We start from the raw sequence: 65,595 nt of genomic DNA, 5'->3' as shown, positions 1-65,595 counted from the left end.
GCTAGGTGGGGAAGTCTGACTACAAAGGGAGGCAGCCGTATAGAAGCTGCTTGTCTCAACGTCAGCGAAGCCGAGACATCCACCTAGTCTTAGGGAAGAAAGCACACCAGAACTCTTTTGCACTACACGGATCCTACACTGTTAGAGGACTTGAGGAGGTGATGTGCTAGTAACCTCTCCCTCCCGAAGATAGGTACATATCCACCATGGCGTGTCCAACTGGGCTAAGAGACAGTTTATTTTGTTTACTGTTCCTGCTATTCCTGACAGGAGCAACCACATGGATTCGATTCTTTTGGAATCATTATCCACCCGCAAGAAGAACCACCAGTGAGGAAAGAAACATTTCTCGACGATGGCTGAGTATTGATGAACATGATGTTTTGAATAGTCCAAAAATGAACATAACTCACCTGTATATGACAAATTCTTGGTATAGGTATGTTATGTTACTGGCTAAGGAAAAGAATAGATCTGATTGCTATGTTTGTTCTGTAATTGAAGCTTCATCCCTACATCCTAATTTACAGGCAAAGCAATTTTCTGAGTGGAAGAGCGACTGTGTTATTGAATATCGTACCAGAGGGTATATTAGTACTGGAGCCGTTACCACTTCAAATGGTACGCTTGTAAGACCGAGTTGCGAGAGTTTGTATCAGTTTAAAAAACGGAAATTGACAAAATCATTAGCTCCATATGCTAGTGTAGAACCAGGAACTGTTTCCACATTGCGTAACTAACGATGGCACAGAGTTTTTAGGAACTTTGCCGATAAAGATGTGTCATGAACTTCTTGTTCCCTTCACAGTCCAGATAATCAATGACAGAGTTTCCCATGGTTATGCTGTTCCCTGCCCCAGAGGATGTTGTGTTGGATCTAATCCAGATTTAATGCCAGGTAACAATGGTACTTATGTGGTTGATCAAATGTTTTGGTTATGTGGGCAGGCCCTCTACCTCAGTCTGCCTAGAGACTGGAGTGGGATTTGTGCTTCTGTAAAGGTCACAGGTCACACTTTCATAGTTTCTGCAGTCCATGAGCCTCACCTGCGCTACAGACGTAACCTTATTGATGTCAAGCCACATGATTCCATTTGGGGATCACATGTACCTGAAGACCATGAACACTGGAATACTGGGGAAAAGGTAACTATGGCATTGTTTCCCTAGGTTGGAAATGCTAAAAATGCCCTCAGAATTGAGACCATTGATTATTGATTAGGATTATTTTTGAACGCTACAATTAAAGCATTTAAAGGCTATAGTGAAGAAATGTCAAGCATGAGACTTATGGTTCTACAGAACAGATTGGTTTTGGACTTATTGGTTGCTCAGGAGGGAGGTGTTTGTAAGATGTTAAATGATACCTGTTGTACATTTATTCCTGACAACACCAATGAAGGTCACAGCATCACTGAAGCATTACATCAACTTGAATAGGTTCAACAGGCAATGCAGGATGACAGGAAACCCCAATCTTGGGATTTCTTCTCCTGGTTTGCTTTTGGTTCCTGGTGGCAACTTTTGTTAAAAATAGTGACACCTATTCTTATGGTACTGATCATATGTTGTGTGTTCACTATGTGCATTTTTTCTTTGTATTCAATCTATGATTTCCAGAGCAGTGAATGGTGGACTACAAAGTGTTCCTATGATTTAAGAATACAACTTGTTATTAAAGGGAGAACAAGATGACTGTAATGATTTTGAAATTGAAATTACTTGAAAAAAAAAAAAAAAACTTCTCATCTGAGTGTAAATTGATAGTGTTATGAAAATGAAGATGTCACAGAAAACTGAAAAGAGATGTGATATTGGATGTGAGATTTTAACATTTATCAATGATAAACAGGAGGGAGTATGTGAAGGAATTTGTTTTATTATTATCATTGTTTAAATGTATTTCTTTAAATGTTAACTCAGATTGACCTTTTTACCTCTTCTGAAAACAGTTCTGTGTGTTTGGTCATCTGCTTATCATGCCCAGCCAGGAACAGGGGGGTTTTACGACACACTGTCCTCAGCTGATAAGTGATACTGTTTGAAGTTAGAATCCAACCAAAAGGGTCATTTGACGACACCCCCTAATGAACTTTTTGTCTTTGTCTTGAATTGTTACCTCCCACTTGTGTTCTTAATAAAAGCAGCACAGGGAGGGGCAGACCTTTGAGAAGAGAAACGTGGTGGACCTTTTCCAACACATTTGCTCCTCTCCCTCGTGCATGAGAAACTTGATTCTTGCTGTGGTCTATTATTTCTAATTGTGTTTTTCTTTAATGTTTAGATGCATTTATCTGACAAACAGTTTACTGGATAAATACTTTCATCTTATATTCACACCAAAGTCAATATGATCATGTCCAGGTATTGTTTTTTTAATAGTCTGTTTTGGACAGGTGTTAAAGCTTACCTGAACTGAACTGCAGACTGAACAACAAACTCTGATCTGCCTATAAGAAAACTTTCAATTGCAAGTGAATCCTGGTGTAGTAAATTACAGCGCGATCACGAATGGTCAAAGGGAAATAAAAGTAAAGAAAGAAGTCATGTGAGTGGCTTTTACTAGTAAAGATAATTAAAAGGGCAACAAAAAAAACTCTTATCATGTAAAAACAATGTATTGATGTATGAGTACAAAAACAATTTTATGTGGGTGTTTTTGTTGTTGTTTATTGTAGGGCTACGTTCTGAAATAACCTGATTGGTGAAATCCATAAAGTAGGATTAATGATGTATTAAAGCTGTGAAACCCCTCTCTCCACACACTTATTACACTTTTATCAGATATACAATAACATTTTCACACTTTTCGCTTTTGTTTAAACTCTCAAACTTCAAAACTTTGCAGAAAAGTAGTCCTAAAATATAGAATGAAAACAAAGATCTGATTGCGATTAAAGATTTATGTTAACATGGCAAACTGAACTCAAAATTACACCAAAAGAATTGTGGAAACAGCGAGATGGCAAAAGGCGATATAGTGGGGGACCACTGTACTTGTCTTGTGTCATCCAGACAAGTTGTGGTTTGATGAAGACACTCCACCTTACATGTGGTCAGGAGATTCCTGGTGTTTCAGTCACAGAAAATCAAAGTAAAGGAAAGCTATAAGCATATTAGACTGACGCTTATCTTACATTTTCTTCTACTTATATGTTTTAGTTGAATTTGTTTCACAAACTCATCGAAATAATACAGTACAGTTTGTCAGTATAGCAAAGAGTTTTGTCTTTTTTTTTTTTTTTACAAAATAAAGATGATAAATACTTCAATTTTTTTAGAAAAATTAGACAAATAATTAATACAAAACATATATATTCAAAGGTTTATAGAGGCTGTGTTGAAACAGCATTTTACAGTTTGTATGGCTCTTCAGTGGCTGTCTGGCTTTTTGGAAAAGCTCTTTCTTGGAGTCAAACCAGCTCTGAACTGGTTCTGGCATCAGCCCAGAAATGCGACCGGGTTTACACTGGTCATGAGTATGTGAGCCAAAATCCCCTATTCTACAAGTACAAAAGGGGGTTTTTGGCACAACGCTGCATACCTCCTGGGTGCTTGAAGAGGGAAACATCTGAACAACTGAAACTGCAACAAAACTTGTTGTACAGAACAAATTTACTGTTTGATCAAAACTTGTCGGGTTGTAGTCGTCATTAGAGCTATTGTGTGAGCTTATTGAAGAGCAATGTAATGTTGTAAAACCATAATTAGCAGCTATCAATAGTGTTTTCCGGTTTTCAAAATCTTTTAAATAAAAGATTTAGTTTTTCATGAAAACTTGAACAGCTTTAAGTTTTCAGTGTTAGACAAAGGCAAAAACATTTATTGTAAATGACATGACCTTTTTGATCAAGACGTTTTTCCTCTTTAAGATTTTCCAATCTGTTTTTCAGTCATAGTCTTCATTGTGTCTGAAATATGTGTATTTAACTTGACAAAGCCATGGAACGGCCTTGCTCACAACACAAGATTCATAACATTTTGCATCAAATAATGACACTGTCTTGAGGAGCTGCGATGTAAGATCAAAAACAATAATTAATGAATTATAGTGCTTTATTTGACTTTTTTAACCAAACAAAGTATTAGACCTGGTGCAGCTCAAGTGGTCTTTTAAATTGTGTTGTCGTCATATCCTCGGAGATGCCTTTTTAGCATAACTCGGGTGACAAATCTGTACTTAGAAGAGATTCTCTGACATTCTCTGACATTGACATCTGGCCATTTCCATATAGGGAGTTGTCACAACATTGATAAACATCTTTGTCCCTTCGTGATCCTCAAAAGCACTCAAGCAGCAGAACTCTCCTAACCATGTCAAAGCTTTTTTTTTCTTTTATCACTCATTTATCATTGGAAAAATATCAAAAAATTTAAATTCATATGAAAATCCCAAAGAATATCTATATTGCATTGCTGTGTACTACTTTTTAAGCTGCTAAAAAAAGCACCCTTTTTTTTTAGCATTGCAACACTGAGAAACAATTTGTTGCAAGCTGTTGTTCAAAATGCATTTGATATTGAAGAGAAAATGCTTTTCTGTGGGTGCTTACTTCAGGGTAACAGTTTTTTATTTTGGCAAACTGCAGTAGATTGACAGGCTGGAAAGATGAGGTACTTTGATCCCCCTCGCACTCAAAGCTGCACCCATTCTTGTGTTCAACTTTAACATTACAAAGATCCTTGTCTCCAATCACCTCTTCAGACGCGTCATCTCTCAGCAACTTGCCTTGTATTTCTCCATCACGGTTCCCTTCATTTTGTCGAACTACTTGATGCCTTTCTCTCTTAATATTAATTTACCTGTGATCTTTCACTGCTTTGAGGCTGCCCTCTCTTTTTTTCCCCTTCCATGTCTTCTGCACTTCTTTTGTCCTTGATTACCTAGTGAGCTCCTGGCTGTGTCTCCCTGCCACTGGGTAATGGACTATTTGCATGCAAATGGTAGTGCCTGGAAAGATTAGACAGGGTGGAGTGGATGGAAGAGAAAGTAAGGGAGGAAGAAAGCGAGGACGGCAAGGGGAAAGGCAGATTTTACTGAGGCATGGAAGGAAAGGTGGAAAAAGAATCTAAAAAGCAGAGGAAAAACAAAGAATCTTAGCAATATTTTTGGTTCTATAGGTCTGTATGATTTACATCATGCAGTAAATGTTGCTTTTTATGCACATGATTTTCTGTGCAGATGTGTGAGTATATGTATAAGATGCTCAAAGAGTGTGGAAAACTTTGCATGTCTTTGCCTCAGTATTTGCATGTTTATGTGCGCCTAACTAGCTAAGATCCAAACTCTGGGAAGATAGAGCACTGCAGCATCTCTATTTCTGAAAAATTAAAGCAGGAGACCAAAGGTTTTTTGTCTGGAGAGAGAAGCCCAGACCTCGTTGCCTCCTCCCCCTCCTCCGACTCCTCCAAATAAATAAGAATTTTTGATTACAGTAATCAGGGCCATTAATAATGCAGACGCTGTGATGATGCAGAGGAGATGAAAGATGGCTCTTCTCAACCTTTCTGTGTTAGAAGCAAGGGGAGATTGCTGCTAGCTAGCCAGACACACATATGCACAAATGCACACATGCAGATACTCACCAACAAGTATATGTGGAGACCAAAGCCACAATCTGCAAAGAAGATAAAGTTTTAGGGCTATTTTCATTTGACTCCTAATTATTTTTAGCATCGTGGTTCTGACTTGTTTTGCGGAGTAGAAGCATTTTATTTCAATCGTTTTTTGTTTTTTTTCAAAGCACGTTAGAAACAAAGAGCTACAGTAATAGCTCTTTATTTTCTATGTTCTTTCACACAGAGAATTGGAGATAGAAGACTTGTGAATTGGATTTGCAGCATCTGATTGTTCTGTTTAGCACTTTTTGAATGGTTCCTCTCGCGCCTACATCTCACATACACACAAAGAATCCGAGCATGTTACATACCTTAGCTTCAGCGCTCTGTCTCTGCTGTGCACACACACACTCCTCTCACTCCGTATACCTCCCTTTCCCTGAGGGTGAGTTGGCAGAGGACCAGCAGCTAGGGGAGAATGCATAAAGAGCTATTGTGGCTGTTGTCATTAATCAGGCCCGTATGGTTTCTGACAGCAGCATGCGAGGAAGCAAGACTGTCTCTCATATAGTGTCTCTGTACCCTCGCTCTTCTCCATTAGCTTACTCCAGCCAGACAGTCAGTCTCCACTTACAAAATGCTGAAGTGTAAAAGCACACAATAGTGAAAGAGAACAGGGGTTTGAGGCGATGCAGGCTGTGGAGAGAGGTGTGTAACACCAGGGTGGCATGTACTGGATGCCTCGTCACCCCAGAAGTACCCCAAATTCACACTGGAGCCACCCTCGGGGTGATTCAGCGGTGAGCGGGTTAAGCACAGAGCAGTGGGAGCAACTTATTCTGACTCCTTAAGTGTCCACATGTTGACCTGGCCTTGTGCAAGACATGCCTCTATGTGGGTTCAAGTCAACAGCCAAGCACTTGTGCGCATGTGTGTTCATCACAGATCCACCGAGAGCAAGTCAAAGACGGCGTCTGCTACAGGTGTGAGCGCCGAACATCTGGCTGGCACATTTCAAACACTCAGAAAGGCAGGCGGGATGGGGCAAAGCCGCAGCGAAGAGCCGTACCACAGTCATTAGACAGCAGAAGACTTGAGGGCAGGGATTGGGACCACAGAACCAAAACATACACCTGCTCCTTTCGCATCTGTCTGCCCACAAACAAGTATTCTTGCACTGCAAGTTTGTAATTTTGGAAACTAGCAAACTCTGGGAGCTGTTAAAGTGGTTTATCAGGAGTGAAAAGGGAAATGCCGTCTTCCATTTATTACACATAGTTTCTTTAGCAAAATCCACCTTGCTACAAGGATAAATAAAAGTCCTGTGGAAGTAGAAGTCCAAAATAAAAGTTAACATAAAATTGAAGACATTCATGGACTATCTGACTGCTTGAAAATATTACATTGACATGATGTAAGCTACATCTTAAAAAAAGAAAAAAGTCACAAACACATTTGTTTTTTTATTATATTTTACTATTGTAGATACATTTAGAAATTCAAATTTAAAAAGGACATTGCATGTATTGCATGTTAGGGACATTTAAAAGAATTCCCTTTTTTCTTTCACAGTTTATGCATGCAGGCTAACTAGCAGTGGACTTAACTTGACCTGTATTAAAATAATGTTAAATCATCTCTGAGGATTAATGGGATCCAGGGAAGGGAGTTTTTACATGCATGATAAAATAGCTTCTACTGGATTTAATGTGTTCATAACCATACTGGCTCCTGTAAATAAGGGGTGTCCAAACTTTTTACAAAGAGGACCAGATTTGGTGAGGGGAAAATATGTGCCGGACAACCAATTGGTCAACATTCATTTAACCTCTTATCATAACATTAAATGCAAATTAACTACTTAAGAAAAATGTTATTGCAGTGGGATACCTTTCACTTCTTCATATAAAACAGAAATGCATCTAAATACATTTTAAACCAAAATTACTGGGAATTTCATATTTCAAGAAAAAAAAAAATCTGTTTTAGGAAACAAATATTAAATCTGGGTTCATGTGAATTGTTACATTTATTCACTAATAAATGCTCGCTGTAAGCTTCCAAAAACTAAAACCATGTGAACAGGAAAATAACACAGAAAGTTATCTTATTCAGAGGTACAAATCACTAGTGTTTAGATTAAAAAAAACACATTCTGTTCTTCTCGTTTGGCCCTTAAGGCTCTGAAGGTCAGGTAGCTGCAGGTTGTTGCCACAGGTTTAGAATGGCTTATGATGGACTTATAATGACTGATGAAGCCACTCAGATAAGCGGTGAAACATTTCAAAATGAAGAATTTTTTAAATCCAGTTGCCATGACTCAACCTCAAGAAATGAATGACCTTGGAAGAATTTTAGGCAGGCCGCTCAGCAGTGCGTTTACCTGTTTACACCTCCTCGTGGACAGTTTAGCCCAATTACCTCACCTGTTCCGTGACCTACTTAAAGAATCAGGTGTGTGCTCTAAGCCCCCTGGCATCCATTTGCACGAGTGCTGCATTTGTCGCCGCACCCTCATCCACCTGCGGGCTCCGTTAGGGGGTAGTTTTATACTTTTCAATGGAGATCTTGTTTAATTGTATCTGAACTTATGCCAAACTTTACATCTGGAAAATAAAGCATTTTCTACAGCATCAGTTGTCTGACTGAAATGGCTTTTGATAAAACTTAGCCAATCACAAACAGTTCTTAGAAGGTGCTGGGGGCCCCATATTGTTGATTTTTATGACAGCCTGCAGGCTGGTAGAAATTTGAAGCTGGGCTGCATTTGGCCAACGAGCCAGACTTTGGACATGCCTGCTGTAAATCAACAAGTCAAATATGCTCAATGTGCGCTGGATTCACATAAAAAAATGAAGGATGACGCTAAAACCCATTTTCTTTTTTTTTTCTGGTTACATTGCTTCTGCTGAAACTATGGATGCCTTTATGGACATGATAGAAAAAACACAGAAATGAACACAGTTAACAAAAAAATATAGATGAATATTTACACTATTTGTTTCTTTATTTAACTCATTGATTCACTTTTTGCATTGGGTGCCAGAAAATTAATTTCAGGCTTTTATAAACTAAATTAATAATATTATGTGTGAATAATTTGAACATCAAAACTAGAAAATTGATTAGAATAACAAAATAAACACAATATGCAGAAAACACACGAAGTAAATAAAAAATAATGTGAAATTATTTTAAAAAATTATACTATTGCAAAAAAACCTGTGAATTAGTAAAAAGTTAAATGAAAGCAGTTGAAAATTAGAGCAGAAATATCAATTTCTCTCACACTGTATGCAATAATTATTTAAAAAAAGTCCATTTATTTTCGAGCTTTGTAGATTTGGTCCTCCTCAGACAGGTTGGTACATGCTTGGACTCCTGATGCTCGCTTCTGTCGGATCTTTCATAAAGTTAAGACTCAAAGAAGCTCCCAGTTCACCAGAATGCCTAACTGGGTTTGGCTCACACCAGCTTCAATTGTGATTCAGGCTGAACATCCACCCGGTTTATTATCTGCTTTCATTTGACAGAGTCATTCTCTCTGACAGCAGTCGCTCCACCTTGACCCAGCATGAATGTGCAGGTCCTGGGTTCCTCTTGAAGCATGTCATCGGATCGGCGCCTGCAGATGTCACAGTAGCTACCTCTGTCGTAGAGTAAGACAGTCTTTCAAGCCCCCCTCCTGTCTTTGTTTCTCACCCCTTCTTTATTTCTACTTTTGGTCACCTTCACATGCATCCTGTCAGAATCCGCCCCTCGCTCTCTCCTCTATTTTTTTACACTCCTCTGACTGACATGTTAGTCAAATCTGCCTATTATGTGCTTCGTTGGTCATGCATCGCTTTTTACATCTGGCATAAAGCAATCAATGACAATGAAATGAGAGCATATGAAAGGAAGGTAAAAAAAAAAAGTTGTCACAGAGAAAAGGAGTCTGGTGGTTTGGTGTCTTTTCAAAAGACGCATTGAGGAGCCATCAAAAGTGAAATGGGTTGTTTTTCTGAATGCTTCGTCATCGTTGGTGTGCAGGGTAAAACAGAAGGCTTGTTACAATAATTATACATTCTGCTGTATGGCCTATCATTTGGAACAAAAGATGGGAGCATTTCTCTCAACAAGAGCAGACCACTACTGTTTTTTCATAAAAGAAAAAAAACTATTTTTTTTTTGGTGGTGTCAATGCTAGAGCATTTTATACTGCAAGACATAATATGGTCAAAATGTTTGTAGTATATTGTAAGACTAGGTGTCATTTGACATTGACAGTATTTACATTATGCATGTCTTTCACTGTTTTCCTCCTGGAGATGTATATAACTGTACTTTGATTTAAACCTTTGAGGGTTTATTGTCTTTTTTTAATCTAATATGGCATAAAATGGTGCAAAACGGACCGAAAAAGGAAACAAATGTACATTTTAGAAAACTACTAAGTGAATAGGTTGCATGGTGGCGCAGTGGTTAGCGCTGTTGCCTCAAGTCACGCCCGAGGGACCTGAAACAGAACACCAATGGGGGAACTTTCTATGTGGAGTTTGCAAGTCCTCCCCGTGCATGTGTAGATCCAAAAACAAGTTTCATAGGTTAATTGGTTTCTCTAAATTGTCACTAGGTGTGAATGTGAGAGTGCATGGATGTGTGGTTTGTGGCACTGCGACAGACTGGTGACCTGTCCAGGATGTCCCCTGCCTTCGCCCACAAGTAGGCTCCGGCAGCCCCATGACCTGGAAAGGGAAGAATCGGGTTTAGAAGATGAATGAATGAATGAACTAAGCTAATAACCATAAATGTTTTCTGTACTAAAGAAAGAAAGGACAGGGCAGACTCTGTTGGGTAAAACCTTAATTTCCTTTTGAGTTTATCACAATGCGACAGATCCTTCACCAGACTGTGTTGAAGAATACAGTTTTCCTTTTTCCATTTATTTGTTTTGACACAAACATCAGAGCTGGTGATTTAAAGACACATGAAAAGGAATGGATTTGTGCTAGAAAGTGTCAAGCAGCAATTTTACATGATTTGAATCAATCAATCAATTGCTGAACTTTACTTTTGTGCCTTTCAAAACATTGCCAACATTTTCTGTTGGACATGTTTTCGTTTCTTCATTTATACTTAATTTCTTTAACGAAAGACCTTGCCATAAAGTGAACATTCGGTTTAATTACTTGTATCATTTTTGGTAAAGCATGCTGATAAATGGTAGACCCCCTCCAAGCTTTGGAAAAAATCTCTAACTCTAACTAAGTAGTGGTCCCTGAACTCACCGGTGGGTTAGCCAACCACATCTGCTATTTACAACGGTGCAGAAATGAAACCAACCCTTCCATTATTATTCTTTTCATTCAAAATGTAACATGAAAGTTTCAAAAAGTTTTTAGCTTTGAAATTTTTGGTATAAAACAATCATACCAAGAGTTATGACATAATATTATTATTAATAATAGTAATAAACTTTGTTTATATAGCACCTTTCATGGTAAAAATCACAGGGTGCTTCACAATAAGTCAAGTCAATTCAGCTCTGTTGTCAAATATACTGTATATACATGATATACAGCAAAGATGAAATTTCTCTCCTTTCAACACAATAAAACACAAAGTAAAACACACAAGAGTAAAAACAGAATTAGGAAAAAGCTATTTAAAAAAGACGTTTTTTGTTAGCTGCTTTACAGAGTGGGTCTACGGATCTGAGACTGAAAGGAAGGGAGTTCCAGAGGGATGGAGCCGCTGCTGCAAAGCTCCATCACCTTTAAGTTTTAGCTGGGTTCTCTTAACAGCAAGCAGACCCTGGTCACATGATCTCAGGGGCCTGCTGGGAGTGTATGGCTGCACAATGTCTTTTATATAGACCGGTGCTTGGTTGTTAAGAGCTCTATATGTTAAAATATATTTTAAAATGGACATGGAATCGGAGCCAGTGCAGCAGGATTAGTAATGGGGTGCCATGTGAATACCTGGAAGATTTGTTTCAGCAGAGTTCTGGACAACCTGGACCCGTTCGAGAGATTATTTTACTTAGACATCATTTTTTACGTAGTGATACCATTTTGGAATAATTCTTGAAACTTTTTAGGCTACATAATCCAGTGGAGCTTCGCCTGGTTTATTAGACATTTTTTACATTGTATTGACCTTGTTTTTGCTTTGTATGTGTATTTATACTTTTTTTTTGTCCCCGCATGTTTTATCTTTTGTTATAAAACATAAAAGCACAAAAACAAGAAAACATCAAATTTGGATATTTTTGCAGTAAAAAAAAACAACAACACATTTTGCCACTCGGAATAGAGGTTTATGTGTTTAAGGTATATTGTGAAATAACTGTGCAGTTAGCTTTACTGCCAGTAATAGGTTTCTGTTTTGTTATCCTCTTGCCCTTACTTATTTCCGGTCTATCACCATTTTTGCGTTGTCACATTTAATTTCAGATTTTGCTTTTGGTTCCCTTTTGTTTCTGTTAACTTATTAAATCTAGTTTCTGGCAAGCTTTTCCACACCTTCTGCATATTTATTTTAAAATAAATGTGATGAATAAAGTTTGAGCGAGAACCTACGCTGAAATAATTGTCACCCCATTGGCTTAAATATCTCAAATTGTAATTACTTTAGGTTCTAACATCTTATTTTAAGGTTGTCCATGTGTAGTTGTAATTGTTCTGGTTCCCATATCTGCTGAATGGAATTGTAAAGTATTCTTTCTATAATACTTGAGCAGAATAAAGCACAAAAGCACTTGGTGCTGAAGTGTTTTTCACATGGCGCCTCAATAAAATATGATACAAAGGTATTTTGGTCGTTTTCAGTATTGCATATTCAGGATATTTGTAATGTTTATTATTTGAAATGTGGTTGCCACATTCTTTACTGCATATTCCTCTTACTATCAAACTCCTAAAGGTGCCATTAGCTCTCAGTTTTTATGTCAGGTGAGGAGTAAGGTTGTGTGAATTCTAATTTTAATTTCTGGGATGCCAATGAGCAAATTGCTGGAGGCATAAGAGCAATTCTGGTTCATGCAGTGTTGCAACTTTTGGAAATATAGAGCTTTGATTGTGGCTATAGTTGCCTGTGATGGAAGTGAGCTGTGAAAACTATAATTAGTGTCAGCTCACACAGCCAGACTTGACACCACACACTGTGAGATGCAATAGCTCTCCCTCTTGAGCACACACAAACACACATACGCACATCATGGAGGAACGCTCTTTCCCAATCCGTTTCATTTTTTTTCTTCCCAGTTCTTCAGTCTTCACATCACACCCACATTCTCTCTCTGTGTCACACACACACACACACACACACAAACATATATGCAGATTCAAGCTGGGATGTGTTGCGGTGAGTGACCAATCACACAGGCAACAGAAGGAGTCTGGACAAAGAGGTTGTCACTCCACATCCAGCACATGGACTCTGTGGCGCTTTTGCCAGCACAGAAATGGCAGGACTTGTATCTGTCTATGTGACAGTGGGTGTGATTCCCCAATAAAGAAAAAAAAAATGTGTGTGTCTGTCTGTGTATGTGTGTACTTGTGCATTCCTCGCCTTTTATCTGGGTATTGCCTCAGAGCAATTCAAAGCCTGTCACTCAATCTGCAGGACTGGAAGTAAGAGTGAGAGGCAACTAAAGTTATAGGGCTGCAGGAAAAGGAAAAAGATGGACCATACAGCAAGAGGGAGAAAAGGAGAGATTAGCAATTAGGAGCAAGAGAAGGACAGGGAGAGGCTCAGAGGGAGGACAAGTGAAGGAAAAAGAGAGATGATGATATACGGAGAGCAGCACAGGCAGTTTGCTCCTTTGGGTGTGTAGGTTAGGGCAGCCCGCGGGCACAGTTGGCATGCAGCTGGGCACTCTGTCGCTCAGTCCCCACGGCAGCCCGTGTTCACACTGCTTTCCCTCTGAGAGCAGAGGTCGAAGGAAAAGTGGAGTGTGTGTGTCTGTGTGTGTGTGTGTGGAGGGGGAAAAATGTTTGTGTGGCTGCTGCCTCATCAGAAATGCCAGCACTGCTACACATATCTGTTTATGGGCTCATTGCTCAGTCCTGTTATTGTTCAGAGGGACCATTTGCAGTCACACTTGCATAATGATAATAATAGGTTGACTTGGAGTGGTTGTGAAAGTGTGTCTGTAATTGTGTGTGTCTTGACGCCATGTGTTTATGTGAGCATCAGCGGCTTCTTTTTGCCAACATTGATTCACTCTCCTCTGGCCTCGTGTGCCGCGCTGCTGTCACCTGCACCTACATTGATCTCAACAAGCCCCTCCCATTTCCACTCCACCGCCCCAGGTTCCTGCCCTACATCGCTCTTGCACAGCAGTCAACCCACACATGTGCCCAGCCATGACCTTGTGGATAGACCGCAAACTGCAGGGGCACGGCCCTCTTAAGCCATCCGCTGAACAAAAGGTGGTGATTGCATCACAAGTTTTTCTGACAAAAACCTACGGCCCCAACCCATCATAAGCCCGGTTGCCAGATACAGAACCCTAATTTGAGTTCTTTCCCTTTTTGTCTAATTTTAAAGAGCTGGGATCATTGTAACCACAGTTTTATTTATTTATTCTTTTATTTAACTGCAGGGTGGTGAAGCATTTGTTTTTGTTTGCAGTTTTATATCCGCATTGTTTCAGCATCCGTACCCACATTTGTGTCAAGACGCTCCAGAAACAGATAAACGTGTGCCACGCAACATTCCTGCCATCTGACTAACCCCATTCTTGCCATAACCTGGCAATTAAACACTGTTACCTCCCACCACAAAGCCGAGGCCCGTGGTGAACTAAGAGCACGGAAAGCCCATTAAAAGAGAAAGAGCATGCCAGCTTCTTAATCGAAACACATGTAAGCCATTAAGAGTACACTTTGAATTCCTTTCTGTGAGTTAAAGGCAGACGAAGAGCCAGAGACAGACATCAAGTTAGAGAGCACAAAATTTGGATTCACTTTAAATCTCACTTTAAAGAGCCTGAAAGTCATCTTAAAAAGAAAAAGATTAAAGTAAAATAGACAGTGACTAAAACCCAGGGAAAGTACAAGGAAACTTTGGTTTGAGACTAGTGGGTCAGATGATAACTGTGATTCCACATTGCTGGGGTTTAACATCTTCAATCCCCCCTCCCCCTGTTGCATCGTTCAAATGGTTTGGCTGAGGCTTCTTTGAATTTGGCCCCTATGGCGGCAGCCCGGCTGGCAGCCAGAGAAACACTTTTTCCTGTTTGGAAGTGGCGGGGATCACAGAAGGGACCACTTCTGAGACTCTCTGCACTGCCTTTCAGTCTTCTGGGTTAGCAGATCGCCAGGATCTGTTTTGGTGCTAGCTTCTTTAAAAGGCTTATGAGCTCTCGCTATTGGACTTGTTGGAGAGTAACGATTAATCGACTTAATCGATGAATCGATTTATATGCTTACAATCCAACCAGATCGATCTGTCAGAGGCAAGTTGTTATTCAAATTGACCTATACCCTAATCAAATAATTTCAAAAGGAAATAAATGGATTATGATCAATATTGGAAAATACACTTTGGATTGAGGCATGGTAGGTTTATTTTTCTATTACGTCAAGTGTCCTCACAGACAACATGAGATTGGAGCAGAAAATTATCGAGCCATCATTTCAGTCCAACGTGTGGAAACACTTTGAATTTAGCAAAGATATGGGACCATACAGTGTGGTAGAATAATGTTCTAATAATGTTTTTGGTTAAAGATGTCCTGAATCAATTTCAGTCAGTCAATTGAATCAAATCGAATTGTTCAAAAGGAACTGATATCAACTAAGAATCGCATCAGCAACCACAAATTACGATATGAATCGAAAAACGTTAAAATGAATCGTTACACTCTTACTCATTTGTAAAATAAAAATGGGTTTGTGGTTTCTCTTGGTCTGTTTGGTTCTTGCCCTCAACCCCCTTGCTGGCATTTGAATTCTGTCTTGTGGTTGTCCCAAGTGAAAGCCACATCCTACAAACATCTCTACAGCTAGAAACGGAAAGACAACTCACTGCATTTCCTGTTGTTGGCCACATGTATCAATCATTTAAAAATCAGGGTTTGGGTAAGTATGTGAGACACAGTTACCTCGTGAATTTTAGTTTGTGGCACAAACTTCCTGTCATGACAGAGTTGATGCTACAAGTTTTTCCTCCTCCTCCATTTTTTCTGATAAAATCCCTTTTAAACAAGGGGTACACACACCCTCCTCCAAATTGGAAACACACATCTGTTTCCTGATAAACCCAGCTTCTTCATAGCTGTTTTCTTCTCTCTTTAAAAAAAATGTTTTATTTCTTTCTTTTTTGTTCTTAGTAGTTGCTTTCCGTTCATCGCTCTCTCAACTTATTTCTCCATTGCTGTTAAAACATCCATTCAGATGCTTCACTTTATCTCTGCACTGCCTCAATTTCTTTGCTACCCTTTCTCCTTGTCTTCTGTTCATCTTTTTTAGTCACGTTTTCCCACCTCAATAACTCTCACCCTGGCTTCTGGGTTGACCGGCCTTGCAGCCTGGAATAGATGTGGGATGATTGACCATTCACAGCAGAGGATTCCCATTTCTCCCCCCCTCCCCTCACCGCTCTGCGAGGATCTTTTCAAAGTGGAGCTGTACGGCAAGTGTGTGCACACGTGTGTGTGTGCACATTCGTGAATACTACAGTACATTGATTTTCTTCTGAATGGGTATGTGGGTGTATGCGATGGTGTGGAGATACAGTATTTGATGGTATTCTAACAGCATTAAACATCAGCTTTTTGAAAGGATTTTTGCTTGCAATTACTGAAGAGTCTCCCTCTTTGAACTGTAAAAATACAAAATAATGATTTCCAAGTCAAATCCATTTCAAGATTAATGTTACATTTAAAGATTATTGATTTGGATTTGAGACAAAACCCTTTGTGATTCCACATGGCTGCACATTAGTGAAGGATGATGGCTTTTGAAACAGAATATTACTTCCTGCTCCCAAATCTTTCATTCGCTAATGATGTTCTCCAGGAATGTTTTTGATTCACTTGTGGGGATTTTTGAATTGTTCTCATCAAGCTCTGCATGCTTCTTTCGTCACACTTAATTACTTAATTTCTTTGAAATTTCATTTCAAACATATATGTACTGGAGATGTATTTTAACATTATGTATTATTCCTGTCAATGCCAATTTGGTATTTGTGTTTTTTGTGCTATGAGCTGCATTTGCTTCACTCGTTTTAAAGCACGTACATTAAGTAAAATGCAGCAGGAGAGATGCAAAAAATTACTTAGAATCGTATCCTCATGTCTGATCCTTAAGACTTAATCCACACATAGCTGAGGGACTCACTTAAGTGACCATAGATGAGGAAATGTAATAATAAATTTCACTCGGCTGTAGATGCTTTTCTGTGATGATGTTTTAAATTTTTGTGTCAATAACTGTCCTCGAGTCAACTACTAAAGCTGTTGTTGCTTTGTGTATTATTTATCTCATACATTCAGCAAGCAGATAAGTAGAAAAATCTAAAGTTGGAGAGATTAAATCTTAATAAACCGATTTTCATACACTTGTGTGAGGACTCTTACTCCATGCACTGATGGTAATTTCATTGGAAAACCATTAGCCCCATCGACACAGCCTTTAACAGTTTTCTTGCCTTCAGTGTCCTAAGCACACTGCATAAAGAGGCCCTTTAGAAATTAGTAAAAAGTGTTACCCCATTGACAGATTTTCTTTAAATAAGCGGAAAAAAATAAATTGCCAATGGGAAAAGGAAATTGGTCTTATCAAGAATTTTTATTTTGAGACTTTTATTTTGAGATTGAGAAAAATTCTAAGACATGTTTACTCTCCCTAATATTACTTTGCTATTGAAAAAGCAAAGTAAGACAGATTTCCTTTTTTTTAAATGGTCCTTTTATTTTCTTAATATTAAGTTTTTGCAGGGCAGAAAGTCCTAATCCAAAGAAAACCCCTACTAAAACAAAAGAATATCAAAAGAAACAACAGTTTCATCAAATTTGAAAAGGTACGCGAATGTAAAATTAAAACCTGTTGCACAATATGTTTAAATAGCCAAAATTTTTACCGCATCCAAGAGGTTTTTATCTTAACTGAACTCTGATAAACAGTTTTGTCCTCTAAAAAAGAGGGAACTGCTTGAGACTCTCCTGCTTCTTCAGTTAACATCTTGATAAAAGCAACCAAAACAGAAGGATAGTTCTTAATTAAATTACCACTAATGCATCCATCTGTATTTTTTCCAAAGTTACAAGTAGAAAATAAATTTTTATTTTTATTGTCTGTGTTATTTTTTATTTTATTTTATTTCCCTCTCAATGGTTGGATTTGTACATGGTGTCAATCAAACTGTTTCTCTGAGGTTGTTGGGGGCTTTGAGTCCTTTTTGGCACAATCCAACACTCCTTTTATTAAAAAAGAAAAGTACAATTTCAGTTTGGCCCATGTACAACAACCCCACATACACTGGACACTGTAAAGATGAAATTTTGTTTCTAGTGCACATATTTGTAATTGATAGTGTCTCAAAGCATGTCATGTCCGTCATGGAATGAAAAACATTTTCTAATAATTAAAGAAACACAAAACAATGCCCATGTATAAAAAATCAGATTTTAGACAGATGCTAACTTCTGTAGACATTGAAAATGGGTGAGTAAATGTAATCTGAGGGATCAGGTTTTCTATATGTATGAAAAGTTTTTTATAGCACACAGATCTGTGCAGTATACGTGTGCATATGTGCATATGTGTGCAGTGTGTCCACAGGCAGACACACAGGAGCCTGAGGAGTGGTGGATATTACAGAGGAGTGGACCACAGAGGGACCAGGCCCACAGCCAACAGACAGGCCCTACTCATAAATTCTCTCCACACTGACGCCTCTCCCCTCTGCCTCTGTGTCTCCCTGCCTTCATCACTTCGCCTTTTCTCTTTTCTCCTCTCCGTGTGAGTTCATCTGCTTTGTCATGCTCTCTGGCTTTGTACTCTTTGCCTGCTAATCAGAGTTAACCAAAGACATGCTACAATTTTTGAAACACATAGAATTACAGTTGTCTCATGTCAGCATTTTGTAGCCAGCTACTTGAAGGCCTGGACCTTTGAACTAATTCACTGACAGATGTTCCATATACAACTGTGGCATTGAAACCCACATTATAACACTCAAATGTGCTTAAATGATCCATATAACCCATTTCCAGAAATGTGGAAAAATACTTAATCAATTACACGTTCAAAGTCGTGAGAAAAACAAGTTTTGCTGCTCTGGATGGTACGACAATACAGGTGGAGGCTTTAAAATTCTGGGTCAATGACTCATTAGCTACAGTCAAATCAAATCTAAAAGTGGGAACATGCTTTTAATGTGAAATTTTGAATATCTCAGACCAAGAAACCTCTACACCTGTATAGACCCTGTCCTCACGAAGGGAAAACAAAGTGTATAATATCAGAAGCCTCCTGACTACCAGCAATGCAAATGTGTCCTCTATAGAGGACATTTCTAAACCTTAATATCTCCCAACCCCTGCATTCTGTTGAATTACCTCCTTTTAGTGTCTACAGAGGACATTGGGGGCTTTTCAGTGACACCAAACGTGAAGGGATGCAGCCCAGGGAATTGTAGTTTTTGGTGGATTCAAAACAAATTTGGCTGGACAAATCTTCTTTGGTAGTCAGAAGGATAAAAATCCAGTTTAGTCATGCTGCATGCAAAAAAATGTTACCATTCTGGTGAGCAGATTAACAAATGGAATTCAATGAAACAAAAAGAGAATTCTGATTAAAAATATGAAAAATAAACATCAAAGTGATCATCTGTTCAGTATACAAGTCACTGTTGATGTTTGGGAGAGAAGTACCATAAGCCTCTATTTTATGGTGCTGACTGTCTTTTATTTTTGTGGAAAACCCTGAGCGTTTTAGCAGGATGATGTCAGACCTCATTTTGCACATCTTACAAAATATGTTTTCAATTTCAAGACGCATTGCTGGTATCTTAAATTTGATGTCTAAATGTCTTTGTGTAGGTCTTAAAGACCCACCCCAATTAAAATGGTGTTTTTGGAGTTTTTAACATGTCTTTGTTGTATTTTTCTCATGATGGAGGACATATATAAAGAAAATTAAAATTAAGATTGCATTTCTGAGTATTTCTTTATTTAAATCGCTGTGAATCAGGAAAAGATGAAAAAATGCAGTTGCAGATGTGACATGGAAGTTACAATGGCAAGCCATAAGCTTCCTGCTTCAAACTATTCTGATACATCTATTTGCAGATAAATAAATCCATATACGTCTTGGTTTTCCTCGTCTGAGCTGGCATCTGCCTCAAACTGTACTGCTGGTTAGCTCCAATATTGCATTTTTGTTGCACAGCTAATATTAGGTGGGGGCTGTGAGGGTCTGTAAACTTGCAGGATTGCAGATAAAGTGTATGATGGAAATGGGGGCAGGCTTACTCAGTGCAAACAACACATAGGCCAATATTCTAATGCTCTGCATGAACTAGATCCTAAAAAACAGCACAGCTTTCTTTTTTTTTTTTTTTTGCCTAAAAATGGCATAATCAGAATTAAAAGGTCATTGGAAATACATTTAAAACAGATCAAAAGACAATCGGAGTGGGACTTTAAAATGATTCAAAGTTAATTGTATATACCGGTATATTATTATATAAAAATATTTAGGTTGATGTTAAACAACAAAAACAATACCACTCTTATTAGTTGTCAGTATAATTCTTTATTTCATTTAATTTATTTGAGAGCTTTAAAAACATTAAAGATTAACAGGAAATAGTCAACTGTCTTCTGAATCTACCATCAGTTTTTCCTTCCTTTCAGTATCCCCCTTGTTTTTACTGTTTCTGTCTGCAAGACTCTCCCTCTTTTATTTCTTTTTTAACTTACTAAGGAATGTTTTTTCTTCTGTGCATTTCTGCCACGTATTTTACGGACGTTCCTACAAATGGTGCCTTACAATGACTGACCTTGGTGTAATTCAAAACCCTCTTGATGGACTCCGGTTTGTTCTGATTTCACCTCTGCCTCACTTTGACCTTGTGCAACGTCCATTTGCGTGTATTTCCTTGAGTCCATAAGCCCCTAAAAGCTTGCCTCTGACCACAAAAAAGAAGCAAACATTAGTTTAGAAGTGTTTCCAAAAAAAAGGGAAAAAAACTGAAGGTTACAAGATTTACTTTACAAGTCGTGACTGTCCTCTATTTTGTCGCATTATCATAAGTGTATGCTGACTAATCATTGATGAGCTTTGATCTCAAAAGCTGATTAAGTTGTTTTATTTTTGGTCCAGTATCTTACGAGTGGGAATGTACTTATTTTTTTATGTAAATATTCTATATTTCGGATCAAATAAAGTTTTTCTTAACCAAATTTTCATTAAAAAAGACACTGTAATACACACTGACCAAAATAAAACCAAATATGATTTTTGAAAAAGGAAGAAAAATCCAAAATGCAAAAATATAATTACTGAAACTGTCATGCAATAAATGATCAACAATAAAAAGATGTTTGGGATTTGACCACAAAGATGAGAAAGCCTACGAGGGAATCCACAGATACACAAAATTAAAACGTAACTCAAAAATTAAAGGCTTTTTTAAAGCACAGAAAAACACACAGACTGAATTGAACATGTTTCGTCATCTTTTTTGCCCTTTTTCCTACAAGCTTGTTTTTTTTCCAAACTGGTTCCAATTTAAAAAATAAAGCTATCTTAATGTTGTCAGGCTGCACTTTCAGTCTATATGAACATAGTCTAAAATTTGACAAGTTTAAAATAAATTTAAATTCATAACTCGCTATTACAGATTTTCTTAATTTATTGAGCATAATTAGACAAATTAAATTATTTAATGTCTAATATATCTTTTATTTCACTGAATCTCCCTCACATGGATAATTCAAAAGCAACAGTTCTTGTATGATTCCTGATCATTTTTGTTTTACAATTTGAAACACACTTTATAACACAAACAGGGAAGTTGTGCTTGAACAACGTTTTTCTTATATGTAAACTTCATGCAAATATTAATATGAGTCCTGAAAATATAGCTTAGGAATAGGTCCCTAATTAAATCCTAAAACAAAGGTCAAAGGCCTTTATTGTTCTTCTAAAGCTCCGATAGTTTGTTTTTCCAAAGCCAGGCTAACCACATTTTTGTGTTTGTCAGTTTTTATAATTTACATACCAAACAAAAATGATATCACCTGATGGTTCCCAAAGTGTGGGATGCCGATGCTGATAAGATGACAGGATGGCATAGGTCAACCCCCTCGCTATTCTCCCTCGAATGCCAGCAGGCACAGAGGACACCCAATTAAAGGTCTTTGATTTGCTAGTAAATACGGCCAACAAGCTTTAAATCAAGGAGTTAAACAGAATCAGAGCACGAGCGGGAGAGGAAGAGTCAAGGGAAGTGGCGGAGGCGAAGGGAGGAACTGAGGCTGGGCAAGTTCGGGTGGAGGAGGAAAACTTGGAAGAAAAAAGGGAAACAGAAACATGGAAAAAGAGAGGGAGATTTGAGAGACAGAAGGAAAAGGCAGTATTAATATTCACAAACTCCCAGTGCTTCCTAAATATTTTATTACTTCCAGCTGTTTGATGTTAAGGAGACTCACCAGAGAGCCCCCCCCCCCCCCCCCCCCCCAACTCAGACACACACATGCACACACCAAAAACCCACACAAATAAAAATGGATTTGTTTGCACATCATCACAAAGCCACCCTGACAAGCCCACATTCAAGTGAATGTGGAGACACTCTGGAAAAACCACAAACTCACCTTCACACAACTGGAGCATACTCCGAGATAACTAAACCAGTCTAAACACCCATTACACCGAACACGGCATGTATGTGTAAACTAGAATATACACAACAATACCGTGCATGACTGTTTCCCACACCAGACACCGTGGACTTCATACATTGTTGTACATAACTGCGACACACAAAAGTACAAAACGGACACGCGTGCATAAATGCAATCAATTCAGGGTACATCGATCATAATCTGCCTTTCACACTCATTCATTTATATACTGGCTTATTTATTCATTTGTGTATTCATTCTTCATCGCACTGACTTTCTTTTTATTTGCAAGCTGTTTTCCGAGGGGAGCGCAGAAGAACATTCATCTTCTGATGAGAGCAGTCATTAATTCAGAACAGGCCCATCCTTGCTTCTCTTTATCTGTCAGTCTCTTTCTTTTCCCTCTGTCCATCAGACTGGATCTCACGCACTGTCTCTACCCGAAAGTCCATTTTCTCTAACAGTCTGCCTCAAATTCCCTTCATTTCTATTTTTTTATATTCTATATTTTTTGCATCCCTACAAAGAAGACTAAATGTGGCAATGATGAAATTAATCATTTTTAGAGACTGCTTGTGGTTGGAAAAAGGACATTATGAGTTGGGTTTATGCAGTTTGGTTATTAAACTGAGACAAATATATACACTTTTTTTATTTATGCGGATTTCAGAGGTGCACTTCAAAATGTCGACGTTCCACAACCTTGTTCTTTGTTTCTAAAGTCTTGAAACTATGTCGCTGAGTGCACAAAGATTTGTAGAATTAACTGTGACACCTGGCCCAACAGACGGTAGGCAGAAAACCTTTTTGACTCTTTTTCTTTTAATTATTTATTGTACATTCCCTTTCACATTGTTAATCCCCTTTGGCCTCTGGGATCAGGCTCACTAGAAAACCAAACTACGCAATCAAATCAGTTTTTACTATAATCTACTGGTACAACTTTATTAAAATAATAAACATGTCAGACTTTGTTTTACCTCTATGACGAGATTCAACATTTAAAACAACTGGCTGCTGTAATTTTTTTAAATCTTTTTTTTAATTTTGGATACTGTATTAGATCTATAATTGAAAACCTTGAGATCTAAAAGCCTTATAAGTTTTAGCAACTTTGTTCCTTCTCCTATTTGCCCATTTATTGGAAAATGGGGATGTAGTAACCACAAATCTGGGCAAGAAAATAACACCCATGAGGCTAAAAAAACAACTATATATTTACCCAGTGGGCCGCACAGTGGATCAGTGGTTAGCAATGACCCTGGTTCAAGTCCCTGCTTGGACCTTTTTTGCATAGAGTTTGCATGTTCTCCGCGTACATGCATGAGTTTTTATGGGCACTCTGGCTTCCTGTTGTGCAACTACATGCTTCATAGGCTGACTGGTGAATCTGAATTACCCCTAGGTGTGCACATGATTGTGCGAGTGTGTAGCACTGCAAAAGACTGGCAACCAAAAGCTACTGGGTTGGCTCCAGCAGCCCAATACCCCGAAAGAGATTCAGGTAGTCTTGAGGATGGATGGACGAACGGACAGATGGATGGATGGTTGAATAAATCCTCCTAAACTATACAACAGTTACACACCTTGTCCATCTCTTATGCAGATCGTTACCAACCATTGACTGTAAGGCTTCTTTCAGGAAACTACAGTGCAATTGAGTTAAAAGGATAAAAGTAAATAGTAAGTCAAAATTACTCTGTATGTAAAAGGAGACATTTTGGGGGAGTTGTGCACTTCACAATGGCTTATTTTAATATGAAGATGTTCAGGACTCCTAATTAATTTTAACTATTTTATTCATCAAAGAATATAAAGAATACAAGAACATCTTTATACAAGCACAGCTTACTGATGTAGTTCCATTTTTTTAAAACTAATCTTCTCCGCCTCTTGTAATTGTTTCCATTTAAATCCTGATTTTAATGTTTTGTTTTAGATTCATGACTGGCTCAGAAAAGTTAGCAGAACTAACTTTCACCTTTCTTTTTGCTGTTCTGAAAACGTTCATGTACGTTCCGACTCATATTCCCGTCTCCTCTCTGCCTCCACGGTTTGCTTCTGATCCATCTAACCCCCCCCCCCCCCCCCCCCCCCCCAACCCACCCCCAACCCACCCCCAAGTTCCCAAGCCTGTTAATCAGCAGATTGTTAATGAAGGACCGAGTTCAAAGCAGAGACAGTGGAAAAGACAGGAAGAACAGGCACAGAGTGATGAGAAAGGGAGGAGTTTGGACCAACTGTCTGTTTGTCAAAACATGTCCACCCGTCTGTCTCTTTGCCTGTTATCTTCTCTGATGTGAGTCCCTCACTGGGCTCTCCATGAGGACCACAACACAGCAGTTGCTCCACAGGCTTCCCTTTCATGTTCTATTAAATTTGAGCGAGAAAGGAACAGACAGACAGTAAGGAGAGAGATTAATTACATGTTTCAATAATGGAGATTAATTAGTATTATTTAAAAATTGACAGTATCAACCAGCATTTGTTAGATGTTGTGAAACTCTTGCTGCAAATGGGAATCTCTTGTGTCACTGCTGCATTTTTAAGCTTCATGATCTTAATCATACATACCTCTACACCAGTATTTTTCTTTTGCAATACCTTAAAAAATCTCATCCATGGGTGATGATGGATCACACCTCCTTTAATCAAATGTACAAAAGAGGCAAAGCCAAATTTCTTAGCTTTAACACCTAAAAAGGCTAAAGCAAGGTATTGTTTTGCACGGAATCATTCTTCATTTTTAAACTTATAAGAGGCACCACTGCACAAAATAAGCATTTTTGAATGCAATGAATTGCAAATTATGACTTTTTTTTCAAACAGTAAAGACATTTTTACTCTAAACTACTACAGTTATTACAGTAACAGTGTCACTTAATGTTTGTTTAGACTTCAGTCCAAGGTAAATGTGGAATAATACAAAAAAAGAACTATTATCACCAATACTGTATTTTAATTGTTAAATAATCCGTTTTCATTGGATTCATGGCCAATTTAAACATTTCCTGAAGGGAGTCCTTGAAAATGAATGCTCACTCTCAATGGACCTGCTTTGTATATAAAAAGAGGTTAAACATTTTTAAAATATTGCTTCACACAGAGTTCTGAACAAGAAAAAACAAAAAAAAAAAAAAAACCTTCTGAGAAAAATAAAAAAATGCATTTAAAGCTGCATGGTAGAAATATCTGTTGGAAATGAGAAATGACTTTTAAAGACTCTCAAATTATTTTCTAGCATCAGGATAAATTTGAAAAAGATCTTGTTTAATTCCTTTGGAGCAGCACAGCAGGCATGCTTACAAACTTCACCGGGGAATGTAGAAGCAACCAACCTGCTGTTTCTTAACAACAACCTTATGATTATACTACAGTGCTCTGTTCCACAGGCTTGTTTGCTGTACATCAGACTAATCAATCTTTGCTGCTGCAGAAGGACTCGTTTAGCATTTTTGGTGCTGCCGAAGTTCATCCTATGTCTTTTGAGAGGAATCAAGGTTTATTCATTTAAGGGAAGTCTTGCTATATACTTAAAGGAAATTAGACACACTTGCAATCAATGAGTCCTACAATCTTTGAAAAACTAGTCTTTGCTCTCCAGACAGACAAAAAAAAACAGGAGGGACTTGACAGAACATGAACTTGAAAATCTGTTCACCACAAGAAGACTTCCTTCTTTTTGAACATCATAACATTTCCTGAAATGTATCAAAAAATGCACGTGAGAGCAGACCAAAGATGAAACTAAAACTAATCAAAATAAAGTGTACTCTTAAAAGATATGTTCCTGAGACTTTTATTCTTTTTGAGTCAAAACGACAATGAAGAAAAAAGCGAAGTGTGCCCCTTTTCTTCCTTTGTACTCTTGGATGTAAATAGGCACTCAGCAGTGGAATCAAAGTTACATACAAAATGATGCTTATAGTTTAATATAACTCATGCACAAAAAATAGAATAAGCTTATTTCTGTCATTTAAAAAAAAAATTAAGTTATTTAACTTCTGCTGTCTGCACAGAACATAAGGAACAGGTCATGTGACAAAAAAATGATCATGCAAGAAAGAGACTGAAACTCATTAAAATCAAGTTTCCTTTATTGCATGTCATTTGTTTGGCAATTTACTACAATAAAACAATACGACAAAAAATGTTTGTTTTAGGCTTAGTCTATCCTTTTTTGCAAGTGTACAAAAAGCGCATTTTTGTGGATTTGTTTTTGGTGGCCAAACAGTATCTCTAAAACCAGCTTGATAAAATCTTCAGACAACTCTACACTGCAGTCCAACGTCTCTGTTTTTAGCAGCTGACTGCTGACTAGTTGCAGCAACACAGCATTGCAGAAGTTCAAATTCTCTGTGTGTGGCTAAAAATTCAGATTTCTAATATTTAACAAGCAGGACTATCCTTTAAAGCCGCTTTATTGATCTTAAAAGAGTTGTCTTTTTTTCCACATAAACTCCATATTAAGTCCTTGATGTGCTCTTACGCCTTGAATCTGATATAGACATGAGGTCTTTTATGCTAAGCATCATCAACAATGTTAAGTAGCTGAACTTCCTTTCATTTCAGCTTCGTGCATAGGGTAAGTTTGTGTAAGTTTGTCAGACGCACGAAAGTAGCAAAATTCCCGGATGAACTCTCACAAGACTGAGATGATAGAAGTGAAGAAAAACTAAACAGCGGGCATCCGCCTCATACTTGGCTCTACAGGGTGCATTTGTGCGTGCGGGTCCATGCGTGCATGTTAGTCTGTGTGTATTTTAAGGGTGTTTGTGTATCTTTTCTCCATCAGGACCCCCAGATCAAAACCGCAGCCCACTCTCCCTCCCCATGTCTCTCTGTTTCTTCATCTCCCCACCCCCTCTCTCATTAAAAACTGCAGGCCCTGGCTTCTAATTAAATCCCACTTGAAAAGTCTTAAAGTCAGGCTCAGATTGATTCAATTTGCATTTCTGAACAGAGAACATTGCCTAAAAGGATTAATAAATTGGACGAAAAAAATGCCTTCTTTCTTTGCCATGCCGTCAGAGCTTGTAAGACAACATCCAAAGAGAAATATCCACCCTCAACAAACGTCTATCCAACATATGCTTTTGCTCTCTCTGCAGCATGTCCCTCTTAGGATGCCAGCAGAGATGAGAGGTGTGTATCAGGACTGTGTGTCTGTGCATGCATGTTCTTGTCTATGGCGAAGGATGAGGGCATGAGTCCTCTGAGCCTCAGTTAGGAAGGAACACACACAGTCTGCCTTTCTCTGTCTGCACGTGTGTGTCTAAGCATTTGTCTGTGAGAGGGGTGACTTTGTTGCAGCGAGCCAATGTGCTGGAAGTGACAAGCAGGCGCAGTGGGAAAAGATCTTCGCTGCTCAGACTATATGAGCAGAAACAGGCTGCGGTGGTGGAGCCATGCCATTGGCGAGGGAACGTTTACAGCAACATGTCTGGAAATCAAGAAACACATGCCAGCTATGAGAGCCATATTCACTCAAATGAAAAGAGCAAAGGCAATTCATTCCGAACAGACAGAGTCTGACACCGCTGGTGAAAGAAGACGGCAGCAACTGGAGGTTTCATTGACAAAAATGAAAAGTCAAATAATCTGAATTTTTTTTTGTGCCTTTTTTTAAACTAAAATTCATCTTGATTTTTTCCCCCCAAGAATTTCTTCGTAAAACGTCTCTGGAACATTTTTTTAAACAAATTAAAAGTTGCAATTTACATCTGGAATCTGAATCTGCTGGATTTTGAGCAAAAGAACAAAAGTAACTCTGGATACACGTCTGAGCAATTCTACTTTTCTTGTCTGTATAACACATATCACGTGGTGTTTTGCCTTTGTCTTGTAAAAGCAGTTCTAAACCTACCATGCCGCTTCAAAAAAGTGCATTTTGCAAAACAAATCTTCACTCGGAGCAAACATGATTTGTGTCACGTTTCTTTAACACAAAGAAAGAGAGATTTATAGAGAGCAGACTGCTGAATGGAAAACACTGTCACTATTATTTGCTAGTCAAACCAGCTTGTATTATGGTTGATGCACTTTCATAGACATCCGGTGGCTCAGTGGTTGAAGCCGTTTTTTTTTTCTTTTTTCTCTTTAATAAAGAAGCCACATGGAGACCCGGACAATTAGACTTGTTCTCAATATGCAGTGGGCATGGCACGACACTTGGTTTGTCTATAATTACAGCAATGCGGTCAGAGATATTACAATTTGATTAGTTACTAAATGTGTCTGACACAGACCTCTTTAAAAACGAAGCTAAGTACTTTTCCACAATCAAAGACACATTTTATGACGAAAAAATACTCCAATATAAAGCCTAATCGGGGTAAAAAATAAAAGTTTGAGAGATTATGAATGATAGTGACAGCTAGAGATGATGATAATAGCTGCTGTCCTGTGGTGAAAGGAGGGCTCGAGGAAGGGAGAGCATCCCTGTCAGAGAGTTGGGTCTGTGTTTTAGCAAAGACAACAGTGACCCCTAGTGATGCTCACTGATATATTTTCAAAAAAATAAAATGTACAAAACCCTTGATTCGTATGGATGCACCAGTGTGTAAACATTTTTGGTATGTATAGACTGCATTTGGCATAAGTGGGTTTCTGTACAAATAATGGAGTCATGTGAAATCTCTTTATAATTGCATATTCATAAGTGTTTTATACCATGTGTTCATAAATGCACGCGCATAGAGTGTGATGGTGCCTGTTGCAGCGTTAGTGCCTAGCAAAATGGGGCTTCCTTTGAAGCAATGAAGGCTGACAAGCGTGAAACAGGTCCAAGCAGGCACGTGGGCGCTGCCAATTAACTCTTTTCACCGTGTGAAACCAAACATAATTGCCTTGTGTGCATGGGGCCAATAGGCCGTGGTCTGCCCAGCGTAGGCTAAAATGGGCATTAGTGGTTCTGCCAGGTGACCATTACACACAACTGAATTGCTGGGTGTCTCTTCAAATCACATAGTTACAGTTGCTACCCTGATCTAATTGGCATGATATTCCCAAATGGCCCCTAATTATAATTTTTCACACCATCACAGTTTATCAGGGACATCTTTATAGATATTGTACTGTTCTACCTTTGGAACACTGCAATGGCAAAGCGGCTTTTTTTCTAAAATGCTTTGGCTCTAATTTACCTCCAGTTTTGTTATATGTAAACATCATATTTGGGAAAGTGGACAGGAAATCCGATTTTTACCTCCTATTTTTTGTTCATTTTCATCACGGTTATCTTTGGAGAAAAAAAGGCTGGGAATTGTGTTTGATATGTTATGCTATAGACATGCTACAAACTGAAGAAACCATGCTGATTGTGGGGGTAAAGCTATTTGATTACCAGATCTGCACCGAGGTGAAGGCAACAATACAAAAATACCGTCTTAATAGGAGACATAAATCTTCAGTCTTTAATTTGTTATAAGAGGGAATATAAATTAGTTCAAAAAATTCTACTGTCAACTTTTTTCTGAATATTTGTTAATCGCGTAACGTGTGGAATTGTGCATCTAACCCAGAACTATTCAATGCAATGGTTAAATAAAATTTAAAAATAGGCATAAATAAGTTTGAATTTAGTTCATTAAGACTAATAGTTTTTTTATTGCTAAAGAACTCATGAACCTAATCTTTACAAAATGACAACCCAAAAAATTCTTAGAGTTGCATTAAAATAAATCCTGAAGTTTGGTACAAAACGATTATTATTTTCTATAATTGGCAAATATTGATAAACCACTTACTTTTTTAGAGGATGAAAGGTTGAGGAATTTGACTCTTGGGTCTTTGCAAATGCTAGAATTACCGTCATAAAATTTGAGTTGCTGCTCCTTTAAATTAGTGCTTTTAAAAAAACATTCACATATGTAAATACACTATGTACAACATACACGTATGCATTTAAATGTACAAATTTAGAGGTAAAAAAGTGGATACAAGTGCAGAGTTTTACTCAGTGAAACTGGTTTTATTTCACATAAACAGACAGATCTTGTCCATTAAATTTTGCTCTGGGAAAGAAACTTTTTCTGTCTACTTCTCTTGGTTCTATACACCAACCTAAAATCTCATTCAGATGGTTGCTGGGATGAGAGAAGTCCCGATTTTGTGTTCAGCTCTGCTGAGGAAGTGGGAGGTAGTGATGTCCTCCGTGGCTGAGCGGAGCACCCTGTGATTTTCTAGGCCATGTTGATCACTCTCTGCATATCTCTCCTGTCTGCTGCTGAAGTCCCCGCCTGCATATCACGCTGTGTAGCTGTACATAGGGATGTTCCCTATAGTGGCTCTATAGATTTGTCACCAACAGCTCTGGTTCTTCCTTCCCAACACCCTCATGAAGTGGAGTTGTTGCTTGGCCTATTTTTTTCTGCAGCCGTGGTATAAGCAGTTAAGAAAAGGTTGTCTGAGAGCTGCACGATCTTTTCATGCAGTCTCTGTTGATGCAGAGAGAGGCTGGGTCCATGCCTCCCCTCTTGAAGTACAGAATGATCCTTCATATGTTGTCATTTCAGTGGCACACCAACAATCTGCAAACCTTCATCCCTGGAGTTGGAGACATCGTCTTGGAAAAGCCTGACCACGGTGGTGTCATTCAAAACTTAACGACAAAAGTAGTTGAGATGGGTTGGAGGATGTTGATCTCTGTAAAGGGTGAAGAGGAAAAGATTAAATACCAGGGGTATCCAATTCCAGGCCTCAAGGCCGGTCTCCTACAAGTTTTACAACCAAACCTGCCATTGAAGCTTCTTATTGGCTAAACCCAAATGATCCAGGTAAACAGCAGCACACGAGGTAAGATTTCTGGAAAAGTAGAAGGGGGCTGGCCCCTTGAAGCCTGGAGTTGGACACCCCTGTGATTTATAAAGCGAACCAGCTGTGGATCTGAGGATAGACGAGAAGTGGAGGTCAAGTTTGACAGGTCATGCCTGATCAGTCAGAGAGTCCTTAATCCACTAGCAGATGAACAAGGAGAAGCCCAGATGCAGACGTTTCTGCACCAAAATTACAGGAAAGATGTGATTGCAGGCTGAGATGACATCTAGAAAAACCAACCTCCCAAAGCTCCCACAATGCTCCAGATAATGCATCACAGTGTGGTGAGCTGTGGTAATTGTATTAAAGGTAGTCTGGTTTGCTCTGCAGCAAACAAAAAATGGTCCAGAGCAGGTGATGAACAGTTTTTTTTTTTTAAAAAAACCTTGTGAGCCCTGGAACAGTGCACCAGGTGTGTAATTGTTCAGACAGTCCAATGATATCTTTTTAGACCAGCATGATGGATGAGGTTTTGAGGCAGGTTTTACTGTGTTGCATTTCTTTAAAAAAAAAAAAATTAAAACAAATAAAAAGTTGTGGGCAAAACTCAGTTTTCCCCAAATCTCCAGTATATTTAAAATTTTTACATTTAATATTTTGTTACACGGTTAGATTAAACTCGTGTAATTTTCTTAATCTGGTGGGTGGGATTGTGTACTTTTGTCTTCGAGTTGAGTTTTTTTTTTAAGAATGTGCTTGTAATACTGTTTAATGTCGCTAGGGGGTGTCGTTCCCCACCTCTCCAATACTAGTCTCGCCCGACTGAGAGACTGACCAGAAATCCCCCCCCCCCCCCCTTCTAATCGGATGAAAAAAATAAATGGCGGACGAGCGCGTAAACATAAGACACAAATAAACACGTTACAAAGCAAGGTAAACATAATCGATTAGACCAAGAAAGGCATGACAGGTGTCTGGCTGCAATGTAAGCCTGGCCTGCCGCTAAACTCTCCATGCTGTTTCGCTCAGGGTTTCCTAATGCTAATGTTTGTAATCAGGTCAACGAGCTAGCATGCGACCTAGCATGCTAAACTAGCATACAGGGCGCATTTGCGTATGTTTGTGTGCATGTTGAACGTAAAAGGCGTGCATGCCGCGTTTCCTCAGTGCCTTTTTATATTTCATATTTGAAGGTCCCCCTTAAAGAAAAATAATAATAATGTTACTGTTATCCCACAGCCTTCACTTAAATTAATATTTCATGTAAATATAATCCGTCGAGGGCGGAGGAGGGGTCGCGTGCGCTTGAGTTGCTTTGTGTGTTATGAATGGGGCTCCAAAACATCCAGGAACTTGAACCTTGCATGACGGTTTTCAATAACTGCGTTTTATGTAAATGTCGCAAAGAGTGGACGTTTTTATTTGTCTTATTTGAAAGGCGAGTGTAGCAGGGGGAGGACGGGGTACCTGCCCGGGCGCTCTCGTGCTAGTAGTAGTAGTAATCTATTCGTTACAATCCGTGCTGCTTAGTTAGGAAAACGAGGAGCGGGTCGCTTTAATTTGGACGCCGTCCCCCCTTGACGGTGGAAAAAGGCGCACTTCTGTGTTCATCCCAAAAGAAAGAATGGTGGAAAACGGTTATGAAGTTTTAAGGTAAGCCTTTTATTATTATTATCATCATCTTCCTCATCTCTTAGTTATTAATGAGCCATTTTTTATATCTCAATTCATCTCCGCCTCGTGTTTTCAAGAAAACAAATCACGCAACAGACCTCGTTATTTTTAGGCAATTAAGGTAACCTTTTTTTAATTATAAATTTACTGAAATATTTTGCAGATGATCCACCAAGTGTCTGTGTTTTTCATTTTCACCCCTTTTTCTAAGTTATTTTCTTTCTTGTCAGCGCTGTTCGCTAATTATTATTATTATAAGTGTTGGATTGTTTGAACATTTTCCAGCAGTAAAAACTGAGTTTTAAAGGTCAGAGTTGAATTAGACTCATTAGGCACATCAGTCTGATCCAGTGACATGTTTGGGTCAGAGGTTGGTGTCAAAACAAGCTCTAGAAATATGACAGGAAAGATGAGCATTTTACATCAGTTTCATGTGCAATTATACACAGAAAATAAATGTAACTATCAACCTATTTGATTGTCTGTGTGGGTATCTTTATTTCAATGTTTACTAAATCTGCACTTAAAACGATTCTTCTTTTTCATATCGTACGTAAGTTCAGAAGAATCACTTTGTCCTTTAAAATAGTTATTAAAACTTGTTAGATTTGCTCTTTTTAAACACAAATATTTCCTTTTTGTTGTGACAGTTCTTAGCATTTGCATTTACTCCTGCTTTGCCCTTTTTTCAGTCAGTCTGTAAAAGTTTCTATTGTCTGTATAATAGATTGCAGATAGTTTCACAAGTTTTTTTTTTGTTTGTGTTTAAGAATATTTGTGCACTAAGAAACACATATTGGTTCAAATTTTTCTTGATTTCTTTAAAGTTAAAAAAGTAGAATATCATCTGAAAGATAAAAAAAAAAAGCCATATGTTTTTAAAACTACAAGTTTGTAACTTCCAGGTGACATTTGGGTTGTTTACGTCTGTCCTGTTGTCATACAGATGTTTGCTCTGTCCAATTAGTCACGAAGCATTTTGTGTTTTAGTTTTTCTTAAGATCGGAGGCCGCTGGCGTTTTGTCGGTCAGTTTGGTTGGAGCATGAAGAAACCTGTGCCACAGAAAGGTCAGACTCTCATGTTAGCTGCTTCCTTTTCCTGGTTCCTTCTGAGCAAAGAAGACTTTCCAGCCGACCTCTGACGTCTCCCTTTGAGCACTGATGGAGTCGATAAATAAGAAAGTATTTGTGGCTTATCGTGTCTGTCTTTGCCTGTTCAGCCACCGAGTGGAAAGATACCCAAAAGATCAAGCATGCGCGGAGTGGGCGACCCTCCCGAGTGCCCTCACAGTACCAGGGTGAGCGGCCATAAGCGGGCACTTGTTTAGATTACATTTAACGTAAAAAGAAAACGAACGGATCAAAAAAATATGTTTAACTCTGTTTTCAGCGGAGCATTTTTGTTGGGAGAAATACCTGAAAGAGACAGGAGCTATTCCAGCCCCCCCATCGTGTTTCAGACAGGTAAGCAGGCGTTTCTTGGTTAAAGCTCAGTTTTTCCCCCCGCTTTTGCTAAACTGCTGTCGCATGTCTGTCGCCACCAACCAGAGCCTCACACCCCCGGCTAACGAGTTCAAGGCCGGGATGAAGCTGGAGGCCCAGGACCCGCGCAACACCACATCCACCTGCATCGCCACTGTGGTGGGGCTGACGGGTTCGCGCCTGCGGCTGCGCTTGGATGGCTCTGACAACAAGAATGACTTCTGGCGCCTGGTGGATTCCTCGGAGATCCAGCCAATAGGCAGCTGTGAAAAGAGCGGAGGCATGCTGCAGCCACCACTGGGTAAGAGGGTATTTGGGTTCACTCAAACAAGAGCTTTCCCCTCATCACTGATAAAACAGAGTTCATTTTCTGCTCTTGTTAGTAACAATTGTAGTCCTCTAGAGGTCACTGCACGCACACTTACTGCATCCATTGAAGGCAAAAAGCCTTTTTACTTCACCCACTTTTTCATTGCTATCAGCAAGCTCGTCATCATGATTGAACCCATCCTAAAATGTATTCCTTTACAGGTTTTCGTCTGAATGCATCCTCTTGGCCCATGTTTCTGCTGAAGACTCTAAATGGCGCTGAAATGGCTCCCCCTCGCATTTTCCATAAGGTACCTTTACAAAACTTGGGTCCTCCAAAAATGTTATATATATATATAAATAATATATTGTGGTCTGTGTTGCACAACAGAGATCCAAAAGTGTGTTAGCTACTGCATGACGCATGCTTGTATCGTTGATTTTCTGAAACTCCCCAGCAGCAGCCTCCAGCTCCAGAACAGAACTCCTTCAAAGTGGGCATGAAGCTGGAGGCCGTGGACCGCAAAAATCCACACTACATCTGCCCGGCCACAGTGGGCGCTTTGCGCGGTGTCGAGGTGCTGGTCACCTTTGATGGATGGCGTGGAGCCTTTGATTACTACTGTCGCTACGACTCCAGAGACATCTTCCCGGTTGGCTGGTGTACCCTCACTGGAGACAACCTTCAGCCCCCCGGCACCAAAGGTAGGCATCCTAAGAGATACGTCCATCTGTGGTGCAGCACATCAGATAAACCTTTAGGGTTTCGTTTTTCCTTAGATTTTATAGATGTAGTCAGACAGTTACTCCTTATAGCTGGGAAGAAACCTTTTAGCTTTATAGCTCGTCTGTGCAGTCAGACATTTATCTTAGGTGACCTCAACCAAAGGAGTCACTCAGGCCTTATTTACATCCTTATGTGACATGTATTTCTTTATTATAAAGATTTTGTATTCTTTTTATTAGCTTGATAACGTAATTTTTTAGGAAAAAAAACAGGTTCGTAAGATTCTGTGGCTCTAAAGAAATGTCTTTGACTAAATTAAATACAAATGTAAAACCTCTGGATGAAGGATTTTAACGTAATCCAAAATAAAATTACAATTAATTAATTAAAATTAATCCTAATTTTAGAAGAATTCTGCACTTTAGTGTTCTTAAATGCAGTTAATGACTGTAAATCCTAATAGGTAGTAAAACCTTAGCATTACATTAGTGTAAATCTGCTTCAAGACGTTTTATTGTGATTTTTCCTAAATATTATATTTAATGTAAGCTGTAGGAAATCTTACTCTTCAGTTTTGATATGTCTGATTTGTTGATTTTTATTTTCCTTGTCTTAAACAACTGCTTATTCTTAGTTGGATGGACGTTTAAGGCTGTGTCTGAATTCCCTCACCACTCACTATTTTGAACATTATAAAGGGCGTCCGAATCTACTATTCTAAAATCCAGTCCCTTGGAATTTTCCCAAAGATGTTTACTAGATTGACAAATATAGACCACAATGCACTGCGTTTGAACGAGATGCCATTGGGAAAAAAAATGTATGTAAATGTATTTTTTTAATAAATCATCCAGGTTTTCATCATCACAGCACTAGATTCACATTTTACAAATTCAATAGTCTTTGTAAAATGTTCATATTAGGTTTTTACACCAGCAAATGGGTGACGGTATATTTGGGGGGGGGGGAACTAAAACAGTGAGCATGTGTCTGAATTGCATTAAAATCTAGGACACTGGATAATCCCAAACTATTTGGACGTAGTCTAAATGTATTTATGAGAAACCGTAGCTTATTAGTGAGAAATAGAACTGTGTGAGAGGATTCCCATTGTGCTCATTGGTCAGGTGGAGCTAAATCTCATTTATCTGCACAAAGTTCAGCTCCTACTCATCTTCTTTCACATAACAAATACTGTAAGCTGGAGTTTTAGCTACCTGTAAGGATTTAAGTTGCTTTTGGATGCTTTTTTTTGGGTTTTACTCATGCAGCTGTGTCTATTCAACTATTGACTTCAATACAACAATTGAAAACAATCTTCACGTACCACTCGGGGATGTTTATCCTACACAAGCACGACTTTGACATTTAAACAAATCCTTAACTTGGGTTCCAACCTCGCCATTCTGCTGGAGCGCTCTTTAACGTCTCTCTTGGATGAAACCTGTTGGCTCACTTTCTATCAGCTACAAACAGATCAGCTGCTGTGCAGCCATAAGCTGCCATTTCTCCACTCCTTATGTCCTACTTGGAAAATCCTCATCACGTCTGCAAGTGATGGGTTTTACATTCACGCCTCTTGGATCATTTCAATTAATAATTGTTCTTACAGACTTACAACATTCTTATTTAGAAGTGCTTTTATTATTTTCCTTGAGCATTTTGGTTAAAGTTTAATATTTTGCAGATTTCTTTCTGCTTTTCGTCTGCAGCTCTGTGTTTACATTACATCTGAAAATAAACACTGCAGTAATTTTTTCTTGGTTTATCTTAAAATGCGTAAGTTGGGCTATTTCACGTTTTTAGTTTGAAGCAGAAAGAGAGAAAACATTCAAGCAAGAAGTGGAAACGGGGATTATCTTTTACTGAGGTCCATCATCCTCATTTGTAAAATCCAAAGGAGTGAAAGGAAGGAGGAAAGTAGGGAGGCAGGTCTTGTCTTTGGATCCTGCGAGTGTTTTATGAAGCTCTGGCGCTCGCCCAGTTGGCAGAGTGGGTCATGACGTGGTTAAAGCAAGCCTGGGTGCCCCTCCACAGGCCTCCTTTTGGCATCCCGTCTCCCTGAGTCTGATTAAACACCCTGGAAAGAGTCACGCAGCGCGGACAGACGGAGGGAAGCGCAGAAAAAGACAGGCGGCTGTCCTGAAAGGTGGATTATTGACATTGTTGTTAAGCTGTGGGAGGAGGGAAAGGGGGGAGAACAGGAGAAGAGGAGGAGTGGGAGAGGAAGACAGAGAGGGTGAATCTGAGGACAGTGGAGCAGACTTCTGATTTTCATTCGAGGCGCAGGGTGAGTAAAATGAATGATATTTGAAAAGGCGCCGGTGGCTGAGGAGACATGAAAAGCTCCACAGAAGTGGCGGTGGTGTAATAGGAAGCTGGCAGCTTTGTGAACTCCATGAACTCCGTGCACTCAATGAAGGAGACGGAAAACAGGAGGACGCTTGTTATGTTATATGCTCTGCTGTATTTACAAGCCCCGCCATTGATTGTAACCTCCAGCTCTGCACACCTTTAAACATGTTATCACGGTTTTGTCCGCTACATTCAGAATCAATCGGGTATCTTTTTTTTTTTTTTTTTTTAAAGTCCCCCGGTGAAAAGCAGCAGCCGCCCGCAGTCTAAGCTTTGCATTGATTGGTGTGCCAGTGTGAAAGTGTTTAATAAATACAACCCCACAGGCCAGGACCTGTTCTAATGAATGCAACTGCACTTCTAGTAAATCTGTCTTTGGCCTGTTCTGGGGCAAATAGCAGCACAGTTTATTCTGTAGGCTTGCAGGTGCAATTAAACACCAACATTTTGTGATGCTTTCTGCACTGCATCTGTGGAATTTCAACAACAGGCGTAATCAAAAGTTCTGTTTCATGCCTTAAAGTTTGTGTCTGTTGTTTTATGTCTGTCACTGTTCGGTTGGATTGTTTCGTTTGGCTTTATTTAAGCCTGCAACGCCAGTTTAGGCTCATCTCTGCCTTCTCCTCAAACCCAACTTTCCATGTATCCACTAACAGCTGAATGAGCCTGAACTGCCGCGCTTCCATTAATGGAAAGGCAAACACAATCTGCTGAAGCCATTAACAACCTGCTGTGCTGTGTGGTTTCAGCCATCAGGTTCTAACTGCACACATTTGAGAGAAAAACAGTGCGGAGAATAATTTACAATCATTCACATAAAAAAAAATAATCTCAAATTAGCTTTAAAAAAACACATTTTAAAGGAAGTGTTTTACTTTGGTTGATTATTTTTGAGATTTAAAGTGAATCCCCATGTTTCCCTGTTAGGATCCTCTATATACTGTTGGTTTAGAGGGAAAAAACAAATTATAAGTGTTTTTGGATGATCACATGTTTCTACCTCAAACCTAATAGTTCGTGCTGAGGCTTTGTACTGTATTTTCCGGACTATAAGTCGCCCTTTTTTTCATAGTTTGGCAAGGGGTGCGACTTATACTCCGCAGCGACTTATATTAGAAATAAATTGAAATAAATACATTGTTAACCCTCCTTTTATGTTCATTTATGAGGAACAGAGATGATGTTCCTGGCTAAATTTGATGTATGAGGTATGTTAAGTGTTAAGAGTATGTTAAGTGACTCAGAGAATCAGCAAACTTTTTTATACAGTAAGATCTTGAAGGCTAACAACATAATATTCTATTTTCCAATGATTTCATAGATTCAGAAATGCAATAAAAGTGAAAACTGTTTCTACAAATACAGGATGAAAACAGAGTATTAGTTGGCCAATGATGCTTCATGAAAAGAATAAATAAATAAGTATGACAAAGAATTACTGTGAAATTATTAGATAAACAGTCTGTTATGATTGTGTCATATAAGGTTGTGAAAGTCAAAATGCGACTTATAGTCCAGTGCGACTTATCTGTGTTTTTTTTCTACTTTATAATGCATTTTTGGGCTGGTGCGACTTATAGTCCGGAAAATACGGTATTTCTTTGCGTTTTGGCCAATTGAAAAAGGAAAATGTATAATTGTGTTGTTGTTTTTTTGACAGTGATATTAGATTCAATGTCTGTTTACTTGTTTCAGAACTAATTAATGTGATGCAAATTTCGCAATACTCTTGCATTTTCTTTGTTTGTTCTTAATTTTTGGATTTTAATCCATGCCTATTTTGAGATACGAATGTTTCCCAAATTTTGTTGTGCAAAAAGTAAAAATGTTAACTTTTGTGTTGTAAATCTGTATTCTAAAAGGAATCCTGATCACATAAATAGTTTTATTATTTATCATAAAACCAAGTTACCATCATTGTAAAGTTTGCACTCCATTTATTTATTTCCTTATGTCAGGAAAAGTAATTCTACCGATTTTAAAAACCAAAACGGAAGTTTATCATCCATGGATTTCTTCATGCTTTCACTTTGAAAGAGAAACTGTAAGAAAAACGTATGATGCAGAAAAATATTCACACACTTTTGGAGTCTGTACTTTAGATATGTACGGCAATCAAATTCTCTGAGAAATGCCGTTAAAAACTTTTTTTTTTTTTAAGGTTCAACTAATAAAACTTCCTGAATGTTTAGACTTTCACATCTAGTCTAAACACACTGACTTGCAGATATTGTGAGTTATTCTTTTGGTTACTTAAAGAGCTAAAGTTTCATTGAATATGTGTGTGAACTGCAGTAGAAGAGTCAGGGTCCCGTGTCAGAACGACAACTTTAAGATTGTTCAATTTGTTTGTGTTTTTAAATTAATGACACGCATCAAACCTTGACTGGCGTTCCTGGCCATTTTCAGTGGTGCTGCCTAGGAGCCCCGAGACACCAACAGACGGAGGTGTGGAGAACGCAGCCATGAATCCCACCCTCCCGGTGGGCAGACCTCCAGGTCAGAGAGGACGTAAGCCGGGTCGCAGGAAAACCAAGGTGACGGCGCCCTGGGGTCAGAAGGCATCTGACCTGGAAGCGCTGAGCATCCAGCCTGGCAAAAGTCTGGAGCCTGTTAAGATCTCCAAGAAGCGGGGGCCGAAGCCGGGCAGCAAGGTAGGCATAAGGATCGAGTTTTCTGGTCTGGAAAGACATTTCATTTTATCACTCACAAAAAGCTTTTTATCTTTGGTCGATCAAGAGCTCAAGAGCAAACATTGAAATCAGTACTTAGGATTTTTTCTTGGGGTGGCACTCACAAAAGAAATCAACATTAAGAATAACCGTAGATCAAGAAAATACATCATGATGTATTTTATTGTAATTTTGTAAAGTTTCAGTTCAAAAGGTAAGTATAAAGATGACAAATGTTGAGCTTAAAAATGGTTTTGATTTTTTGTTGTTGTTGAGCATTTCTATTTAAGCGCAATTTAAGCTATTTAAGCTGGAACAACAACAAGCGCCAATAAAAACTGTTTTTTTGTAAAAATAAATTTGAAATTGCATTCTGAGTATGTCTTTATTTAAATCGTTGTGAATCATGGGCAGACAAAAAAAATGGCGTCTGAAAAAGGTTGTGTTTGTGAGTCCCTGCTCCGCTCCATTCTGATTCATCTACTGTCAGACAAACAGATCCATGTACGTCTGTATTTTCCATGTCTGAGCTGGAATCCGGCTCCAATATTGCTTACTTTTGTTGCACCAGTAGTGTTAGGTTGGGGCTGTGAGGGGCTGTAAGCTAGTGGGAGAGACTAAACAGATGGATGACAGGAACAGTCCCCCCCACAACTCAGCAACGAATTTCTAATGAACTACTGCCGCTCTGCAGAAACTATGTCCTAGAGAACAACAAAAAAAAATTTTTAAATTTGGGCTAAAACGGCATAATCAAAATCAAAAGAAAGCTGGAAACACTTTTATAATAGATCAAAAGATGACCAAGAGATATTTGTTTCTCCTGTGAGCCTCAGTAAAAACCCGGATAGTCGTAGATTTTGGACACCAAGCTTAAATCTCATTGTTGGAATCAAGTTTAGGAAGAATAAAAGCACTGATCCAATATTCAGTATTGGGAAAGACAATAACTGGAATTTCTGTTGTACTTCAGGACTTTAGTAGCTGAGTTCCCTTTCAAGGAGATCACTGCTGTCTTGTGTTTGCAGATGGGTTGGGCTAAAAGAGCCAGCTGGTTGGAACAGGCCACGGCTGGTCCGGGCCGGCCGGTGACCGGACTCGGACGAACCAGAGGAAGACTGCCGGCTAACTGGGTACAGAGGATAGCCCTGCAGCAGGCCCAGAGTGAACCCATCAAGATCCCAAAGAAAAGAGGGCCCAAGCCTGGCAGCAAGGTAGCTGTCTCAAAAAAGAATACACAAACACTCTTGCTAGTATTATAAAAACCTGTCTTTGTTTACTGTCTTACTGTACTCCTAATGGAAAATCATGGGATTTCCAGATTATTTGAGACTATTTGTTATCTTTTAATATAACACCTGGGTGATACGTTATGACGGAAGGAGCTTTAAGGTCTTTGTGTGTATATACTTGTGCAGAGAAAACCCAAACTGGTGCCTAATCCAGCCCCAACCTCCCCCACCAGCAGCACTCCAGAGCCGGACACCAGCACTGTGCCCCTGGACAACGCCACAATCCCCAACTCTGCTCTGCAGGCTCCCACAGGTAAACGCCATCCACAGACGTGGACGGGAATACTAATCGTCCAAAGCTGATTCACTGGACGTTGTCTTATATTAGTACTGATAGTTTTTGTGTTTTCTCTTAAAGTGTGTGTGTACCTCAACAAGTACGGCAAGGTGGGGCCCCATCTGGACCAGAGGCGCATCCTGCAGCTTCCCGACCACTTTGGTCCAGGCCGAGCCTCATCGGTGCTCCAGCAGTGCGTTCAGGCTTGTGTAGACTCCGCCCACAATCAAGCGACAGTCTTTTCCTGCCTGAAGTCTGGACAGGGAGGTGAAGTCGTATCAGGTAATGCGGATGATTGTGCTGTTGGTGTGGCACGGCACGTGGCGTTGCCCAGGCGACGCGGTTCAGCCTCCTTTTCCGTTGATCGTGTACCTTGTCCAGCCTTCTTTGACCAGCGGCAGCACACCCTGACCCTGCCGACGGTCAGCAGTGTCACCTACGTCCTCCGCTTCCTGGAAAAACTCTGCCACAACCTTCACTGTGATGCCCTCTTTGGGAGCCAGCCTGTAGCCAGAGGAAGTCTGCACTACAACAGCCACTCGTACAGCGCAGGTCAGAGCAGCTGTTGCAGACGCTCACATCTGTGTTTACAGCCAGCCAAGCCTTTAAGCGCCATAGCGATTTGTTTCAGTTGTTGTGCAGGGGAGGCGCTCGAACAGAGTACACCATTGCATTGTCTTCATCTTAAAGTGGTGGTTTTAGACTTTGCATCACTTTCCCTCTCAGTTTTAGCCTGGTTAATTTTCTCATGGGCTTCGTTTAGGGAAGAGCTGACAAACTAAAAAAAGCTTTTTAGGTTTTATTAAATGAGAAAACCATCTGTTCCACTTTAAAGTTTGTGGTTCCACTCATGCGTTGCATCATATATACATACACTTCTTGCTGTGTTGACTCTTTTTTTTGTTTTGTTTTCTTTTTAAAGAGCGTAAGAGTTTTGGAGACCGTCTGACGGCAGAACGAAGCACCAAGCACTTCCTTCAGGATTTCAACAGCCCTCTATCTCAGAAAATAGCTAAACTCCCCAGACTCTCCACTGATGGTATGATATCCTAGAGACTCTGGAACGCTCACTTTTCCCACTCTCGTGTAAAGCTTTACTTTTCTGTTAAAGGAAAGGTGCACCTCTCTGCATTTCAAATGAAACATCTTGACCCAGCTGCTAATGTTCTCCAACTTTTCCCCCTCAGATGGGTTTCTACATAATTAGTGTAAGAATTGTAGAATGATTAAAAAAGAGCGTTCTATTTTCGATGCAGCACCACTTTAATGAAAACCCTTAAGACGTTCATTGTTAATCTTTTAATAATGGAATAAATGCAAGCTCTCTTTAATAAGGTGTGTGAATTTTTAGAAGAGGAGGTTAATTATGCATTCAATGTCCTTCGATTGAATTGGTGCAGTTTTTATAGGTTTATTGTATTAAAAGGGTGAGGTTCTGCTCACAAGTGCCTTGGTGAAGATTAGCATTCACTGTGATCTACCATGACCATGTCTGTGAAGTGGTTAGAGCCACTTCCTATTATTAGTGGATCTTATTTTTATCCTGATTTGTGTTTTGCTGCTTTGTTTACAGGCGAGTCTTTCTCTGTGAACAAGCAAACGGCTGCAGAGCACTTAAAGAAGAGTCCCCTTTTTCCAAATTCTCCGACGCTGTCCCCTGTCCTCAGATTGTCCTCAAAGGTGCTGCATCATAGCAACTCTACAGGTAGAAATCGCCGGTTTCATGTACACTTTAGTCCAGGAGCAGAGTTTGATGTGGGCTTCTGCTCAGCTGCTGCTAGTGTGACTCATCAGTCTAGTGAGGGGAAATTTATAGCTTAATGGTTCGTGTCCCATCTGCATTACTTCAGGTTTTACCTTCTCTATGTAATGTTAATTAAGTTGTTTTCTGTTGAAAAAACCTTTTCTCCTGCTGTTTTCTCTCTCCATCATGGTGAAAATCCTGTTCTTCTGATTTCTGTTCATCCGTAGATCAATGATACAAAATGTTTGTTAGTTTTTGTCATTAACATTGGAACAGAACAATAAATTAGGTGACTATTTTTGATGTAACGATGTTAAAAACCAGCAAAGATTCTTAATTTCAGCCCTTAAATAGCCACTAAAACAGTTGTATTCATGTTTTTATTTATTTATAATACAGCAGCTCCAAACTTTTGGCTGGAAACTAAAGTGTTTTAAGTAGTTTGATCATTTACCCTTACAAATATTAAAATCTTTAAAACTGAGGAAATGTTTTTCCCTCGCGTGAATATGTTTTTGTATTGCGTTTATAATGTAAGTTTCTGACAAATTCTTCTTTTGTTTGGTTTGATTTGTTGGACCAGGATCCGGTAGTTTTAGGGAAAGCCCCAAGCCCAGCAACCAGGATGCAAACCTGTGGACTGTAGAAGAAGTCATGCAGTATATTAGAGACATTGACCCGGTGCTGGCTCCACATGCTGACCTCTTCAGAAAACACGTATGTATCAACCATAACAACTGTTACCATAATAAAATTGGTTGATCGTTCTCGACTTTCATTTTTTGGTCATAATTTGTTAGTCGGACATTTCTGCTGAAAGTAAAAAAAAACAATGTTCCTGTGTTACAGGAGATCGATGGCAAAGCCCTCCTGTTGCTGCGCAGCGACATGATCATGAAATACATGGGTTTGAAGCTTGGCCCTGCGCTCAAACTCATCTTCCACATCGACAAGCTCAAAAAAGCTTGATCCGCTGGTCATCTTCTAACAAAGAGGCTTTCTTCTGCACTCAGTGTTTTTGGGTCCGTTTTCTATTCTCATGGAATGAAGAATGGGCTTTTTTGTGTGTAGCACAATTCAGCTGCAAGGCAGCATGGGATATGTAGTAAGTACCCCTTATCCTTTTTTTAATTTTAGGTTTATTTTGAAGACTCGTGTGGCCAATTCAACTAATAATACGTGTTACAGCATTTTATGCCGTTACATTTAATAAATGCATTTTGTGTTTTGTACCTTTTTAAAAATATTGACTCGTATTTTTCGATGTTTTGTGTTGGGATGGAGAAAAGAAGACACTACATTCATCCCAGTAATTGGGAGTTCTGATTAGTCTGACTTTAAGGCTCTATTTTGAAACAACCAGATCAACTCTTGTGACAGCACTGTTTCATTGAAGAAAAACATATTTTATTTTGAAAATACTGCCAGGTGTTGCTCTTTTTTTAATGTTAATGTTTTTGTACATTTATGTTTGTATTTGTACTTTTTATATTTGATACTATATTATTAGACTCATTGAGGACAGCCTTTTTGTCCCTAACTCTTAATAAATATATAATATTTCAAACATTCATCTTTTTTGTTTTTATTTCACACAGCCAACAGTTTATAAGTTAGTCACTAATGAAAGTTATAGTTTTTTCATGTAAAGATTTAGCGCTGTGCAGTTTATGAACCTGAAAATGTAAAAGTTGTATCTAGTTTGTTAGTTTTTAGAGTCGCCACCAGGGTGCAGCATCGAGCTGTTTTGCTTTCAGTGCCTCGTTTCTGACACGTGATGTCATGGACGCCCTTCTTTCCATCTGTTGGTTTCAGCATGACATATGGTTTATATAAATATATATATTTATGCACACTACATTCAGTTTGTGGTAGTTTCCATAATCAGTGGAATCATTGCTTCATTAACTCTCTACATGTGTAAAATCTGTACGTTTTTCCTCTTTTTTTTTGTTTGTTTGAGGGTGTTAGAGGCACTGGAGGCCCTACATTTTGAAAATACTTCTTCCTCTAAATATATTTAAAGATCCTGAAGGTTTAGCTGAACACACGACTCATCTCTTCGTCAGCAACATGGTTCCTCATATGAGTTGTCTGAATAGTTGGGAAAGAGCTGATTTCTAAACCAACTGAAATGTCACCTATTTACCAAGCTAGAAGACATTATTCATCTAAATGGTTCTAAAATGTGTAGCATTCAGTTATGGAACAGTTCTCAAGTCCTTGAATAATGGGCAACACAGTGACTTAAAGGTTTCTTCAGAAGTTACTCTTTTTTTTGTGCAAAACTTTTCTCTTAGAACTTTCAATTATTTTTACTTTATGTTCTTTCATACATAAAATGCCTCGTCTTATAGTGGATTCCGAATGGAGCTTTTATTTTATTTTTATGCATTTATAGTCTAAGTCATGTTTTCTCTATGCATGACACGTGATCCAAAGGGATTCTACTGAGAAATGCATTTCAACATGACAGAGACTGGACTTTGCACAAACAAAACCCCACCAACTGCCAAAAATAAACGCCACGTATTGAGCCAATGGGGAAGTGTGAATTTGTGTGTTTTAAGCAGCCTGTTTGCTCTAGCAAAACAAAAAAAACAACAACACACACATCTTATTTAATCGTTTGGTCAAACTTCACGTGTTTCAAGCTGTTCATAGACCGTGCACGGCAGCACGTGCTCAATAGAATGAAAACAAGATTACGACCTTCCACCAAAATGGATTCAGAAACAGGTTTGTTCATGTAGACGTACACAAAACACACATTTGACACCTCACCTGCTCAAAGACAAAACCACACCCAGACGACACATACTAGCAGCCAACCACACGTCAGCAAGCCAAAAGCCGTGGCATGTCAGCATTTACAAAGATCAAGACCGCACAGGTGTAAATGATACTGCAGGTAAAACAAAACAGTGAAAAGTAAGACTCTATAAACTACATATGCTATATAAACTATAAGCTATAGTGAATTTTGTACTGTTCACAATGTCTGAGCCGCTTGTGTACTTTAACCTGGTGAGAGCACACCTGAAATTCAGTTACTCTGTTGTGTGTGTGAAACTGAAACACTATTACGACGGCGTCGGCATCCATTCCTGTTCAAGCAGCTCATGTTTTAACATCGCAATCTCACACCATGACACTTCCAACACTGTGCTTCATAATGGATTTGTGTTCAAACGGACCTAAAGAAAACAGGAGCTATTTGTAATGTCCTGCAGAAATTGTAGTGATTTATAATTAATTTGATGTTTAATTTTAAAGCATTCCATTGATTATTTGTTTCTTGTGTTTACAGGAAATGACTTGAAATTCAAGATGTTTATCCTTGTCACATGCTTATCATACATTTTAAACAGTTTCATAAAAAGTCACATTTCAAGTGTAAGGGAGCATTCCTTTTTTATGTCTACGTGATATTATTGTTCCTTTTTATTTCTGGCAAATGTTGTTGCTATTGTTGCTGTTGTCGTTGCACAACTGCATTATTGTGGATGTGGGTAAAGAGTCAGGCAAAGCAACTCAGCACAAATGAGAAAAGTTAAACCACACCCTCTGAGTCAAAACAGGAAAGCACACCACATAATGTGGAGAAGAGTGACCAAACCCACTACAGCAAGTGACATGAATGCAGTTCAGTGTCCATGTTGAGCAGATGACGCGCACAATCTGTGCTGTTTGCTACGCCTGGGCACATGTGACCGGCTCAGAGCTCATGGCTTTCCTGTACTTGTTGATGTGCAATAGTGGGCTGTGTGTTGTGCGCAAATCCAATGCTATTTATAGAAATACCAGCTCCTTGTGCCGCATCTTGTGTTTGCGAAGGATGATTTCTTATCAGATTCTAACACTGCAATTTTAACCAACTGCTGGATTTGCAGGGTGTACATGGTGACATGCTCAAATTTGGGAAAATCCTACCCTTTATGTTTACCATTAAAGCTGTGTAAATGCCCTCATTTCTCCATCGGGTACCTTACACATGAGAAATATAGTTTCAGTATGCATGAAAGGAAGTCTTGTGGGCTTGCTGATCTGTCATCTGAGTGAGAAAAAAACAACATTCTCAGGTCTTTACTTTCACAAAGGTTTTTTTTTGCAGAGCAATCATGGCATGATGCTAATTTTTTTGGGCACATTGACGAAACACATGCAAATACAAGGTGTTCAGATTTCCCAGCATGCCTTGAGGCAGGTACGTTTGACTTCATGTGGGTAAAACCCCCTTAAATGTTGTTGTTGTAGTTGGTTTTGCATCAGTCATCACATTTATGCTGCATTATTTTAGTGCCGTGAACCAAATTTCAGTTCCTTCAGTGATCAAGCCGAACACATTTTTTAATTTACAATTCAGATACTGAGTGGTTTGATGTGAGGTACCAGAGTAGGAGGTTGTTCTGGTTGTGAGTGGTCAGTCTTCAAAGGCTTTTATATAACTAGAGTAGGAATAGGACACTAAAAGAAAGTGGCTCACATGGATGCCTGAATACCTGTTTTCCAACCTGAAGTCTGATTCCTTTGTTCCTTTGTGTTGGTGTCTTTTAACACATTCTTTTATCACTTTTCTGACTATTGAGGATATATACATATATATATATAAAAATAGGCTTAAAATTGCATTTCTGATTTTTCTTTATTCAAATCATTACAAATCAGAGCAGACTAAAAAAAAAAGGCTGTTCTAAAAACCCTGTAGTAGTGACATGGGTACTACAATAGGCAGGCCACAAGCTCCTTGCTCCACTCTCCATGATGCATCCTTGTGCAGACAAATAGATCCATCTTCGCCTTTGTTTTTTCCTCATCCTGGCTGCCATCTGGCTCAAAACTGTACGTTTGGATAGCTCCAATATTGCTCGTCATTTTAGTTTTACCGTGAATGTTAGGTTTGGGTTGTGAGGGGCTGTAAGCTGGTGGGAGAGAGTGTAAACAAAGGGATGATGGGAAACGAAGCTTACTCCGCACCAACTCTCTCGCTTACAACTCAGAGGCGACGTTTTGATGAACCGACACAGGTTTTTTAAATGTTGCCTATAAACGGCATAATCATGATTAGAAGACCACTGGGGATGCTTTTAAATTAGATCTAAAGATGATCGGAGTGGGAATTTAAGGTTGAGAAATTATCTGCAAACAACATTCCATGCCAACCCCCTACCTGAAGATTTTGTTGATTATCATAGGTCAAATTATTTAGAAAGAAAGCTATTGGTCACCTGACAAGTTGATTATTTTATACCAATGAATCCAAAAACGTGCTGTAACAGTTTTTAAAAATACAATTAAGGGATAACTCCTGACAATCAGGAAGACTGCTCAGAACTCCACCCCTGCTCATGACCTGCTGCTCAGTCTTTGGTAGCATGTCCTCGCCGCTGTCACCACAAGATTAACATGCAAGCTTAAAGCCGTGTTCACAAAGACATTGTGTACAGAGCATAAACTGTGCTAATGCCGTTCCTCCCTTCAAATCCAGTGAATGTGACTCCTCTGGGCCCAGACCAAATCATTTCCCAGCTGGCGTTTAACAGGTCAAATGCAATTGTGAGAAGCTGCAGGAGACCAACACAACAATGTGAACTTCATTACTACCCACGAAGAGAAAACTTTGCAACAAAAAGTAAGACGACGGCTAAAAGGCATGTTTTTCAATCTTTTTCCAAGCAGAAGAGCTGCAGTTATTCTGTCAGCTCTTAAATAACCTCTATGGTCTGTACTTCTTTAGTTTACCCCACTTGAATCCCAACTTACATGAGCTTTTTTTTTTTTTTTACTGTAATTTGAAGTATACAAGTCATAGAAGTAAGTAAAGAAAAAACAAAGCAGACAGGCTTTACAGCGCGCTGGCAACAGCGTTAACTTTCTGCAAGTGTTGTGGAGAAAATCACACAACCCTTAAATATTTACCACCTTTTATGCTATTGAGACACATTGATGTGTTTGAGGCAGCCCGACTGAAAAGTGTCAGCTGTGTGCAGGAAAATAAATTATTTACACACCCTCCCTTTGACTTCAAAGAGCTGGCAAACCACTCAGATCCAGATTTTTTTTTTTGGGGGGGGGGGGGGGGGGGGGGGGGGGGGTCAAAGGAGGAATTGCTAGTCACTAGGCAACCTTGTGTTACCTGCCCCGACATGCCAGAATCAGCCGCCGTCTACCTCTAGAGGCTGCAGCAGCAGCACACATTTTTAAAGCCTCTGTTTTGAAATTAACCCGCAAAATGTCACCGAGGAGCAGCAAAGCTGTGAAGCTGTGAAGCTCGGCTGGAGGGAAGTTTTAAAGTGGTGTAGGTCTTAATGCGCAGCTAAAGGAGCAGCATCCAGTGAGAAGCCATGTCTCGTGGGGACACAGAGCGACTGTTCGTCTATTAAATCAGGAAGTTCGGCTTGAGCAACATGCTCATTGTACGAACCGTGCCCTGTGGGGGCTGCTGTTTGTTTACCCCCTGCTAGCACAAGACACGCGCACACGCTGATGAGGCCAACACAAAGGATGCAAGAAAAAGAAAAAAGAATCCTGACTACCTTGGTAAAGAAGCAAGCTGAGACATGTTTCTTTCAAATCAAACGCATGTATACACCAATTTCTTATGTTTTCTTGTGTCTGAGAAACTGTTGTGTTTACTGTTGTGAAATGACAGTTACTTAGTTTAGTCATGCCGTTTTGAAATGATTTTACGGCCTCTCTACTCTTGACTTTCCTTTCGCTGCTCATTTACGATTCTAATGCATCTACAGAAACCTGAAACAAAAAAGTTGAAACAGTATAAACCTCTCTACGCTGATATCGAGACATCCCCTACAAGCCCTTTTGATGGTGCTGTGAGCAAACTCTGTGTATGTGAATGTGAAGGCCTGCTCATGCGTGACAACAGCAAATGACCACCAATCCGTCAAAAGAGCCTGGGCCAGAGATTAGCACGAGCTCAGGCTTGGCACCAGCTGGACAAGAGCCTGGAAGGAGAAAAGTAGATAGTACTTGAGGCAAAAAAAAATAAAAATAAAAAGCGGTTGATCTAGGACTGCATGGTGGATTGCTTCGTACACCCTACTTGTCTTGTTTTTTAAAGCTTCAACAGAATCCTATGAGTGCTGTGGGAAAGCCCGTGTAGAAACCCCCAAGATGTAAATGAAAAAAAAAAATCCCTCAAGTGAATTTCTCAGAACGGACTTGAGAAATCCATATTGTTTTTCTACGACTGACTCTCCTTTGCTTCCTCTGTGAGAATGTGGCTTTTGGTGTCTGACATGTGCGGAGAAACCGGCACAGGAAGCGTTGTGCTGAGCGGTTGCTTTGGGTGGGCAAAAAAAAATGAGAAAGCAAGAAAAAAAAAACCAAGTAACTGTAAACATCTCTTGAGTGTCCCACCCTGCTTAGCGTGTGTCTAGACTGGACTCGTACAGTCATAACAGGGGATTGGGAGAGCAAACAAGGCTGTTTGGCGTAGTTAACCATTAGTGTATGGAGTAACAGTCTCAAAGCAAAACCTCGACATTTAATTGGGGTAAAACAAGGAGCTCACAGAGCAGCGTACAATTACAAGATATACGAGGAGACAGAGTTGATTGTGCGCCAGAATGCTGAACGTGCCACACACCAGAAGATCATCTCACCAGATTGGCACAGAGCAAAGGACCTGCAACCGTCACAAGGCACGGTGCCAAGGCCGTTGGCCTACTTATGAGCCATTCTCTTGTCAGCGTCAAGCCAAGAAAAGCAAACACACAAATACATCCCCTTAAACTAGCGCTTGGTATGCGATAGGAAACGTTTGAGCAAATGTGTTTCAGTTTGGATCATCAATGATCATGCGACTGCACTTCAGCGCATCAGCCATCAGCACAAGTGGACAACGGAGCCAAGGGAGCTGCTTTAAGAGGCAGGCTGGCTGAAAAAGTGAGCAATCAGCTAACACTATTTTTACCACACTGCGCTCATTGCCTCCACCCTTTTTTACACATGATGCTGCTAAAGATGCCCGTGTTGACAATATGGAGATGACATTCCCCACATGACCTCAATCAAGCATTTTCACAGCCTGGAGGCACAAAACAATTTAACAAACTCAGCCACCGCTGAGGAACTCTTCATCCTCGTTTCATAAACAAAAGCAGTTCTAATAGAGAGGTCCTTTTTCTGTTGGTAAAACTATTTTAGATCAGATATTATGAGTCAGTAACACTTTGTAGACCATTTACAGTGCTGCAAAAGCGAATATTGGTAAAATGTTGTTTTTTTTCCTAGCCTAAGCTGTAAATATTTGGATTACATTAGTCCTTCTTATCTCCTTTCATGTCAAACGAATGTCATTTGCTCAGCTAATATTTGACAAACTGTAAATCTAATTTGCATATCACATCCTGACGCGTCAGATCTGATATAAGCTGACGAGTAATGCACCGTTTCTGCAAACCAGCAGAGAACGGTAATTAACACCTTTATGTCAATCCCTCTCTCAGCAGAGGCACAAAGCTTTCAGAGTGGAAAGGTTGACTGCCAGCAGAACTGAATGAGATCTCAAAAAGGGTAAAAAAAAAAAATCATAAATATTGCAGCTGGTTAAACATCACTCCACGCTTACAAAGAGAACCGAAGTTTCCTTTCACCTGCAGATTAGGCACAAGCCGGCTCTTCGCCGCCTGAGGGAAAAGCTATGCAATGAATGGAAAAGCAGGTCACACTTCTATCCAAGCTCTTCTTTTTTATTGATCCTCAATCCTCCCCCCCCACCCCTTCACAATGACCCCCTTCCTCCCCTCCAATCTTGACCACAAACAAATGGCACAACATAAACAACCAATAAATAAAAAATCTGCATGATTAAGGCAGTTCTACATCTCCATTAGAACACAACAGTGCGGAAATGTCCGAGTTATACAACTTCATACAGTAAAGCAGTAGATCTTTTTTTTTTTTTTGAGAAGAAACACATCTAAAAAAGGCAACACTTTAGGAAAAAGTGAACCATTTTTGTTTGGATGACTTTGTGATAAAAAATAAAAACTAAAAGAAAACAAGGCTAGTTCAGATAGGACTGTTATTTGAGCTCATTTCAATACTAACCCAAACAGAATTGGGGGGGGGGGGGGGGGCTTGTTAGCAGAGAACTTGTATATATACGATTTCTCCCCAAAGCTACTCTCAGAAAAGATAACAAAACCACTTAGATCCCAAAACACATGAGGTGGCTCTTCCTTATATCAGTTTTCTTGGATAGGAATAAATAAATACACCTTTTGACTGTAAAACTGTCCAGACTTAGAGGCTACATAGTGTCATAGAATTATTCAGCGTAGCTTTTAACAGTTTCAGCATTTCTTTATTACATTCGTTTCCAGGAACTATGAGAAAAGGAACTTGGCCACAAAAAGACGCAGGAGACTCGAGCATTTTGTGCGTTCACTCTGGAGATCCGGAGTTCTTCTCTGTGCACTCTGCTCTCCAACTTTCACTCCGTTGTACAGGTCCCTGCTCTCGACGTAAAAGCCAAAAAGAGATCATCTCTTCCTCCATCCTGGATTTGTGACCCTCTTCTTCTTGGTTTGTCCCCCCATTTTACAAAATAAAAGTCCTTTTAGCAACTGACTGTGCTGGGTTGCTGTTTGCTGACAAAGTCTGAGATAAAGTCAAACTCGTTCTGGCCCAGGAAGAGTTCTGGCAGCTCCTGGACCCTGTCCAAGCCCAGCTCCATGACCAGTGACGTCAGGACATCTTCGTCAATCATGTCTGCATCCATGCCGTTCAAGGCCAGAGCTGGACCGGCCATGTGCTGCATGCTGGCTAGCTGAGCCTGGCTCATGCGATACTGGGTTGTTTGTCCCATGTGGTTCACGCTCATAGGAGCCAGTGGATGTCCATGATACTGCGTGTTGAGTTTCTGCAACTGCATGCTAGCCATGAGTTGCTGAGATGTTAGCCCCCCATTCATGAACTGCTGCTGCTGCTGCTGTTGCTGCTGGGGGTGCTGGGCTTGCTGCTGGTGCTGCTGTGGATGAATGTGATGCTGCTGCTGTTGAGGGTGGTGCTGTTGCTGAGGCTGCCCGTTGTACATCATGTTGTTGGAGGTCATCTGATGGTGTCCCATCTGAGCTCCGTTCAGCTGTCCATTCATGGGCCCGCCCACCATTCCTTGCCGCTGCCTCATGGCATTCTCCATGTTGGCCTGAGCGCCTCCATAGTGCATCATCTGCCCATTGGGCATCGCCCGCATGCCCTGCTGGTTGGCGTGCTGCTGGTGACCTGCCTGCAGGCTGCCATTCATGCCCATCCTATAACCGTGGAGACTGGCGCCTGCTGAGCTGTGATTCATGGGCATCATCAGATGATCTGCCATGCCTCCTGTGTGTCCAGAAGAAACACAATTAGGTCAATGTCCAACTTCTGCAGAAAAAACATATTTACCAGGGTGAGCTGTCTTCTTTAGTAAACTTCAATAAAATAAAATATAGAAAGTTTGAAACGTTGTTTTCTCTCTTCGTGCTGCTGAAATCGTCTTTGGAACCAAACATCTGCAGGGTTGTGATACCTCCTGGCGAACACTAGAAACCCTCGCCAGTGTGTTGAGTCTTCCTGAACCCTCCCCTCATTGTGCCAGAGCATGAACGCCCAGCGTGAGATTACAGGTTCCATGCATGCATTGTTTGTGTACATTTTGACGCGTAAATTTACGCACGGCGAGAAATGACCAACCACCCCCTCTCCCCTCCCAAATAAATAAATAAAAATTAAACATCCGCCAGCATCCTGGAAATGTACCCGCGGCGGTTCCCTGACAGCTGAGGCAGAAATATCCAACATTTTCCGCTGCAACAAAGAACACTGACATCATGCAACATCAACCCCGCAGCTGAATTCCAACAATTGAATCCACACTCCCGATTTTACTTATTAAATAAACGGGATCGTTTGGATTCGGTGGTGTCCCCGCAGGACGATGAGTGGGATTTTTTTAAAGCAAGGTTCCGCAAACAATGGAGCAGCAGCAGGAGCCCCTGAGACCACCGCGGAGCAATACGTCTCCAAAAAAAAAGGCAACCAAAATCACTCACCCGTGTCGTTTTTACAAAGTTACGCGACTTTGCTTCACCTCGCGCTTTCTCCACACAAACGTCCTCCACGGAGGGGTGAAGCTCCTCTGAATTAGGGTTTATATTCCACGGGGGTCTGCTTCATGCTCAGGCGGGGACGGTGCGCACTACGACCGCCGCGTCAGATCTTGAAACGACTGCCTATTTTCTGGGTCAACTCAGGGATTATGTACATCTAAAAAGCTCTGAGGAAGGCAGTCAGGGAGGGGTGGAGCTTCGGCCCTGCCTCTCCTTTGTTCCTATTGGCCCTACTTAATACAATTGTGCATGGGCGTAAAGGAAAAGGGGCCGTTGGAGGGTTGGAGCGCAAAGTTAATTTTAATTACTTGTTTCAAAATAGAACATTTGAAACGTATCCAAATATGTCAGCATGACTAATACATTTTTTTCTCATGGAGTAGACATTTTGCCAGATTGTCTGAATACACTCATGTTCTCATTGCACATGCATTACAAGGTTATTACCTTGGAATTTGCACTTGCAAAGTCGCTGTGATACCTGTCTGCAAATGCAGCCCACCAGTCTGCAGTCCTCTGTGATTCCTTGTAAGCAACGCAGTGGAATGTGGCCTCTCCAGCTGCAAGTGCAGCTCCTGCTGTGCATGTGTGCTTATTCACCTTATTTACTTGTGGAACCGTGCATGTATCTCCATGCGTGTGTGTGTGTGTGTGTGTGTGTACATCTGTGTGCACCCACTGTTCACTCTTGTCTAGATTGGCCACTTCAGGACAATGACTTCTTACCCATTAATGAATGCATCCACTTTGGGGGAGCAAGCTGATCTATTGTCAGAGTACCAGGCAGTTGTGATTGTGAGACATTGTCCAAAAGCAAATGTTTAAAAGTCACTCCCTGTTGAGAAAACTTTTGAAAAAAGAAAAAAAAAACTGAGCTAGTCAGTCAGCGCAAACAAAACCCAGAATCAACAGAAGTTTGTGCTGGGATCAGCAATCTTTTTGTAGAACCAAGAGAGTGCACGACTGCACAAGCTCGAGGTAATATAACAGTGAAGCACTTTAGAATGCATTAAAACAGCCTTTATTTTCATCCCAGGGCCAATCTTCCTAATGGCGTGCCTTGCATCTGGAGCTCACCAATCAAATCCCAGCATCTGCTTAAAATACAGAGATATTTGCATAAAACCCCAATCAGCCATGATTATGGCTGAAAATATAGAATATAATTATGCTTCCATTCCAGCTTGTGTTTTTTTTTTATTAGGTAAAATGTCTGTTAGTCTGTCCTTTTAAAACTCTTTCTTTTTTAGATTTATTCTCATGTCTGGCTGTGCTCACTGCTATAGGGGAAAGTCGTCGCAAACCTTCTTTAGGCTTTTATTGATTTTCATCCTTACTTTAGTGTGTGCATGTGGGGCTGCATGTCAGCAAGAAAGAACACACAAGAGTTCATGTGACTGTGTGTGTAGGTGCAATAGGCTTTAAGTATTTAAAGCTAATCTGCACCACACTGTAAAGCATGCATTATGCTCTTCTGGGTTTGCAGGAGCAAAAGACTTCAGACCTGTAAGATATTAACTCACCCAGACAAAACAAAGCAAGGAAATATGCAGAATGTAGTTGTCAGTTTAGGCAGTCGAGAAACTGATTGTTTGGCTAGCAATGCTGGATTTCCTTTTTAGCATAAAATAAATATTAGTAAATAATTGGGAAAGAGGAGTTCTTTTCTACCGTCATCCCTAAAACTCTATAACCATGGAGTCCAAGTCGAGAAGTTTATGTTTGTTTTTTTGAAAGCACTTTTTTTTAGAACAAACTTCAATGGTGCAAAAAGTTAACAAAATTCCACATTATTAAACGTCTTTTTTATTTCTTCTTAGGTAAGGCGATTAGGTAATTTAACGTAAAAGTGCACATGTAACTTTGGAGCCACCTTTTTTTTAAATTAATTTTTGTTTTTTCTTCCTAAAGTCCCTCTCTGATCATCCGTCTATCCGTCTGTACGGTTTTGAGCCAGATGCCAACTAAGACGAGGAAAACAAAGACGTACGTGGATTGATTTGTCTGCCAGGGGATTTATCAGAATGGAGCGGAGCAGGGGGCTTGTGGCCTGCCCAGTGTATTATCATACTGTATTTTTTGTCTGCTCCTGTTTTACAATAGTTTGAATAAAGAAATACTAAGATAAGCAATTTTAGGCTTAATTATTTTATGTCCTCCATCGTCAGCAAAATGCTTGCAACTTTATAAATAATCTTAATGTTTGGTTTTTTGTAAATTACACTTTCAAACTATTAAATAAAAGAGTGACTTTAGTCCTGTCAGGAGTTTTTGTTGTGGTTTTTGTAATCCAGATTGAGAAAGATGTAAGAATATTATTGCACTCAATTGAATTTCTAAAGAGTAGCTCTGACAGCTAATGATATGTGCATTTATCCATTTTTTCACACATATATGGAGGTCAAATCTGACCAGAGGAATGCAGACTCAGATTGAGTTGAAATGTGGTTTGATGTGTAAAACATCAGTTATGATTACATTTCCTGTAGATGTCCCAATTTGCATGTCAATCTACCATGACTTGTGAACAAGCCTCATAGATGTTAAATTTCCTCCAGATAACACAGCACCTGATTCCCTAAACGAAGAAGAAAGTCCACCATTTTTGACTGAATAGTATGACCTCAGACTTGAAGGAGCCAATTCTCATTCCAACTGGTTCAAACTTGTAGCAAACATCCAAGGTGCCTTCTGGAAATTTTCACTCGACGAAGGGACCATTAACGGAGAGACGGAATTTTGTGCTGATGTACCGTAAAAAACATTTCTTACCCCCACCTCATTCCCTTTTCTATCCATAAAAATGCTTAGAACTATTAATGGACAATGTCCGATGAATTGTGTATTATCAGTTATTAGCGGAGAATGCAGAAGCCAACACCATCCCCTTCTTATTGTCGAACACTCCAGAAAGAAATATGTATTCAATCATCTTTTATTAAATTTCTCTGTTTATTTTTGGTTCTTTTTTTTCTACACAAAGCATGCTACTTGATATGTTGGACAGCACTTTGTCAGAGATAAAGTTCACCTCTTACCACTTCTTTTTTGTGTGCCAAAAACAAATCGAAATTTTGAAGAGAAATCACCCATTTGGGGTCTGGAATATAAAAGTTTGTTTCAAAGAAAAATTTTTTAAAGTTTAAACAGTTCAGCTGTTCTTTATGTCTTATTTTCTCCTTTTAGATCCTTGTCCCCCTTTCTCCTCTCCTTCAAAATGACCAAATTAACCAAATAGGTAAAAGTAAACTATAAAATCACTGGTCTTTTCTACCGTCTTGCTGTTGTAATAAACCGTGGAATAAGGTATGGCAACCTATGTTTTTTATTTTTATTATTTGTGAAGAAAATGTTAATAACACAAACTTGCGTTTAGGCTAGCACACAGATATAGAACATTTGGGTTATGTGTCCGAAACTTCTTTTTTAGGTGTGGTATAACTTATTTTAATCCACATCCAGCTGCTAATCATAATGGAGTATTTACCCGGACCATGGTATTTTGGTCATTGATTAAGTGCAGCCCTCAACTGAGTCCTGGCTCCAGATGTTTCTGTTTTACTTCTGATAATGTGAGCTAAATTTCTGATCTGGTTGCAAAGACCCTTATAGAGGTACCAACACCATGTGATGAATATCCCATTGGACACAGGACTTCTCCAAGTCTTCAAAAATACTTTAACAAACTCATCAAGACAGTAAAGATCTGGTTGAATTTTTTTATCAATGTTTTAGTTAGTTGCTTGTTTTTTGTTTTTACTTTTTGGCAGGTGTATTACACTTTTGTTAAAACCATTTTCACAAATCAGTCTGTAATTGTAATCTTAGTTTATATTAGTCAACCTCCCATGAGGCAGTGATACGGTCAGGTGGAGGACTCCTCCAACCACTCACCTATTCTCAGCCAACTCTACCAGAGTGGTAAGGGGATTAAGGGGAGCAAATTGGCTGCTTACCTAGGCCTTCACACATTAGATATGTCTGCGTTTTAAGACATCTCCACCAGTATTAGCAACTCTTTTTTCCTTTTATAGAGTCATCCAATAGGATTGGAGAAAACCAGCTCCAACTTCCATTACCCCTTTGTCAGATGTCAAGGAAATCTACAGCCGGACTTCAGAGGCCAGTGTTCACTTCTCTTTAACTTTCATGGGAGCCTTTGCTCCAAATCCCTTTAAAGCAAAGGCAGCACTGAAATGTATTAAAGTGAAAGCTGCACAGGGGGAATTGCCTGCTAAATGATGCAGTGACTACTAATTTCCCCGGTTCCCTGCTTGTTGAAAAAAAGGAAATTGCAAAAGCAAAACAACAAAATGATGGAACAAGATGTTACTTTGGCAGCCTGTTAAGTCCTCAATATAGGCCACATAGTCTGAAAATAAGTGCTCTTTTAATCATTTGCATTATAATTTTTTCTCAACCTAACTATGTCCTGCAGGCTGCATTTTAGACCACAGTTCTGATAGCCATGACCTTCTGGGATAATTAGGATACTTTGATATATTTTAATGGACTGCAGAGGTAAGCCTTCATAGCACAGAGTGAGCCACTAACTGTCTCAAAGAAAGGTATAAATGATCGTTCTGGATGTGTGTGCTTATTTGGGCGTAATAGCTTTGCTTTAGAGTCTGGTACTGAGGTATTTAAATCTTTAAACTGATGTTACTGCTACAAAAAGAAGTTTATTCCTTTTGATTTGTTGTTTTTGTACAAAAAAGACAATTTAATACTTTAGTTGCATTTCTAAAACTTTAACAAATTGGAGATATCATACAACAGTTAGAAGCACCTAAACATTTCTTAAGTTGTTCAAGGAATTATCTCAATTTTGGCTGATGGTAGGCTTAAGGAATCTTCATCGTCACAACAACTATTTGAAGGGAAAACGCGACATACTTGAAATGACTTCCAGATGACATTTGTGGCCAAACTCCATGATGCCTTCCAACTTTTGAAATCCATATTTAAAGGGATCAAAAGAGTTTCCCAACCATTCAAATCTGAAAGAGCATAACGCTTGGTCATCTTACTGCAATCATTGCTGCAAATGTTCGTGACTCATTTTATTCGAATAGAGTTTCGTCTTCTAAATGTTTACGTTAAATTGCAAGTTATTACCTAATTGCATTTACAGGACAAGAAGATTCCAATGAAAACTTTTCTGCCACAGCAGGGACCTAACAATGAACACAACAACGACTACTTCAATGATCTCTGTCACCAGCAGTTAATAGCTTCTGATCTAAGAACACAGGACTTAATCCTACCTGCCTGAATAATTCTCTCTGAGGTGCTTCGGTTAGTGGTGAATGACAGTCTTAGCTCTGTAAATATTGTGGTGGGTCTTACAGCTATGCTTTTAGAGAAGTGGGGCTGTTTGACTGTGTACTTAGGAAATGCTGCCACATCCCTAATATAAATTTGTTTCACTTGTTTTAGAGAAACGCTGGTTTTACTTAAGAAATGTTGCTGAATGCTGTACAGATTGTTGATCAGTTTTATGGGAGGTTTGTACTGACTTTTTGTGATTAAAAGAGACATACAAATGACTGAGCAAGAGGCTTACACAGTCATTTTATTGTTGTCACAATTGTGGTTCCATTTGACTTTGAATGTTGGGGCACACAGCTGACTCATCTTAACTGCTGTGGTAAAGCTCAATGCTTAGAATGGAAAGTACAATTTAAAAAAAGGAAAAACTGAGAATAGAAAGGGATGCCTTAAAACCAATATTTATCAGTTGGAAAAAAACTCAGTTACTTCTTTTTACATAGTGTAACTCACTCAACCACAGAAAGTGCGTACTAACTTTTGTTTCCTTTAAGCTGTAAGCACAAAAGTCTTTTTTTTCTATTCCTTGGTGTGGGGGAGGGAAGTTATTCTTCTGGTAAATGAGAGAGTCTATAAATATTACCAAGGCTTTCCTGTCAATCTCAACCACCAATCTACTATCACGGTTTAGCTTAGCAGTGAGAGGGCAAGCGCCTGAGTCAAGGCGAAGGGGTAGGAATGGGGGAGCACTTGACCGAATGGAGTGACGAGTGGGTGAGGGACTTTGGAAAAAGATGGGAGGAGGGGAAAAAAAGTTGGAAACTGCCGATCACTGACCAAGAGGACATGAGCGGGGGATGATACTTGAGTGAAAGTTGCAGTTTGCTGGGAGGAGGGATGTTTAGAATCTGACCCTTTAAAAATCTTTACAGTATGTTTTGCAAAGATGTGAGTTAAGAAAAATGTTAAGCTTCATAGGAAACTGGGTCTTTTTTTAATAAAATTTTCTCTTCCTTAGAAAGGGGCACACCAGTCATCTATTTGTGCTTGATTAATATTTAGTTATTGAGCAGACACTTTTATTCAAGTTGACTTAAAAATGAGGAACAAAACAAACCAGGTCAGGGTCACACAGTGCAGTTAGCCAAGACAGCAGGAGCAATTGTTTTTATGTGCCTTGGAAGTGGCAAAATAATTGAATTTTTAGACTTTTTAAAGGTTGAAAACAGAGCTGCTATTTTTGGTAATCTTTGTTAGTTTATTCTATAAAATCAGAGTAATATATAATGTTTACAAAAATAAAAGAAAAATGTTTTTTATGCTACATAATAAATCATAAATAGTGTATACTAATATAGTGTTTTACCTTCCTTGAAAGCCCAAAGTGCTTTACAGTCACAGACCCATTCCCTCATGCACACACACATATTCACACTCTGATGGCGGTTCTGCTGGCTTACCCTGGGCTCACACTGCATCCAGTCCAGCTCCGGTGAAGGCATCGGAGCAGTCTAGCTACGGCAGATCACTCACCTTGGCTACGGATGTCTCAGTCCTTCTTGTTGTAATCCTTTTAAAAAGCATATGCAGTAAGTATCATAAAGGATGGGGTGGTTTTGGACCTCTGTGATCAGCCTCCCGTCATCCATGGTGTGAAATGACTGAAATGAAGCACTACCACATACTTTGTGACCCTGTGTCAACAGAAATGATGGACTGTTTACACCAGGGTGAAAACATGGCGAGTTGAACAATGCACCAAATGCACTTTATACTCGCTTGCAGGATTTTCGGTTTATGTCGTTAATTCTCCACAATTTTACAGTAAAATGCTCCGGCTCTCTCCGGCGTCAGGCCAAAGCTTGAAGCCTACAAAACGGATCTGAAGAGGCCGTGCCGGACTGGAGACCGTGTAGGTGATTCTTGCACTTTTCAAGTTACGTGAAGACTCCGGCGGCTGCATCGCAGCAGGATCAGATGCAATGTGAGCCCAGGGTTACACTGGCAACAGCCTGTAACCACCAGGAGCAATGTGGGGTTCAGTGTCTTGTTCAAGGACACTTCAACACATCGCCAGGCAGGGCAAAAGAAGAATCTGCAATCCTCCATTCAGAGGGTCGCTGCTGTCTATCTGCACTATGATCGCCCACATGAAAATATTTTTTAGGGTGTATTTAAATTGGAAAACCGTTTCGTCAAGAACCAAACCTCTAATTTGGTCCGATTCAAGTCCTGAACCTTGCGTTAGGTCTGTATTCAGACTGCCGTCAAGGGGACTTTCCTGTTCCAGACTAAAGCTTTTAAACAAAACCATGTGACTAAAGATCTCTTCACTCATTCTCTTCACAATGTTTTGACAAATATAGTTTGACCCTTTTTCTGTCAGATAACACAACAAATGTTGCATGTTTAAGCAATTAAAACTTTTGATAAGAGTTCACCACTACGTCTCAAAATTGACATATCAACAGATTGTGAATAAAACACAGACATGAAACGGAGACATGACACAAGCGATGTAAACATTCTGACTGATTAGTGAAAGTTCTATTTTTTTTTTGTGTCAACACAACGGAGACTCACCGCAAACGAACCAGTGGAAATCAGTCCTACCGGTCCAAGAATCCTTCAACACTAGCAAAATACGTACTACAGAAGTTCCTTCCCATTTAAAGTTTTGAGTCTTGGCTCGAGACCAAGATAAGTCTGTCATTTACAGTCAACACCACATACCCAGTGCTTGAAATTTCCAGGCAACACCAGTTTGACGCATTCAGTTGCCTGAGAGATCTCTGCTGTTTCAAACCACTCACTGCATTTTCTGCTACACTGGAGTTACTGCTGGACGTACTTATACATTGAAGAAGTACTGTGAGGGGATGCATAAACATAATGGACACCAATAACCGTCACCACCTGTCAAATAGATCCCTCTTGTGAAGAAGGAATGGGAGAACACTGATAAAGTGAAGAGTGACCCATTAATCTTTCATTATCTCTCTTCACTGTTAATGAGGTGATGACTCTTAAATAATTAGAAGTTTGGCTATAGCATATTTCCATTGACATAGCCTGAGAAAATTGAGGGCATTGGGGATGAGTGGCAAGGGGGAATAAGGGATCCACCAGACAAAAAAAGAGTGGCCCCCATTCCAGCTTAGCAAACAATAACTACCCAGATAGGGAGCTCTTTGAGGCATAAACACAGACAGGAAAAAGCACAGTATGAAACTGTAAGCAATGCCCAGACAAGAATAAGCCCAAAGTAGTTCTACCTTTGCACAACAATTGTTAGAGTTGCTCACCCAGCAGTCTTTATTATTTGAATGTCTTATTTGAGCAGACTAGGCCAAGGCCTTCAGTCTTTTCCAACATACAAGTCAATGGAGATATGTATCCAGCTTGCACCCAACCTGCTATGGACCTATTCATCTTCCACAAAGCACACAAAAGAGCAGACCATGAGCCACATTCTTGACATCCAACCTCATCAACCCCACTCCCCACCCACCCCCTACCCTGACTAGCACCCCTCCCCCCAGCACTTCTCACCACTCAGAGCCGAGAGGAGCTGCTATGTTACCTAACTGGCTGGCTCCCTGGTTGGTTGAGGATGTGTTGTTGGAAGAAGGCGAGGCGGGGAGAGAGGGGGCAGGGATGTTTTCTCTTCAGTCAACTAATTGACTCACAGATGTCAAGAAGGGTTGGGTGTATTGGTGTGACCAATGCCCCCATTTGCACTTTTCCCTTAACCTGAACAAAATTAGCACCCTTAACTTAATTGTTCACAAGATTGTGCACATGCCAGGATGCTCAGGTATAGGTGGTTAGAGCACAGATTCTTTTGTAAAAAAATATAATAATAATCATATAAAATGTGTTTAAACTTCATTTTGGCTTTAAACATTCTTGCTTTATCGAAAAAAAAGAAAAGCATAGGTTCTATGGGACATCAATGATTGCATGATGACGCTTGTCCATCATTTCACCAAAGGTTATTTGACATGAAGTGATACTGGATATCTTTATCCAATCAGCCATATCCATTTCTAGTTTCTCATTTCATTTTGTCTCCCGCAAATTATTTTTGTTTTCCAGTATTTTAGTTTTAGTTTTTTTCGTTTCAGTTTCTAGAATCTTTTGGTTTTTTTTAAATGTAATGCTGTTTTTTAATATTTTTTTTCATTTTTTAATTGTCATAATTCTTTGAATGGTTTTACATCAAGTCATTTGTTGATGTGATTTGGACTTCAGGGCCACTGTTCTTCTGTGATTAGTTTTGATACCCATGATACCTGTACTGCCAGTGAATTTTTGTTTTCCTTCCTTTGTATTTAAGATAATCTTTGTAATCATAGCATAATTATTTCATTGGCTGATAACAATCAAATTGTCAGGTCTGGAGTGCTCTCACTTGTTCCAATTTTGGGTTTTTTTAGTCAGTAGAGTCGTGCCTAAGTCCTGTGCTGCAGCTTGATAGCTTTCTTTTTATATTCTGATTTACTGTCTTTGCATTTGAAATAAAATCCCATCCTCTTCCATTTTTCTTTATGTGATACCTCCAAAGCACATCTAAAAACTTCTTTTGAGTTCTTTTTGTTGAGGTCTATGAAAGAACCGCTTTCCAGAAAGGAATTGGAAAACTGTTGAAAAGTGTTTGTAAAAGCATGAAGGTCACTTAACTTGTGTTTTGGTCTAACATTTCAGGCAAATATTTCAGAAAGTATTTATTCAAAAGTCATGCCAACATCATATGTCAGTCAAGAGAATTGGGGGCATGTTTTATTCTCTTCTAAAAAAAAATCTTTTTGTGAAACTGACATATTGACCCCCATACAGATAGTGTGTACTAACAGCCTTCCTGGAAAGCATGATTCTTGATTGGTCTAGGCATAATCAAATTTTTTTCTCTTTACAATCTGCACAACATCCCTAGCTGTCAAGCAGATGCAGGTCTCATCTACTGATGCATCGATGCAATAACACTTGAGGCCGTTCAGGCGCCATGCAACCTGTGAAATGACCTATTTTCAAGCGGTGGTTTTGTGTCACACCATGTTAGCTTGATGCAATTCCATCTTCTTTTTGTGTGTACCTCGGAATTCAGATGTCTTCCGGGAACCTCCGAAACAGCAACAGTTTCTCAAAATTGTGCGCTCTTGTCATGGTGTTCAGTCGTTTGTGTGTTCCAGCTACGGTGCTAAACAGCTGAGCCCAAAATGAAAGTCAGTGCTGTCATTGCCTATATTTACTAAATGACTCACTTGCAGAGTAAATCCGTTTGAACACACAGCTACTATTCAAATAGTTACAGTATCTCTGACAGCAGCAATAAGATTAAGAGGCACACAGGAAAGGAAATACATGTCTGAATTAATATGTACTTCCTTTACTATCTAGGGTGGATTTTGTATATTATTAGCTGTATAGTCTATTAGTTCTTGGATGTGAACAATTTCTGAAATGTTTATTCTCCAGAGGCACATACAGGAACAACGTTCTACTAACAA

General features: G+C 39.5%; 2 protein-coding genes across 5 annotated transcripts; one reads left to right on the top strand and one right to left on the bottom strand.

Moving 5' to 3' along the window:
- Window positions 1-32,018: 32,018 nt before the first annotated feature.
- On the top strand, window positions 32,019-45,264 carry LOC101168814 (Scm polycomb group protein homolog 1). Of its 4 annotated transcripts, none has more exons than XM_078933623.1 (17): window positions 32,245-32,818; window positions 32,917-32,960; window positions 33,830-33,907; window positions 34,060-34,137; window positions 34,230-34,303; window positions 34,388-34,622; window positions 34,853-34,941; window positions 35,092-35,335; window positions 40,122-40,366; window positions 41,413-41,598; window positions 41,803-41,929; window positions 42,035-42,235; window positions 42,335-42,505; window positions 42,876-42,992; window positions 43,527-43,658; window positions 44,281-44,414; window positions 44,547-45,264. In XM_078933623.1, the coding sequence occupies exons 3-17, from the start codon at window positions 33,883-33,885 to the stop codon at window positions 44,664-44,666; spliced, it is 2,178 nt and encodes a 725-aa protein (XP_078789749.1). In that variant the 5' UTR covers window positions 32,245-32,818; window positions 32,917-32,960; window positions 33,830-33,882; the 3' UTR covers window positions 44,667-45,264. The 4 variants fall into 4 exon arrangements, with proteins under 4 accessions (XP_004078330.1, XP_011483918.1, XP_078789749.1 ...); XM_078933622.1 differs by having other exon boundaries at window positions 35,089-35,335; XM_004078282.5 differs by lacking the exon at window positions 32,917-32,960 and having other exon boundaries at window positions 32,019-32,818.
- Window positions 45,265-52,390: 7,126 nt separating this feature from the next.
- cited4b (Cbp/p300-interacting transactivator, with Glu/Asp-rich carboxy-terminal domain, 4b) lies at window positions 52,391-55,025 on the bottom strand. Its single transcript, XM_023964246.2, has 2 exons — window positions 54,758-55,025; window positions 52,391-54,047 (listed from the first exon to the last, which is right to left on the bottom strand). The coding sequence occupies exon 2, from the start codon at window positions 54,040-54,042 to the stop codon at window positions 53,284-53,286; it is 759 nt and encodes a 252-aa protein (XP_023820014.1). The 5' UTR covers window positions 54,043-54,047; window positions 54,758-55,025; the 3' UTR covers window positions 52,391-53,283.
- Window positions 55,026-65,595: the final 10,570 nt, after the last annotated feature.

Source organism: Oryzias latipes, chromosome 16 (assembly GCF_053564925.1).
Source record: "Oryzias latipes strain Hd-rR chromosome 16, Olatipes_Hd-rR_3.1".
Lineage (NCBI taxonomy): Eukaryota > Metazoa > Chordata > Actinopteri > Beloniformes > Adrianichthyidae > Oryzias > Oryzias latipes.
Note: the sequence above shows the minus strand (reverse complement) of the source record. Positions and strands in the feature narration are given on the sequence as shown.

Coding starts and splice junctions, on each gene's coding strand:
- LOC101168814 (XM_011485616.4), top strand. CDS start 33,883: ATGAAGAAACCTGTGCCACAGAAAG. Junction 35,336..40,121: donor TCAGCCCCCCGGCACCAAAG/GTAGGCATCCTA, acceptor GGCCATTTTCAG/TGGTGCTGCCTAGGAGCCCC. Junction 43,659..44,280: donor GCATCATAGCAACTCTACAG/GTAGAAATCGCC, acceptor TTGTTGGACCAG/GATCCGGTAGTTTTAGGGAA.
- cited4b (XM_023964246.2), bottom strand. CDS start 54,042: ATGGCAGATCATCTGATGATGCCCATGAATCACAGCTCAGCAGGCGCC.